The sequence below is a fragment of the Chenopodium quinoa genome, unplaced genomic scaffold, assembly GCF_001683475.1.
Source record: "Chenopodium quinoa cultivar QQ74 unplaced genomic scaffold, ASM168347v1, whole genome shotgun sequence".
Taxonomy (NCBI): Eukaryota; Viridiplantae; Streptophyta; class Magnoliopsida; order Caryophyllales; family Amaranthaceae; genus Chenopodium; species Chenopodium quinoa.
Window position 1 is genome coordinate 6020181 of NW_018742914.1, and position 60948 is coordinate 6081128.

General features: G+C 33.5%; 4 protein-coding genes across 4 annotated transcripts; all 4 read left to right on the forward strand.

Moving 5' to 3' along the window:
- The first annotated feature begins 5304 nt into the window (after positions 1-5304).
- LOC110727778 (protein DETOXIFICATION 19-like) lies at positions 5305-7121 on the forward strand. The gene is made up of 2 exons (XM_021907354.1): positions 5305-6802; positions 6987-7121. The coding sequence occupies exons 1-2, from the start codon at positions 6533-6535 to the stop codon at positions 7092-7094; spliced, it is 378 nt and encodes a 125-aa protein (XP_021763046.1). The 5' UTR covers positions 5305-6532; the 3' UTR covers positions 7095-7121.
- A 3254-nt stretch (positions 7122-10375) lies between these two features.
- On the forward strand, positions 10376-10829 carry LOC110727688 (alpha-latrocrustotoxin-Lt1a-like). The gene has a single exon (XM_021907267.1). The coding sequence runs from the start codon at positions 10398-10400 to the stop codon at positions 10827-10829; it is 432 nt and encodes a 143-aa protein (XP_021762959.1). The 5' UTR covers positions 10376-10397.
- A 27574-nt stretch (positions 10830-38403) lies between these two features.
- On the forward strand, positions 38404-40546 carry LOC110727689 (protein ACCELERATED CELL DEATH 6-like). The gene is made up of 2 exons (XM_021907268.1): positions 38404-38898; positions 39962-40546. The coding sequence occupies exons 1-2, from the start codon at positions 38404-38406 to the stop codon at positions 40544-40546; spliced, it is 1080 nt and encodes a 359-aa protein (XP_021762960.1).
- Positions 40547-47129: 6583 nt separating this feature from the next.
- LOC110727690 (alpha-latroinsectotoxin-Lt1a-like) lies at positions 47130-60508 on the forward strand. Its single transcript, XM_021907269.1, has 3 exons — positions 47130-47174; positions 49346-49766; positions 60105-60508. Exons 1-3 carry the CDS (start codon positions 47130-47132, stop codon positions 60506-60508), a joined length of 870 nt encoding a protein of 289 aa, XP_021762961.1.
- The last annotated feature ends 440 nt before the right edge of the window (positions 60509-60948 follow it).

The window sequence follows — 60948 nt, forward strand, 5'->3', positions numbered from 1 at the left end:
TTATGGGTTTTAAACTTTATCAAATGGACGTCAAATGTGCTTTTTTAAATGGTTTTTTAAAGGAAGACGTCTATGTTGAACAACCACCTGGATTTGAGGATCCAAACTTTCCTAACCATGTTTTTAAGCTTGATAAAGCACTGTATGGATTAAAACAAGCTCCAAGAGCATGGTATGAAAGACTTTCTAAATTCCTTTGACAAAATGATTTCAAAAGAGGAAAAGTTGATAAAACTTTGTTCTTAAAATCAAAAGGAACTCATTTATTAATTGTACAAATTTATGTTGATGATATTATTTTCGGTGCAACTAATGAATCCTTGTCCAAGTACTTTGCCGATTTAATGAGCAGTGAGTTTGAGATGAGCATGATGGGGGAACTCAACTTCTTCCTTGGGCTCCAAATTAAGAAAACTAACGAAGGAATAATGATCCATCAGCAGAAATATGTGAAGGAGTTATTGAAAAAATACAGTATGGAAAGCACAAAGATAAACCACACTCCCATGGGAACAACCATAAGGTTGGACCAAGACCCCAAGGGAACTCGTGTGGACCAAACAAAATACAGAGGTATGATTGGTTCCTTGTTATATTTAACTGCTAGCAGACCTGACATTTCGTTTAGTGTAGGTCTTTGTGCAAGATTTCAATCGGATCCAAAGGAATCGCATCTAACAGCCGTCAAAAGGATTCTACGATACTTAAAAGGGATGGAAGACTTGTGTCTGTTCTATCCAAAAAGTGACTCGTTTGACCTAAGAGGATATGCTGATGCTGACTATGCAGGAGATTTAGTAAATCGTAAAAGCACGTCAGGTATGGTCCAATTCTTAGGCTCTTGCATGGTTTCTTGGAGTTCCAAGAAACAAAACACTGTTGCTCTATCCACTGCCGAAGCAGAATATGTGGCTGCTGCTGCATGTTGCTCTCAATTGCTATGGATAAAACAACAGTTGCGTGACTATGGAATTATTTTAGAGTGCGTTCCTATTCATTGTGATAACACAAGTGCCATTTGCATCTCTAAAGATCCAGTACAACACTCTAAAGTTAAGCATATACATGTAAGGCATCACTTTTTGAAAGATAATGTTGAAAAGGGCTTAATTAAGCTAGATTTTATTTCTACTGAATGTCAAATTGCTGATATATTAACTAAGCCTTTAAGCAGAGACAAGTTTGAAAAGATGCGTGTGGAATTGGGGATGCTACGGCTAAAGTGATTTTTGTTTGGAACCCCTAAGGTAAAATCGGATGTAACTAACAATGCTATGCTCAATCTTGTGTGCATAACACAGCTGAAATTACCCAGGGGAAAGATTTGTGAAGTATTGAAAAGTCACTTATACATACTTTTAATATGTTAAAAATATTGAGCCATGTTGTTTCAAGTTCCCTTTTCATCATTCTTTATTCTCTGTATTATGATCACGTAAATTATCATCATAATTTACGATCAATTTGCACTTATCTATCTTTTTAATTTTTTTTCTGTTTTCCTTCTTGTTATTATTTTTTTTCTTCCTTTTTTTATTCTTATCTTTTTCCTTCCTTATTTTTTTATGTTCAATTCTTTTTCCATTCCTCATATAATTCAAAAATACAAAAAGATTTTTTTTCGTAAGATAAGGAGCTAGTATATTCACTACTCCTTACTTTCCGTATATTTCTTATCTTTTAAAAGTTTATCTTTTATTGTGATAAGTTTGAAAATTGCAATTAATCCACCCTATTAAAATCCTACTACCTCTAAAACTACTCTACTACCTCACCATAAACCGTCACTTTTTCTCACCCTTCCCAATTAAACTCTTTTTCTTTAACACTCCACCCTCACCAATCACATCAAATTAACTTCTCCATACACCCTCATAAAAACCGGCCTCACTCTCTCTCCTTCCTATTCACACTATTCATCTTCTCCTTCCTCTCAACTCACCTTCATAACCATGAAAACCAACCTAAACTCAACACCGAAACCACCAAAAACCCGAATACCTCCTCCCAAACCTTCCTCTGCTGACGGCTCCCCTGAACCAATCCCAATTGCCGTCGTTCACCCAAAAGCTCCACCAAAGAGAAAGGCTACAACCGTGAAAGGAGGCGAAAGGAAGAGGCGAAGCTCTCAAAAGTTTCCATCTTGGAACTACACTCACGGCTATCACATCAATTATGACTGGTGTACGGCAAGTAAGTTCTCCGAATTCACCTCCTTAATTGATTATCAAGAATGGGTGCATTTGTTCCAAAATTGTTCTCACTATCCAATTTACCCTAAGCTTCTGTTTGAATTTAAAAATACTTTCAAACACAACAATGATGTATGCACGACTACAGTCAAAGATACTTACATTCATTTTGATGTTGCATATTTAGGGAACTTGTTTCAAGTCCCCACCTCTGGCTATAGTTCGTACCTAAAACACAAACAAATTGTGCAAATTGGGCATTATGATGAGAATAGAATAATCAAATTTATAGGTGGAAACCCGAAAAGCAAGACTTCACATCATAACATACTCACTCCTCTTCACAAATTACTGTTCAATTTCACATGGAGAGGCATTGTTCCCCGTTTGCGAAAACGAAGCACAATATCCTTACTAGATGCAACCATCATCTTTTGTCTTGCTCGGAAAATAAAAATAAACTTTCCAAAACTGATGATTGAACATTTGGTTTTCTATGCTGCTAAAACTACTATTCCATATGGATCTCTCCTTACTGTGTTGTTTAAGTCTTTTGGGATTGATGTTGAAAGTGAGTCACCCACTTATATTAAACCTGAGAACATTCTTTCGGAGCAATCTTTGCTTCGCCTGAGCCTTAAACTTGAGAGTGGGATAATTACCTTCTTGACTAGAGGAGGAGAGGAGAAAAATAGTGGAAAAGGGAAAACACAGGTTGTAGAGGGAGATACAAGTGAGTCAGAAGAGGAGGAAAGTGAATCTGAAAAAGAAGAAAGTAAAGAAAAAGGAGAGGAAGACAAAGAGGAGGAAGAAATTTCTGAGGGAGAAACACAGGAGGCAGAACCTGAGAAAGAAGAGGAGACTCAGAGTGAGGGGGAATCTAGTTCAGAAAGTGAGAGTCTTGACCTCCCTTTTAAAGGGGAACTCAGGAGGAGTAAGAGGAAAATTGTCAAACCTACTGTTTCTACTCTAAAGCCTATGATTATTGAAGACATTAGTTCTTCAGATCACTCTGACCCTGATTTTACCCCTACACAAGTTCCTTTTGCTTCTGAGCCATCTTCTGTTCATGACTCCCCCCAAAACAAGCTAAACCCTCTTCCACTCCTGTTTCACCTCCAAAACAGACTTCTCCCTCTCCCTCCCCAACTTTTCCTACATCACAGCCTACAGGCTTTGCTGCCTTCTCTGGAACAAATGCTTCTATTTTTGATATTCAACAGGTGAAAGTAGTACTGGAGCAGCTGACAAAGATAGTGAGCACAAAGCTGGAGGAAATGGCAAAGCAGCTGACTTCTCTTCAACGCCAAGTGCAGGCTGTGGCAGACACTTAGGAAACTAGTTTTACTGGGATGAAGAACAAGGTTGATGCTGCTGAGAAGAACATACTGCACATCACTCAGGAGATATTGGAGACGATTAACAGGGTGGCTTTTGAAGAAGTGGAGGAAGCTTCTAATGACCCAATAAACCCAACTGATGAACCAACCTATTCCCCATAATTGCAATTTCGAACTTGTCACTTTTAATTTCTTTTGCTTTTGCTTGTTTCATTTGGATTTCAGTTTGAAATTCTTAACTCTTGCTACTCTTTCCTGCTTTTGATTTTCGTCTATGGGAACTTGGCTCGTATTTTTCATATGATTGTGTGTGTTTGCTGATAATTTAGTACCTCACTTATTTTTGCCTTGCATTATTTGAGCTCACTATTCCCTACGTAGTCTAGTGGGAGTATAGCAAAATGTTTTTTTCATCTTTTGATAATGCCAAAAGGGGGAAAAGACAAACTTCATGGCGGCTAAGGTGTTTACCAAGGAACTCACACATCGAAGGTACAAACTTTTGCTAAGTTCAGTTAACTCAATAAAGTCCTAGTAATCTAAGTTTTTAAAGTCTTTGTTAATTTTTCTTTTGCTCAGTCTTTTTAAAATAAATACTTTTTAGTATTTTTCTAAGTTCTTTAATTACTCTATTTGTTTTTTTTTGTTTTCATGTTTTGCTTTAAATTTTTGTTGCATGCCTGGATGATTTTATTTACCTAAATTTGTCAATGTTTGTCATCATCAAAAAGGGGGAATTTGTTGAGCCTTTTGGTTTTGATGGACAAATTGACAAACTCGACTAATGAACGTTTTGAGTCTTTGATGAATAAAGGGTTCAAGCAAAGTTCGTTCCAGAGTAGGAACTTGGATGCGGAGTAGCATTCTCTAAAAAGCCTCGTGCAAATCTCACGTTCTAGTTTTAATTGTGAGCACTCAATAATATAAAGTCGGAAAGGAACTCAATGACTTATGTTATTAAAAAGACTACTGGAATAAAAGTTAGTTTTAAAAGATAATTTCTTAAGGAAAAAAGATGATTTATAAAAGTTTTATCTAGTCATCTATTTTCGAATAAAGATAATTATCTAAGATAATTATCTAGTTGTTTTAATATAAATAATTAATTTATCTTTTCAAATAAAATCCTTTTTGAAATAAAATCTTTTTAAACAAACTTTTGATAAAGTTAACAAGCAGTTTCTTTGTTGTGAAAATCTCTGATTATACGGTTTTATCAAAGCTAATGTTTATCAAGTTGTAGAGATAGTGGATTAGTGAGATAAGGCTAGGAAACCTCCTTCATGATCACCATCTGTCAAGATAACTCCACAAGTTGTTAGTGGGGTGTTGGCATGTGGACGTGATTATAGTGGAGGTTAATGACTAAGCCTTCTCTATAAATACTCATGCAAACTATCTCAGCAAAACACAACTCTTGAGCATAAAAATTCCAGTAGCAACCTACTAACATAAAGAGAGTTATTTTCCTTCATATATTCTTGAGTGTAATAGGTATTTGTAATTACAGATTGTATTGAAGCACTTTGGGGTTTGGGATTGTGAGTTTGTGTAAGGTGAGGTCAAGGAAGCTTCGCTGCTGAAGGCTTCTGTGAGAGTTGGGAACAAGTTCCTAATTTGTGGAACTTGTTAACGGGTTTGAATATTCACTTGTAAAGAGTTTGATTACATAGTGGAAATTTAGAAAAGCCTATATCTTCTCTCGTCATTATTTCATTTAGTTAAATTCCGCAAAAGTTTTTAGATTTCATCTCAAATACAATTCACCCCCCCTCTTGTATTAGCCAGTTAGACTTTCACTAAGTTATTTTTTTTTTCTTTTTTTTGGCTTAAACAGAACCTCTCCAATAGTCCATTATATTGACAATGTGCGCTGCCAAGGATTCTAATCGCTGTTCAATCGTTCATCTTGAGAACAAGGGTAATGAATTTTTGAAAAATTTGTGATGAAGTTCCTTTTAAGTAGACCTTTTTTTATAACAAAGGTCCTTTTATAAAAAAAAAAAGGTGGCATAAAAGGTCTTTATATCATGTTTGGGTTGTGAGGAAGGTCCTTTGACCATATTCCGAACAAAAAAAGCCACGTGTATAAAACACGTGACTTATTAAGTTTCCTTTTTTCCTTATTTTTTCTTATTGTGGGGAGGATTAGCCTTAAATTACTTTGAATAACCTTCAATTTTAAATTTTAATTTATGGGATTACAATTGAAGTTTTGGTGTTAATTGTTTTCAGAAATTAGGGTTTAATAGGGAAAAAAAGGGAAAAACGAGGGAAATGAGGAGGGAAAAAAAAGGAATTTAGATGTGACTATTTTTGGCCGGAAACTAAAAAAGTCAACGCCGGAAAATGGTTAAAGGATCCTCCTTACAACCAAAACATGATATAAGGACCTTTTTGTGCCACTTTTTTTTTTTTTTTTTTTTTTTTTTTTTTTTTTTTTTTAAAGGGCATTTGTTACAAAAAGGTCTACTTAAAAGTACCTTCCTCATAAATTTTCCTAATTTTTTTGAGATTTTTTTTTTAATTATTTGTTCTATTGATTGTGATCTGTTTTATTGCTATATAAAAAAAAAAGACTAAACATGTCACTTTAAGTTTCAATCTATTTTTCTAGACACCACACACAATCTGAATCTATAAATAATCCACTTTAAATAATAAAACCGGAGACGATGACTTATACCAAACCCTAGTAATAGGCTAGCTACTTCAGTTGCTACTAATTAATTTTATTATATCTACTTGTAAAAAACACTTGTACTACGTATATATAGTTGTATGCAATAATGCAATAGTCATTGTATGACCTACAAGTGGAACACTTTATCATATATACTTTATTCACCTATTATCTACCTATTAAAAAAAAAAAAGAAGAAGAAGAACTTTAGTCAATTATTAACCATACTGATGCACATAAGAAAAATAAGCATCTTTCACTACTTCACAAAGCCAAAACTAAAACAGTAATAACATAACCCTAAACTAGTTGTGTACATGAGGAAGAGCAGCAGCAATGGCAATAATAGCGCGGTGCCATTGCTGGAGATGGAAAGAGGCGGCAAGAGAAGATGGTGGGAGAAGATGATGGACTACAAAGAAGGGAAGGAACAAATATTGTATTCGTTGCCATTGGTGCTAACAAATGTGTGTTACTATCTCATTCCATTGCTTTCGGTTATGTTCGCGGGTCATCTTGGTCAGCTTCAGCTTGCTGGTGCTACTCTTGCTAATTCTTGGGCTTATGTTACAGGTTTCGCTTTCATGGTTTGTATTCTACTCTTCCCTTACTTTTTTTCTTTCTAGTTGTTAAGAAGTATTAATTGTAAAAAAAGCAAAACTTGACATACACTAAGGGCTTGTTATCTACTTGAAAAATTGCTAGCTGGCTTCACCAGTAATGGTACTAATTCATTTTCCTTTATTTGTACACCAATTATTGGTGATTCAGGGTCTTTGGGTAGGCTTGGTATGTGGGCTCTCAGCTCAAAATGGTTCACTTTTCCTTATTACTCGACTTCGGAAATGGACAACAATCGAGCTTTCTCCTAACGTCTAAGATTCAACTTTAGTACTTTTCTGTCCACAAAAAAAAAAAAAAAAAAAAAAAAAATAAAATTAGTAGTTTGATCGGTGTAACTTAAATGGTATCAACATCAATGCATCAAACTAAAGATGTGAACTTATTTTTGGCTCCCTACTATGCATGGCTAAGATGTACGTACTTTGTAGCATATTACGATTAGTAGTTTGCTTAACAGATTATCTTACACCACTAAGTTTAGTATGTTAAATTTGATTTATGTTTTGTCTTTTGCATTTCTCTTTGATGGAAAAATATAATGAAGAGATAGTTTCATACTCCCAATGACCCGATTTGTTTGCTCTATTTTTTTTCTTCTTTAATTGTCATTCAAAGATTGTTATATATAACGCAGTCGGAAAAGGAAGCGCAATTCTTAACACGAACGAACAGATTTACACGCGATAAAAACTCTGGAATCCACCAGAAAGGTAAAACTCTTATGAATATAATCAAAGTGTCAAAACTGAATACAAATGACGGCTAAAACGTTTAAATGTCTAAACAAATCCCTAATATGAAAATAAAGCAAATTTAAAATCCGAAAAATGTTTAAACACTGTTTTCGGGCCTTAAACGAACTCGGATTGCTTAAAAAGCATGTCGCACACATCAAAGTAGAAATTAGTAGAAATTATTAAGCAATTTGACTCAGGGTACCCAATTAGTAGAAATTATTACCCTGAAAAATTGAAATCAAGCTTTCCGATACTAAACTTCTTCATCGAACTGAGTAACTGTCAATATACTTTTTCCGATCCGTTCTTTATTAGTGCACCATATATTTTGGGTACATTTTTGGTAGTGGAAAAAGGAGGGGAGAAAAAAAAGTAAAAATACAAAATAGCCATATGTTTGTCAACATAAACTAAATAATCAAGTATTTATAATTAAGACTATTAAATATTTGTAGTGTGAGCATAGATATCTCCTTTTCTAGCATGGATATGGTGCAATTTTTGTAAAAGTTTATTAAACACAAGTGGTGCAACATTAATTAAAACAATAAAACTCGAAAGAATTACTACAAAAATATGTATGGGGGATCATCACTTTATGTACCCTCACACAAACAAATTAATTAAATTTAAAAAGTTAGGGACAAGATCGAAGTTCTTGTATAATTTAAATCTTGTTGATCATGCAATCAAAGTCCAATAATATTTCTTTTTTTCTTGACAAGCCTAAAGTAAATGTGTGTCACATGACATGGAATAATAAAATGGACTAAGGCAAGTAAAATAAAGAATCGTGAGCATCGTGAAGTAATATTCAATGATTGTTATTGCAGCAAAGAACATTATTAAAAGTGCTAAAAGAATGGAAATTGAAAGGTATACATGCTAGAAGCTTTTCACTTTTCACTTTGGTAAGCTTAGAATCAGCAAAAGTAAAAAGCATAGTTATCTGAAAGACTGAATGAACTTGTGGCCGCTATACTACCACTTCCTTTAATTTCACATGCTTGTTAATGATCTAAAAAATACCATATATTATTCTAATTAATCTTCTAAATTATTTGAATTTTTCTTCAGCACATAATCAAGTGGTAGTGTGATATTGCTTAACAATACTAATAATGTCTTTGAACTAAAACTGTTTATATTCCCTGAGAAAAATTCATTCATCTATGAGCTAGTGTTCACTTTTCGAATAAAAATCCAATTCAATTCAAATCTTCTATTAACTATTACTAAAACAAAACCTGCTGACATCATTAAAGGACACTTGACAACTTTTTATAAAAAAAATTTCTGCCAAAATTATTTTTGACGTCATCATTTTATTTTAAAACTATTAAATACAACATTTCTTTCAAAATTAATTAATGAGATTATGATTACACTTTCCGAATAAAGAATATTGACAATTATTTTAATCAAATAATATCTATTTAATATGTGCAACACACAAAATTAAACTAGTTGAATTAATAATTCAGATATAAATTTTTATAATTTGAATACCCTGGCTAAATCAGAATGTATGGGTTTGGATTGCTTGTATCCAAATAAATCGAACAAAACCTACAACTTTCTAGAAGTCAAAAAATTATTTTAAACTATTTGATTTCTATAATGTAGAAAGCAAAATAATTATGCTAACCTCAAAAAAAGTACACTTTATACAATCTTCATTATAGGGATAATTTGGAACATTGTGGACCGATGTATACCAATTTGTAATACTTGTATTTGGTAATTTTTATAAGGACATTATTTTATTTTTATTTTTTAAAAAAAAAAAAAAAGAAAAACAGTTGTTTGGCTTGAATTTTTTTTTTTTTTTGCAGCTTTAGTAAATTTGGATTTTTGATTTTGGATTGGATCGAATAGGTTTTGGGAAATTTTGAATCAGGTTGGACTCAAATTACAATTTTGATTGGAAACCGAACAATAAATAGATAGCCTTTAAGCCCTAGTTACATCCGTCCTCATATCATTGTTCTCATATGCCTGGGAATATATATTTAGACCATGTTCTTTTCACCTTATTTTCACTTATTCTAATTTCATAAGTTTAAATAAAATAAGTTTTGAATTGAAAATAGTTGATAAAAATTAGTAAATTACCCAATTTCAAATTTTTACAACTAAAATATTAAGTTTAATTAATAAGTTCAATTTAATTCATGTAAGTGTAGATAAAAATTGATAAATTCTAATAAGGGAAATTCAGTTTAATAGCTAGAACACACCGTAAATTTAGATGGTACGGTGATATGAGTTTCTTGGCGGATAATAGAAATATAAGAATGGAAAAACAAATTTAGGATAAAGAAAGATTTATTGGAGGATCCCACATCACTTGGGTTGAATGCTTTAGCTTCTCTAATGGTAAGCTAATACCCAATTAGTTTCCCATGCCACAAAGGATTTCAAGCGAGCTAACCCTTCTCTATAACTATTTTGTGCCCAAAGAGTTAGCTAGTAGCTTGTTATTTAAATGACCGAATTCACTTGATTTTATTAATTAGTTTTTTGAAATTTCATATTATTAATATACCATGCAATATCCTGTATTTTGAAAACTTTTTCTCAAGCACATTAGTTTAGGCAACCTAATTTAATGTTACTTTTTAGCTCGATCTTAATGGTGAAGCTAGTAGCTAGAGATTTTTTTAATATTATAAGTCTTCATCTGATCTACAACGACTGGAGTTACTTTAGATAAAGTGAATTTTTTGTTTAAGGTAACAAGAAAATCATTTAGGAGGCATTCGAGCTGCTCCTTGCATATGGAAAGGGGCAGCAGGAGGCCAACAAGGAGGCGAAGCCGATGGATTGGAGTGTCAAGAATGAAGACGGCAACACGCCCTTGCATGTTGCATTTCTCAAACGCAAGTTTGAGGTTGCTGAATGGTTGGTGAAAGAGTATCCTGAGCTGGTTGCTGTAACCAACGAAGATGGGAATACTCCTCTTCATGTTGCGGCAGCAGTGGACGATGTGAGCATTTTCAAGGTACTATTTATCGATAAAGATATTGTAAAATGGCAGCCGACAGGGAGGTTGAAGAATAAAGAAGGCAACACGCCGCTACATGTTGCAATTATCAATTACAATTGGAATAAAACTGCTAGATTGCTACTGGAACTGTATCCTGAGTGTGCTCGTGTTACCAACAATTCCAAGCAGACGCCTCTTCATCTTGCAATTACCAAATATCCATTTTTGGGTAACTACTCGATCCCTCTGCTCTCACTAATATAATTCATCGTACATTTAAATTTCTACATATATTAATGGGAAAATCCCTGTTTCTCATGGTGAGAAACGAAATTTGTTTCTCATGAGGGCATTTCCGTTAATAAATCAACAACTTTTTCATTATTGTGGGCTCCACAGTTGAATAAAGTGGAATAAAGTTGTTGATTTATTTACAAAAATGCCATGTGAGAAACCAAATTTGTTTCTCACCATGAGAAACTGGGGCACCCTCTATATTAATCATTAAATTAAGGAAATTTTGCATTAAATCATCTTTTATAACTTTTTTTTTTACAAGAAATCACCTTATGAAATTTTTTTCGCAAAAACACACCTTAATCTAAATTTTTTTTGCAACCACACACCTTTTGCCAGAAAATACACTTTGACCTTGTTTTCAGGGGTTGACCCAACCACGTACGGAGCACGTGTCCCCCTAAAACCACTAATCCTTCTTTCTGTCTCTTTTAATTTTACCCAATTTTTCCGTCCAACACCAATTACCCTCTCTTTCTCTAGCTCTCCTTCACTGTTCTTTCCCCCTTTCCCATTAAAATCGATTTCTCCTCTCATCATTAACTCTCTGCTGCTCTGCCATGGCTGCAACTAATTAAATGCTTCAATTCGAGTTCAATTGCTGGCCCTAGGTGAAAGTAAGTTCTCTATTTCTCTCTCCTTCATGTTTTATTTCCCAATTTAAAACCCTAATTTTCAAACAAAACCCTAATCTCCACAATTGTAAGCAAATATAAGCAATTAAGTGTCAATTACCTGGCCCAATTGAAGTTCCTTGGAGAATTCGATGGAAATATGGCCAACAATGTCGTCAATTTTGAGCAAGATTGAAGAACATGAACATAGGGAAGAGAGGAGAGAGAAACAAATAGAACGAGAGAGAAATTAAAGAGAAATGAGGAGGGAAAAGGGAGGATTAGTGGTTTTAGGGGGACACGTGCTCTGCACGTGGTCGGGTCAACCCTTGAAAACAAGTTCAAAGTGTTTTTTCCGGCAAAAGGTGTGGGGTTGCAAAAAATTTTAAGATTAAGGTGTGTTTTTGCGAAAAAAAATTATAAGGTGCACGAGTACAAAAAATGGAATAGAGAACTGTTAAAATTGGCCTTATAAAACGCCTCAAAGGCGTTCTTCTGCTAAGCGATGTGTAAAGTTCACAGAACGAGTATAGGAGGCGTTCTATATGCAAGGGAAAAGAGAACGGTTGCAAGAGGCGTTCTATATGCTAGAGATAACCGTTCTCTTTCCTATTTCATATGCTTATAAAAAATGAATAAAAAAGAACGGTTACCAAAGATAACCGTTCTCTTTGTCAATTTTTTTTTGTTTTTTTAAAAAAATAATTTTGCATCATGGATGTTCCTATATACTAATCTATATCTTCAATTAATAAATAAAATTGAAATTGAAATTGTAAAAGTCAAAATCAAATGTCAAATTCAAACAAACTTTATTATCCTTTATATTTAATTAATTACATCATCTCATGCTTCCAAAAAAAAAAGAAAATTAAAAAAAATTACATTTGACATTTTGATACAATAATTCTCTAACTAATAACTTAAAAATTATCAATGTGGTAATAGTAATCCAATTAAAAAAAATCCAATTTACCAATTCAACCGTAGCCTATCGTGCTTCCACCAACCTCAACCATTGCAGCTAGCGCTTCTACCAATCTCAACCACCGCAGCCAACGCTTTCACTAAGCTCAACCACCGCAGCCTGCGGTTCCACCAACCTCAACCACCAAAGCCACCAATAGTGATGCAAATAGTGAAGCCGCACCAAACACCCACAAATCAAAGATGAAATTAAAAATCAGAATTTAATCCAAATCATAACACAAAAATCAATTGATAAAAGTTGTAGATCTACATTTAATAATTGAGAATTTAAACAAGCTACCTTGATAAAGTTAAATACCAATCAACTCGCAACAGCTTGCGACCATTAACAGAGCAAAATATAGATTAAATGGTTCGATCTTTCGCTCACCGCACTGCATTGGAGTTGGGGTTGGAAAACAAGGCTCGTTGTATCTCTAGATTCTTCGTAACATCAACGGCGATGCAAAGATAGGACAATTGTAAATAGAGGAAGAAGACGACGGAAAGGAGGTAATGCAACTCGGAGTTTTTAGGGCATTGAGGGATGAAGGTAGAAGAGAAAGGAGTTAGGATTTCAAAGGAGGGAAGAAGTGAAAGCAGAGGATCGGAAATGAAGATGGGGATGAAGTTATGAAGAAGAAATGGAGAATGATGGGATTGAAGGCTATTTTAGGAGTTAAGAGGAGTTAGGGTAAGAATTTTGGGCCTTTTAATATGTTGAATTTTTCTTAATTTTTTTTTTTTAAAAATAATGTTAAACATATAGAACGGTTGACGAAAAGGGGCGATCTATATTGTAAGTGTAAATTTTTTGGATGTACCAAATAGAACGATTAACTATGAAATGCGTTCTACAAAATAAAATTATAATTTAATAAAAATAATAAATACATTAAATAGAACGGTTTAATTAGATAGGCGTTCTATATGATCCTGGAGATAGCCTATCTAAGTTAACCGTTCTTTATCTTGTGTTTCTTATTCTAGTTTTTGTGGTAGTGGTAATTTCTTGCAAAAAAATGGTTATAAAAGATGGTTTAATGCAAAATTTCCTTAAATTAATAATCTATCAATTACATAATAGTATAATAGACATCGGAAATAACACATGTCACTTCCTGGTATCATTTTAATTTACATATTACAAAAGCAATTAAAGATTCTTAATACTAACTTTAATATTACCAGAGGTTTCAACACGCATGATACATCTAGATCTTATAGAAGAGTTTTCATAGTTGGCGTTATATTTATGGTCGTTTGCATGTTATTTTGTTTGAACTATATATTTATATAGTTTGATTGTAATGTTGATTCGTGTCCGCTATGCATTGCTCGTTGTACACATACCACAATGATAAATACTTGTAGGAAATTTTACGGACATTTGCTTTTTATAAGTACTTGTACTTATATACAACAGATTACATTTGAAAGGTGAGAAATATCAAAGACAAAAATAAAATTTCCTCGGAAGAAATTAAATATGGAATATATCAAGCCACTAACACAAATTAATTGCACAATTGATTCTACTCCAAACATATCTCGCTGTATCATCAATCACAATATATTAAAAGACACACCAGCAATGACAACACGTGTTGTCTTCTGGTGTGTCCTTAGTATATTTTTTTTTTTGTAAAAAAACCTTTTTAAAAATTGATAAAAAATATAAGCAAAATATTTACTTCCAAAATTTAGGAAAAAAAATCGTAGAATATTATATTTATAAACTTAAATATCTAACCATATCTTTGCATAAATAAATTCCTATATAGTAATTACTTTTGAAATAAAAATAATGTCATCAAGGTTCAAAATAGAAGAAAGAAATATAATATGTATTCAAAAAAGATAAAAAAAAAAATGAAGTAGTTTGATTTGAGATAAAAAAAATAGATTTTAAATTGATACTCCATGACAAAGGTTGTCCATGACAAAGGTTGAAAAACCGTGCATGACATGGGATCTAACCTAGGTTTCCCTAAGGTGATGTTTTGAGACTTTAAGACCACATTCTTTAGAGCTGATCTAATCTGCTCTGCTTAAATCAAATCTGCTCTGCTCTATTTTCAAATAATAATTAATAATAAAAATAATAATAATTAATATTCAATAATAATTATTAATATTTATTAATTAATAATAATAATTATCAATAATAATATTTAATAATAATTCAAACTATTAAGAATTAATATTATTATTAATTAATAATTTCTAATAATTATAACGATTCTTTCAAATAAATAAATAATAATAATAACAATTAATAAAAATTTCTTTTATAAACATTTGAAATTAGAATCACAATGTGTAGGAACATTTAATGTGGGTATTGATTGTTAGTTCATTGAGTTGAATTATTTTTCAAATTTTTCCATACAAAGAGCTTGTTTTCAAGTAGTACTTTGTATATCATTACTATTTTTAGGGTTACAAATATATGATTAAGACAAATTTATAAGTAAAATCATTATTAATCATTAAATCATTTTATTTTAAAATTTTCGTGAAATAAATATAAGTAAACTGTTGTCTTTTATCTTTCTAGCTACTGTTAAAATATGTTAAATATGGTACACATTTATTTATGTTTTCACTCACCTAAATCATTGGTATATGCACTTAATAATAATAATAATAATAATAATAATAATAAACAACAACAACAACAACAACAACAACAACAACAACAACAACAATATAATAACATTAATAATAATAATAATAACAATAATAATAATAATAATAATAATAATAATAATAACAACAACAACAACAACACATTAATAATAATAATAATAATAATAACATTAATAATAATAACAACAACATTAATAATAATAATATTAATAATAGTATTAATAATAATGTTGAAATCTGCTCTACTCTGCTCTGCTATTCTGAAATTTGCGCTGCTCTGCTGAAATTTAATCTTCTCTGCTCTGCTAAGAAGCTCAAAAGAACATGGTCTAAGTATACAATCGTTCTTATAATCCCCAAATGATGTGTAAGGCACACACAAGCCAAACAATTGTCAATCCCTCATAATTTGTTTTGTTGTCCAACCTTTTTGCTATGTCCTGGCAGATGGGATATATTGAACAAAGCTAGAAAAAAAATTAACACATTTAACATACGGATAGTAATATGTATTAGGGTTTGTTCTCATACGTTGAAATTCAATTTGGTTCAGTTTAATTCATGTCTAATGATATTGCTAATGATATTAAGCCAAATTTCATTCTTTTAAGATCTTATTACAACGACGATAATAATAATAATAATAATAATAATAATAATAATAATCAATAATAATAATAATAATCAAATAATAATCAATAATAATAATAATAATAATAATCAATAAATAATAATAATAATAATAATAATAATAATAATAATAATAAATAAATAATAATAATAATAATAATAATAATAATAATAATAATAATAATAAGCTCGATGATCCCCAATGCGAGTTGTTGCTTCTTCGTGTGTGTACTGGGGTTTCAAAACTCTACTTTGCTATGCGCACTTGTCCGCCTCGTCTTTTTGAAACAGCACAGGTTTCTTTTGACATGGCCCTTCGGGTTTCTTTGGAGCGCATTGTAACAGTTTCGGGGCCTGGTTTTGGTGATTAGCAATGGCGACTTGCCACCTTACCTTTTTCTTATGGTGGTTTGGGTGTCTATTCGGCGGGTGATGTTCGACATTATGCTTTCCTTGCATCGCGTTTGCAGTCTTCTGGTCTTCAGGTTACGCTTCTTCGTATTCTGGTATTGTTGGTCCTGGACCGGCCTTCGATGGTGCTCTTAGTCTTTTTAACAGGGTTGTGGAGACTGACCTTATGGGTAACCCTAGTGAGATCGCTGCCCCCAGACTCATGTAAAAGTTGGCAGATATATATTTCACGAAGGTCACTGCATCTGCGGATTCCACTTTCTCCTTAACTCCGCGTCAGGTAGCCTTATGGAAGTCCCAGCAGGGGGTTCACTCTTCGGCCTGGTTGCGGACGGTCCCGATATCGGGTTTGGGTCAGACTATGAATGGTAAGACCTACTGTAGTGTTCTTTGCTACAGGTTGGGTGTTCCTTTGTTCTCCGTTTCAATACCGTGTTCAGCTTGCTCAAGGGTTTTTGAGGGAGATATTTATGGGGATCATGCAGTATCTTGTGCCGGGATTGTGGGTATTAAACATCGGCACAATGTTGTTCGTGATACCCTTATTGATATTTGTTTTCGATCTGGGATTTCTGCTCGTAAGGAGGTTAACGTTGGGCTGACTGGAGGAAACGACGGGGCTCTACGACCAGCAGATGTGTTGCTTTATTCCTGGGATAGAGGCCTTGATGTACGTGTTGACTTGATGGGGTTTTCACCTTTGACACAATCGGGGTTGTCTGACTTCGTTCCAGGTCGAGTTGTGTCTGCGACGCCTCAGCGGAAGCGAGACAAGTATGGGGCGCGTTGCAGTGCTATTGGCTATGGTTTTCTTCCTTTCTCCTTTTCTTCGTTGGGGGAGTTAGAGAAGGATGCTGTTGTGTTGCTGAAGCGGGTTCAGGCGTTCGCTAAAACTCAGGATATTGGTGCTCGTGCAGCTGCTCACATCTTCAGCAGGATCGGGTTTGCTATAGCTGGAGGGGTGGGGGCCCAGATTGTATCTCAGCTCCCCACCAATTTCTTGTAAATTGATTGACTTTGTAGGTTTTTTTTTTTGAAATAATAATAATAATAATCAATTATTAATAATAATAATCAATAAATAATAATAAAAAAAATCAATCAATAAATAATAATAATAATAATAATAGTATAATTTGCTTAAATATTTTAATATGTATATTTGTATATAAACATATGTATAATAATAAATAATCAATAAATAATCAAAGATCACTAATCTGTAGTTAAAATCACTAATTAATAAGTTCAGTTCGGTTCAATTTAGTTCAATTCAGTTCAGCTCAACTCAGTTCAGTTCAGCTAAGCTCAGCTCAGTTCAATTCAGTTGAGTTCAGTCAATGAGAACAGGCCCCTAGTATCTAAGAAATTTGTGCTCAACTTTGGCTATATATCTTTCAGTAAGCTAACGTTAAGATATAGTTTCCTTTTCTTTGCTAACAATCTATTGTTTTGATATCGGCCAGTCTCTTCCCATCTCCCTGTAATTTAGAAATTAATCGTGGTTGAGAGTTAATACAAGCACTCAAAAGACACCTCAATAATTTTGTCAGTGATAATATCGCGTGTGTTTCTTGGTGATTTGGCCTACTAATACTGATGATATGGCAGGATTAGAGGGTACAAGGGAGAGGAATCTATCAGTGTAAAAAGGGAGAAATGGGCACTTAATGAAAAACAAAGAGGTAGTGACTGGACAGTAGAGAAAAGGAAGAACAAAGATGGTATGATGAAAATCTTAATGCTATGTAGTTGATTTCCATAATTTTATTCCTTGGGTACCAAAGTACCAAGTAAACTAATCCAACTCAAAACTAAATGAACTAATTGTCCCAAAGATCCTGTAAAAACAGACTAAAAATTAAAGCTGAAATCAAACCTAAGTAAAACACAGCCAAAGGCACTAAAGGACATAGCCAAAGGGAAAATAGGGTGTTTCAGTGGTTAGGATCCATGTATAGTACATTCCTTACGCATTGAAAAAACACTTCATCACATTGATTTCAAGTGATCATCTTTTTTGTTTTCAAAAAAAAAAAAAACTGATCATCTTTTTCACGTTGTTAGGGATCCTTGACGACGCCCCAACCCCACTACTCACCTTCACAACCCCTAAAAATAAAATCCAAATTAATTTAAACAACAAACAACAACCATGACACTTCTTTAACGTTTCTGTATATATATTAGGAAGAATTAAAACAATAAGAGAGAGATAACCTTATTTTTTTTTACCTCCAATGTTAAAATAATAAATAGAGATGAGAGAAGGGAAAGAATAATAAAAGTTGTATTCAATCCATTTAAAATTGTACTACATTGCAACATATATATATAGTGCAAAATAAAACTAAAAATAAGGAACATAATCCCATGATCATTGATCATGCTAACATTAACCCCCACTAAACTAACCCACTACTATTATGACTTCACTAACATTAGGAGTTAACTAACCACTAACAATTTGAAGCAAATATTCCAGCATCCGAGTCTCTGACTCATCAAAAAAGGCCATAATTTTCCCCTACTTATTTGTAAATTTACAGTCTAAAAATCTAGGTTAGAAAGTGACCAAATAGAATGAGGAGTTGGGTGGCAATTCGAGTTAGCAGGCCGAGTTTGGGTCAGGTTTGAGCAATAATGGAGACATGGAGCGAGGTTGAAGATGAACATTGGTTTTTATTTTTCAAAATTGTTTTACCGCTTAGATAATCAAATTGAATAAATTATTTTATGTATTATTTGCTGAGACCTTTTTTTGTTGAGAGGAAATGAGAGGAAAAGAAAAGAAAGGGAAGGGAATATATGACTTCTTATGTTTGGTTCTAAAAATTAAATGAAATTTGATAGAAAATGAAGCAAAAAGTAAGGAAAGCTCCTGTTGAGCCCATGAGAAAATCTACATGTGAGTGGTGTGATGTCCCACATTGAAGAGTGTAAAAAGTGTTGAGAAGTGTATCCCATATTGAAAAAATAAGAAAGTTGTGTCCACTTTATAAGGCTAAGGGGCTACTCTCCTTATTGTGTTATTTCGGATGATATACTACAAGAGGGGGGGTGAATTGTAGTATATTCCTAGTGCATACTTTTCGCGGAATAAAAAACTGATTGCTGTTAGGAACTTAGACAATGCAAAGCAGATTTTACGAGGAAACCGTCCAGGGCCCAACTGGAAGTAATACCTCGACCCTCCAAGAGACTTCAAGCCAAACTAATCCCACTATAATAGGCCAAACACTCCTAGTTACAACCTCTTACAAACAGACCTTTCTCACAAGTTCCTACCCGGAAACTTGCTACTCGATAGGACCCTATCCTACCCAACCTAAATCCCACACTTAGATTCACTTGTACTCCCTAAGTACTACTCACTCGGCCTCTCACTAGAAGATCAATCAGCTTCACCATAGAAGCTCACACATTGCACTCTTACAATACAATTATAATAACGAGACTCCTTACAAACTCTCACACCCCAATACATAAAACACTCAAAACCTTTTTCCTTTACAAGATCTCAAAGAATAACTCTAAATACATATCAATGAATAAAGAGATAAAACTAATGTACAGGACAATCAAGATCTGTCTGGAACTGAATGGACGAACTGAAACCAAACCTGACTGGAACTTTGACTTGGAGGTTTGACTTAGCTTCGTGGTGAAGGATGAAACCATTATCACGACCACTAAGCTTCGTCAGCCTCGACTATGAATGAATACATATGAGCGTGTTTATAGTAAACCCAAATTGTTTTTTTCGTAAAAGATAAGTTTTATTAAAAGATAGAAATAAAAGATATTTTCACTAGTAGAAAAAAAGCATTAGGCAGCGGTTCAAACCCGGTCTAAGGCACCGGTTTGAACCGCTGCCTATTTGAGGGGTGCCAAAAACCTGCTATTTGGCACCGGTTCAAAACCGGTGCCATAGGGTTTAATAGGCACCGGTTAACCGGTGCCTAGTACTGCTCTCCCACCATTTTTTTGGGTGGTGGATAGTTTAGTCACCGGTTCCTGCCTAACCGGTGCCTTTTGTATAATTTTTTTTTTCGTTTTTTTTTTCCATCGTGCAATAATATTTTTTAAAAAAAACCTGCAATAATAATAACCTGTAATTCCAGCAATTATATTAAATATAATAATTAATAATTTTATTATTATAATAACTAATAATAATATTATTAATTATTATATACAAAAATAATATTAGATACAAGAATTCAATTATATATATATATATGTATAGATATAAATATTCCCAAACGCAATACAAAAAAAAAAAAGTTGCTTACATATACAAATAATAGTAAGTACACATATATAATGAATAATAAGTTATATATAGTTCAAAAGTTAACATAAATAATTTACAATTACAATGCATGCCATTTACATGTTGAAGGTGATGAAAGACGCCAACATGTCACGAACTTCATTAAGCTCCTTGATTGTCAACGGACCATCCTTTTGGACCTTGCAAAACTTGAAATACAAAAACATTATTTTAAAAATAATTAATTAGGCAAAAAATATGTATTTTATCAAATATTACCTATACGACTTCTATATAGCCCATTTACTACATTACTTATCAAATGAACTATTTCTTTCTCATAACATGTCAATATTGGATAGTTGTATGTGTGTAAGCCCTAAAATTGTATAGGAGAGCATTTTGTTAAGGTTTATGACGGTTTTTACCCAAAATGGCCCGAATATGGCCTATATGACCTTACTTTGCCCATTTCCTACATTTCTTATTAAATGAACTTTATTTATCTCATAACATGTCAATATTATCTAGTTATAGGTGTATAAGGAAAGAAATCACATCAAAAGAACATATTAACACAAAATGGCCCTAATATGGCCCATATGACTTCTATTCAGCCCATTTTCTACCTTTCTTGTGAAATAGCCTTTTTGTTTCTCATAATATGTCATTGTTGGATAATATTAGGTGTCTAAGGCTAGAAATCACATCAATATAGAATTTTAAGAAGTTTAACAACGCATTTTACTCAACATGGCCCAAATAGGGCTTATATGACTTCTATGTAGCCCATTTTCTACATTACTTATCAAATGAACTATTTCTTTCTCATAACATGTCAGTGTTGGGTAGTTGTATGTGTGTAAGCCTTAAAATTGTATAGGAGAGCATTTTATTAAGGTTTATGACGCTTTTTACTCAAAATGGCCCGAATATGGCCTATATGACCTTACTTTGCCCATTTCCTACATTTCTTATTAAATGAACTTTATTTATCTCATAACATGTCAATATTATCTAGTTATATGTGTATAAGGAAAGAAATCACATCAAAAGAGCATATTAACACAAAATGGCCCTAACATGGCACATATGACTTCTATTCAGCCCATTTTCTACCTTTCTTGTGAAATAGCTTTTTTGTTTCTCATAACATGCCATTGTTGGGTAATATTAAGTGTCTAAGGCGTGAAATCACATCAATATAGCATTTCAAGAAGTTTTAGGACTTACCTAATCAAGCTGTTGAGTGTCCGTACAATGAGTCACAATGTCAAGCATGAATCTTATCACATACAAAGCACAATCAAGTCCATTCTCTTGTTGTGCGCACTAGCATATGACAAACAAATCACATCAGTGAAACATGCAAAGGAAATGAGCAAATATTTACTACCATAGATTTTCAAGATAATCACAATAATATCATGTAAATTACCAACGGTGTCTTCCATGTTGGACCCTTTGGAGCACGACAATGTAGCTTCTTCATAACACTGTAGTATAAAAAAATACAATCAAATTTGATTAGTCGTATGATTACTAAATTAGTTATTATTAGCAATTATCACCACTATAGGTTGCTATATATATTTACTTTTGCAATATAGACTTCACGAGCCACTTCTCCGATGATCGAGCTGAATCAAGGTGATAAATTGTGTTAGTGGAATTACAAATCACCATGAGGCTCCAATGCTCCCTACATAAGTTCACAATAGACAAGGTAATTAATATTTAGGAGTCAACATATAATGAGGCCAAATCGATTGAATTTGACATGGTTAGACTTACTCTCTATAACATGGGGCAAATATGAACTTGTCTCCCGCACGCGTTGATTCCTTTATACTCTGTTCAACATAGTACAACACGTCATGGGGGTTGCCTATGATTTTAGTAGTGGATAACTGCTCGGGGCATAACCACCCAACTTTACAAGGAGAATCAGTGTCAGTTAAGTGCTCCTGTAGTGCTCTGCGTGCATGAACATTGATTAATTTATCAGATATAGGATAATCACCATCAATTTGAATAACTTGAAAAAAGTATAGATTATGTGGGCATTGAAGTACCTCATGAATGTTTGAATGAGGGAAATGTTAAGCTTTGCACCACGTAGAAATTCCTTCACATCTTCTTTGCTGATCCATGCAATTGCATCCTCATCATAGTGGAACATTGCCTTAGGAAGTGCAACTTCCATGGGATCGACCAAATGACAAGCACGGTTGTGAAGAAAGGTCATGTCAGTAGAGAGCGATTGAAGAACAATGTCTTCAACAAGTGGAGTAGGTGGCATGTGTGAACCTTTCGAAGAGTGCAACTTCGACGCTTGTTCACTCTTGGACTGTTGTTCACTTAGCTTCTTCTTAGGTTGATCAATTCTTTTAGGCTTCTCCACCCTCTTTCTCTTTGAAGTTTTGCTTCCATTGGATATCTGAAATAGTTTGAGAAATAATAAGTTTCAAATGACAAACACTTATAAATATGTGATTATGAGTTGTTTTGAGATTCAATGAGTTTATAAGTTGAGAAATGAAGAAAATAGCCGAGTGAGTAGCCATTTCGGCTCAAAATGGCTTTTTTTGATGAATTGGACCCAAAAACTTAGAACTTGGCGATTTTTATGTAATTTCAAATGACAAAAACTTATAAATATGTGATTATGAGTTGTTTTGAGATTCAAGGAGTTTATAAGTTGAGAAATGAAGAAAATAGCCAAGTGAGTAGCCATTTCGGGTCAAAATGGCCTTTTTTTGATGAATTTGACCCAAAAACTTAGAACTTGGCAATTTTTATGTAATTTCAAATGAAAAAAACTTATAAATATGTGATTATGAGTTGTTTTGATATGCAAAGAGTTTATAAGTTGAGAAATGAAGAAAATAGCCAAGTGAGTAGCCATTTCGGGTCAAAATGGCTTTATTTGATGAATTGGACCCAAAAACTTAGAACTTGGCGATTTTTATGTAATTTCAAATGAAAAACACTTATAAATATGTGATTATGAGTTGTTTTGATATGCAAGGAGTTTATAAGTTGAGAAATGAAGAAAATAGCCAAGTGAGTAGCCATTTCGGGTCAAAATGACTTTTTTTAATGAATTGGACCCAAAAACTTATAACTTGGCAATTTTTATGTAATTTCAAATGAAAAACACTTATAAATATGTGATTATGAGTTGTTTTGAGATGCAATGAGTTTATAAGTTGAGAAATGAAGAAAATAGCCAAGTGAGTAGCCATTTCGGGTCAAAATGGCTTTTTTTGATGAATTGGACCCAAAAACTTAGAACTTGGCGATTTTTATGTAATTTCAAATGACAAAAACTTATAAATATGTGATTATGAGTTGTTTTGAGATGCAAGGAGTTTATAAGTTGAGAAATGAAGAAAATAGCCAAGTGAGTAGCCATTTTGGGTCAAAATGGCTTTTTTTGATGAATTGGACCCAAAAACTTAGAACTTGGCGATTTTTATGTAATTTCAAATGAAAAACACTTATAAATATGTGATTATGAGTTGTTTTGAGATTCAAGGAGTTTATAAGTTGAGAAATGAAGAAAATAGCCAAGTGAGTAGCCATTTCGGGTCAAAATGGCTTTTTTTGATGAATTGGACCCAAAAACTTAGAACACGGCGATTTTTATGTAATTTAAAATGAAAAATACTTATAAATATGTGATTATGAGTTGTTTTGAGATTCAAGGAGTTTATAAGTTGAGAAATGAAGAAAATAGCCGAGTGAGTAGCCATTTCGGGTCAAAATGACTTTTTTTGATGAATTGGACCCAAAAACTTAGAACTTGGCGATTTTTATGTAATTTCAAATGAAAAACACTTATAAATATGTGATTATGAGTATTTTTGATATACAAGGAGTTTATAAGTTGAGAAATGAAGAAAATAGCCAAGTGAGTAGCCATTTCGGGTCAAAATGGCTTTTTTTAATGAATTGGACCCAAAAACTTATAACTTGGCAATTTTTATGTAATTTCAAATGAAAAACACTTATAAATATGTGATTATGAGTTGTTTTGAGATGCAATGAGTTTATAAGTTGAGAAATGAAGAAAATAGCCAAGTGAGTAGCCATTTCGGGTCAAAATGGCTTTTTTTGATGAATTGGACCCAAAAACTTAGAACTTGGCGATTTTTATGTAATTTCAAATGACAAAAAATTATAAATATGTGATTATGAGTTGTTTTGAGATGCAAGGAGTTTATAAGTTGAGAAATGAAGAAAATAGCCAAGTGAGTAGCCATTTCGGGTCAAAATGGCTTTTTTTGATGAATTGGACCCAAAAACTTAGAACTTGGCGATTTTTATGTAATTTCAAATGACAAACACTTATAAATATGTGATTATGAGTTGTTTTGATATGCAAGGAGTTTATAAGTTGAGAAATGAAGAAAATAGGCAAGTAAGTAGCTAATTTACCTCCTTATTAATCAACTTCACCCATGCACGTGGCCAATCAACGAAGCTACCTACAGCTTTCCAAAGCGTTGTTATCTCAACCTCCTCTATCGGTACGGGTAGTGGGATGTCTTCGAACCCCGCAACCACTGAATCGGTCCCAACCGAGTAATGCAATGATGTGGCCCCGCCGTAGCACCCGTCGTCGGTTGGGCACTACCATACGCCACCAAACTCAACACGGTACTATTTGCATGCCCCGGGGCTAGAAGTGCACACCGAGTGTCTTCCTACACAAGCATATATATAAAAAGAAGATAGTTAAATAGGACTTTTACAACAGCATAGATATAACAAAATTCATTAAGGTAAAGGGTTACAAATCACCTGTAACTCTGGAAATTCATGCGGTGTTGGATTTTCAAGCTCCCTCGAGTCCGCATGTGTAGGAGTAGGAACCTGCAACAGTACATCAATCATTGCACCTAAAATCTCAATTAACTCGGTATTTTAAAACTTTTAATAACCCAATTGATTTTACCTGAGGTGGAACATCTTCACCACGTATCTCATCTCCTCCATGTCTATCACCTTCTCCTTGTCCTTCTGGTTCAAAACATGAGTCGACCGGGGTACGAGTGAGGAACGGCAAAGTCGGTAAGTTCATCAGCTTCACCCAAGCATTCAATTCACCAACTAACTCGTTGCGTACTTGTTCCTTAATTGATGCCACCTTGGCATCCAACTCCCCCGGTGAGTTAACACTGGCTCGAGATCTACTCGATTTTGTGTATTCGGGACCCATCACCTTATTCCATCCAAGCAATGACCCTCCCGAACCTACTACTCGTCCTGGATGGTATGGCCTTCTCAAAGCCATGGTGAAAGGGTCATTCTCCACACTTGGTTCAAATTTGCCCTCCACCATCTCTTGAGTGTGCTCAAGCTATAGCATAAGGAAAAATGAGGTCAGTAAAATAGTTAATGGTTTGTACAGTGATTATATGAAAAAGTGACTGAATTTCAACAATTCATAGGTAACTTACTAGCTTATCCGCCAGTTTTTTGGCTTCCGGACCCTTGATGAACCATTTTTCGGTTTTCTTATCAAACGAATGGAGAGAACAAAAGAAATCACCGGCACGACTCACCAATGTAGTGATCGTGGAACTAGAGGGTTCCTTCGATGCCACTAGAAGCGCTTTAGGGTATAAACCCGAAGCGGCCCACTCAAGTCTCTTTTCAGCAAAAGTCTTAGGACCCATACGATGGACGTATTCCTTCTTTTCTGCATTCGGTTGATTTTTCTCTCGAAGTTCCTACAAAACAAAAAACATTAGTCTCATTAATACAAAAAGTGTCAAGCTATTATTCAATTGACATCAGATTTACACAAACTTACAATGGCTTTCTTTTGACTCTTCATTCTAACGAACTCTTCCCAATCATCTTTTGACACGGTCGGCCATATTTGCCACGGGAGTCGGTTATCCTCTTTGGAATTCTTCTTCTTTGTTTGCACCTTCTTCTTCTTATGGATCCACCGATTGATTAGTCAACTTGGTCTTAAAGCCTCTGAATCTTTCCCCTAATAAAGAGACAAACACCCTTTTCTTCTCGGGATCATTAGGAATAGAAAACTGCCTCTACAAGCACAAATTAAAACCGATTATTAGTTTCTATTTAAAAACAATCATAAGGTTAAGGTATCTTAAATTGTCTAAATGTGCCAAAAACACACTTACCCTTGTATCATCCCAAAATGCTTGAATCAAACCCGGAGGTACTTGCCGCATTACAAGTGTAATGGGGATTTTCCGCGAACATAAGCCAACTTGATTAGCATATTGTCGACGCCATTTGGGCCCGGGTTGGCCTTTGTTGTCATACTCCAAGACCATGGGACCGTCCGATTTCTTAAAGCTTCTCGTCGGACCCCTTGTTTTTCTTTCAGCCGGTGCCTTTTCCCCCCCTCCACCACTTGTGTTGTTTTCATCTTGTCCTTGGCCTTGACTTTCAGGATTCGGGTTCTCACCAACAATCTCACGTGATGTATTTACAATGGCCGGTGCACGTTCAACTAACATTTCAAAATCGTCAAGCTTACGCTCGAACTCATCTTGAGCCTGATCCTCTGGCTCACCCAAGTCATTCTCCTTATTCACATCATAAGGAGCATCACTATCATCGGAGTCGTCATCCTCGTACTCGTCCTCATACTCATCATCGTCAATGTCCTCTACCAAACGAGGATCATGATCGTCCGCCATGAGATATAAGCACCTGTCAAAGCAATCATAAAACAATATTAGTGTATAGTAAAGTATATGCATGATAGTTATTATGATTATGTAGAAGCTATTCTAGCCATTTTCACCTACTTATTATGGTCCTATAACCTTGTATATGCATGATAATGAGTACAAAATACCAATTTCAATCTACATATGGAAAATAGGTTGTTAGAATGAATAAATGTTAGTTCATACACAAAACAAAGGAGTTGGGTTAAGTAGAAGCTATTTATGCCAGTTTCACCTACTTATGGTCGTATAACCTTGTATATGCATGATAATGAGTACACTTAGGCAATTTCAAACTACAAATATATCATTTTCTCCTACTTATGCTCCTATATACATGATAACTAAACTATATTTGCAATGAAACCATTACTAACTTTTAATCAAACTACCTCATTCTGAAATTCCTTCGTTGTGGTCTGATCGCATATAACCTGCTTCGTTGTATATGTCATTTAGTACTCCAGGTCTAGGAACAGTGAAAGGTGCTGAATCATCAAACGCATCATATTCTTCCTCATCCTCAATATCTCCAATGCCTAGGATTCTTCTTTTGCCAGCTAGCACTATAGACCATTTTGAATCCATTGGGTCAGTTACGTAGAACACTTGCTTAGCTTGAGATGCAAGGATAAATGGTTCCACACTATCATTAAAGTGGCCAAGATCTACAAGAGTAAAGTCCTCACGTTTGACGTTACGCTTGATATTATCAACCCACTTACACTTGAAAAGAGCAACCGTGAAGTCACAATAATCAAGCTCCCATATTTCTTGAATTCGACCATAGTATGACAACTCTGCATCGACAGGTGATTTATCCTTAGAACTTGCAAACTCCCTTGACGATGCCACAAGAGTTACACCACTGTTTTGGGTGGAGGAAGATTTCAAATCACGAGCCTCGGTCCAAAAAGTGTACCCATTGATGTCATATCCCTCAAATGAACGGACATCATCCCTAGGACCGTACGCAAGCCACCGTACTGTATCGGTCACATTAGTATCATTCAATCCACTCATTACTCGTTCACGAAACCAATCAACAAATTTCTTATTATGCAACTGCATAAGTGCCCTTTCACCTTTGGATGGTAATTCGGCACGCAAACAAGCCATGTGCTCGTCTAAATATGGGTGCACATATGAAACATGGTGCAACACATAAAGGTGTGCTTGTAAGAACTGATCTCGGTCTGGTGACATTCGTTTCGACCCAATTGTGCCATGACCATCAAGTCTACCTTCATGTTGAGAAGTAGAAAGACCAATAGGTTGAGCAAGGGCTATGTAGTCCGCCACAAAGTTACCTATCTCCTCACCCACTGTCCCTTGCATTATACTTCCTTCAGGGTGAGCTCGGTTCCGTACTTTATCTTGTAATGTACCCATGTGTCTTTCAAAAGGGTAGCACCACCTCATGAACACTGGACCGCACAACTTAATCTCACGCACCAAATGAAGAACCAGATGAACCATTATGTCAAAAAATGAGGGTGGGAAATACATCTCAAATTTGCACAAAGTCACAACCACATCAGCTTGCAAAGCATCTAGTGTACAAGGATCAAGAACTTTGCTACAAATTGTATTGAAAAACGAACAAAGGCTTGTAATCGCTTCCCTCACGTTTTTCGGTAGAATACCGCGGATTGCAATCGGTAGGAATACTTGCATCATAATGTGACAATCATGGGATTTCATACTTGTCAGCTTCAATTCTCCATTTAAGGTTACAAATATTTTCATGTTAGATGAGTACCCTGATGGAACCTTAATGGCGTACAAACATGCACAAAACATACGTTTCTTTACCCTTGACAATGTATAGCAAGCTGGGGGTAAATAATTCTTTTCATCCTTCCCTTTACCCTTAACTTTCTTCTTTGACGCATCTTTGGCCTTTCCCTTTCCCTTGCTCTTCTCCTTCCCTTTTTTCGAAACACTTTCATCTTCTATTCTCGGCTCCTTTCCCTTTCTGACCTTTTCTTGAGGCCACAATTCTGGACGAATCCCCATCTCTTGCAAATCTAACCGTGCACCCTTTCCGTCCTTTGTTTTTCCTGGGATATTCATAAGCGTCCCCAAAAGAGCATCACACACATTCTTCTCTATATGTATCACATCAAGACAATACCTAACGTCATGTTCTCTCCAGTACGGCAGCTTCCAAAAGATTGATTCTTTCTTCAACAGAGCAGCTGAGACCACAGTTTTTTTCTGATTTTCCAAACACCGTTTGTATCCCTTTCACCCGAGCACTAATCTCAGCACCAGTCAATGGTCTAGGCGCAGTATCCTCTTCCACGGTTCCATCGAAAGCCTTTTTCTGCCTACGGTACGGGTGATCACGCCTAAGGAACCTTCGAGTCCGTAGGTACACATCTTTGTGAGAATGAGTCAGGTATACGCTTGATGTGTCATCAATACATATGGGGCATGATTTTTTCCCTTTGACCTTGTACCCAAACAAGTTTCCATATGCAGGGAAGTCATTCATGGTCCACATAAAGGCTACATGCAATGTGAACATCTCGTTCTGATGAGCATCGAAAACAGAAACCCCTTCGTCCCACATCTTTCTCAAGTCGTCAATAAGCGGCGCAAGGTAAACATCTATGTCGTTTCCAGGTTGCTTAGGACCAGTTATTAGCAATGAAAGCATTACATACTTACGTTTCATGCACAGCCAAGGAGGCAAATTATAAATCACTAAAAGTACCGGCCATGTGCTGTGTTGGGTACTAAGAGTGCCAAATGGATTCATCCCGTCCGTGCACAACCCAAGCCTTAAATTTCTGACTTCATTACCAAATTCCTCAAACTTCAAATCAATGTTCTTCCACTGTGGAGAGTCAGCTGGATGCTTCAGCATTCTGTTTTTCTTTCTTCCCTCTGCATGCCACCTCAAGTTTTTAGCGTCTTTTGGTATTGAGAACATACGCTTAAACCTTGGAATAATGGGAAGATACCACAACACCTTAGCAGGAGGTCCCTCCGTGCCAGGATTGCAACTCATGCGCTTGTACCGAGACCGCTTGCATCGTGGACACTCCTGCAGTTTTTCATACTCATTTCGATACAAAATACAGTCATTAGGACATGCATGTATCTTCTTATACTCCAAACCAAAGGGACACATGAGCTTCTTTGCGTAATAATAAGACTTAGGAATTTCATTCCCATCAGGCAACATATCACTTAATGCGGTCAACAAAGAAGTAAAACTGATGTCCGTCCACCCATGCTTCGACTTAATGTTGAAAAGTGTTAGCACGGCCGATAGTTTGGAGTATTTTTTGCACCCGGGATACAAAGGCTTTTTGGAAGCCTCCGATAATAATTCAAACACTTCACCTTCAACACCTTGTAACATCTCATCCACTTGTTCATCCTCGACCTCATCCGCCTGATCTTCATCGGCTCCATCCTCACCATTATCAACAATATACTCATCATTCTCGTATTCCTCGTCCACATGAATCTCAGTGCTTCTAACACGCACATCATTTCGATCAAGATCCCCACTGTACTCTCCACTTTATCCGTGCCAAATCCACACATGGTAAAATTTCCTAAACCCACGACATAATACATGATCTCTAACGATTTCAACACTATCGACCACATTCACACAATTACAATCAACACAGGGACAATAAAGGCCTTTGCCTCCCAGTGTGCGTTGATAAGCTAAAGCCCTCTCGCAAAACTCTTGAACCCCATTCCAAAATTCCAATGTATCGCGTCTACCATACATCCAACCACGATCCTTCTCCATTTAGTAAATTGTCTCTAAACATATATATAGCACCATATAATTATAATGTGTAAGTGCTACATATTTTATGTAAATCAAATTCAAGTACAAAACGTGAATATACCCTTCATATAGTGAAAAAATGCATGTTTCCAAAGGGTCCTTATCACTCCAACCTAATCCATCCTTGAATATCTACTCTCACTAGTGAATTTATGTCAACTTTCCAATTTTAAGGAAAATCCGGCAGCATTTCCCCCTAGTTCTCCAAGTACACGATGTAGATAATTAATTACCCACACATGTACCCAGAGAACATAGTGAGGAAATGGTAAGCCGAGATGTTCCTTAAAATCGAAAAGAAAACATACATTCACCACCTAAGTGAGAGTACACATTCAAGAACAGTCCCAACCGGGGACTATTCAAGACTTTCTCCTAATGAGAAAGCCTTGAACGGGTATCTAGGCATATGATGATGCAATTCAAGTATTCTATATATTGCTGTATTTATTTGCAATTAAACAATACACAAGTTGCAATTTCATGAATAAACTTTTATTAAATGGATGAATAGAAAGAAATATAGCTAAGTGAAGTTTAGTAGTCATACCAATATAGCAACTACCCACTTGAGCTCAATATGTACGTAGTCCTCAAGCTAATTAAACTCTTGCTTCAATTCACATATGAATCTATATATTAAAAAAACAAAAATTAGCAACGTCACTAATTCTCTAATATATTCACAAATCTCTAATGTATTCACAATTCTCTAATTTATTCACAATTCTCTAATGTATTCACAATTCTCTAATTTATTCACAACTAATTAAGTGGCAATATCACTATTTCTCTAATTTATGCACAATTCTCTAATTTAATCACAATTCTCTAAATTATTCACAAATCTATAATGTAATCACAATTCTCTAATTTATTTACAATTTTCTAATTTATTCACAACTAATTAGAAGCAAGGTCACTAATTCTTTAATATATTCACAATTACCCATTAAAACAACCTAAAATTACACATTAAAACATACAAAAACTCAACTAATTAAGTAACATTTTTACTAATCTCTATTATATTCATAATTAATCATTAAATCAACCTCGAAATAACCCATTAAAACATACAAATTTTTCAACTAAGGAACAAGGTAATGCAAAATTACTCTAATCTATAATATGTATTCAAAATTACTCTAAACATACAAAATTACTCTAATGTATAATATGTATTCAAAATTTCTAAATAAACAACCAATGCAAAAATTAAAAAAATTAGGTAAAATTATATACATTCCTTGACTTTAATTTTCTTAACAATAATTGTTCAAAATGCTATTGAAAATAATAGAATTACATATTTCAAAATAATTGTTCAATTTTTAACAAAAAAAATAAAAAACTTACCCTAAATTAGTTGGAAGACTGTGCGCGCTGGTGGAGGTGGAGGCGTGCTGTTGTACGTGTTGATTGAGGTGGAGGCGTGCTTCTGTACGTGGAGATGGAGGCGGTGCAGCAAAAGAAGGTGAATTTGATGAGAAGAGCAAAAGAAGGCGGTGCTGTACGCAGGAAAAGAAGAGCAGGGCTGCGGTGCGGTGGTTGAAGGGGGTGCAGCAAAAGAAGGGTCGAAGGTGGCGCGGCGGCAGAGAAGAGGAGAAGAGAAGAGGAGAACAGCGCTGCGGCGCGGCGGCAGACCGAGGCTTCTTCAATTCGAACAGCAGGGCTGCGGCGCGACTTCTTCAATTCGAACAGCAGAGATGGAGGGAAAAGGAGGGGACGGAGACTAGGTTATGGGTTTTCTGGTGGTGTTCAAGGTGGCAGCAGTGGTGGAGGGAAAAGGAGGGGACGGAGGCAGCAGTGGTTTGGGTTTTTCGAATGAAACAGTGAAGGCCAGGTGAATGGTTAAGGAAAGGAGGAAGAAAGAAGGGGGAAGAAAGGAGGGAATGAATGAAATAAAGGGCCGGTTTTATTTTTGTTTAAAAAAACCACCAGTTCACTAAGGCACCGGTTCAAACCGATGCTTTTTAGTTTTTTGGCACCGGTTTAAGTTGAACCGGTGCCTTTTACCAACTTTTTTAATCCCGCCCATTTTTGGGCCGGGTTTTGGCACCGGTTTGGCTTGAACCGGTGCCAAAAGGGGGTTGCCTTTTTGAATTTTTCTACTAGTGTTTCCAAAAATAATTTTTTCAAAAATATATCTTTTGTTAAGAATATATTCTGCCAATAATAATAAGATATATTTACCATAAAATCAGATTTCATCTAAATCTTATATTTTTCAAATATACTAACATATCTTTTTACAAAAGACATACTTACCATATCTTTTTACAAAAGATATACTTACCATAAAATTAGATTTTATTTAAAACTTATTTTGTAGAAAATACTTTCCAAAAATAACTTATCTTTTCAATAAGGGATTAGGTATCCTTAAAAGATATGCACATATTAGGTAAATATATACTTCATTAAAACCGACCTTTAACGACGTGCAGACCTAAGTTCCGATTAGGTTCCGGAACTCTTACAGTCTTCGAGTTCCTGACAAGTCAGTAACTCTACTTTCATTGACTATCATGAGTTCACCTAGGTTCTTTAGACTTGTTCCAGACTGACTTTTATGTCCAACATACTTACATGAATCCTAGAGCGATATTCTTCGATTTCTCCGTCTTCATGTTGTTTCTTTGTAACTCTTGTTCTGGAATCTTGTAGTCTTGGTGTCTTCTAGATCTTGGGGCAACGTTCCACTTCTGGAACCGCAGACCAAGTTCCTAACTGGAACTTGCTGTCACTCTTTTCATCCCTTATTGGAACTCGCAGACCAGGTTCCTTTCTAGAACTTGTTGTCATCTTCGCTGTCCAAGCTTCACACTTTAGCTTGCTGTCAGTACCTGTTAGGGAACACTTCATGTACCTGTTAGGGAACATGTCCGGCTCTCGTGGGAAAGCCTGCCGAAGGTTCCTTTTGCATCTTGTTTTCAAAAATAAAAAAATTAACATAGTTGACCGTAATTAATGAATACAGAAGAATTTTTAAGGGTGATACTGTTGCTGATGAAATAGCTAGTTGTGAACTTGTGAATTGGCCATGCCATATGATAGAAGAGAAGAATGATAGACGACTGAGAGTCTTTTTTTTTTTTTTTTGAAGGGCAAAAAATACTAAATCTGCAAGACAAGAACAATCCAAAATACTCCTTGGAGGTGCACCTTGAGAATGCCGCGAAGAAGGGAGACGTAGGGTTTCTTAAGGAAGCACGAAACAAAGAAATTGAAAATGGCAATTATTTCGTGGGACAAAACTCCAGTGGACACGATATCCTTCACATAGCAATCAGATCAGAGCAATATGAATTTATAGAACAAGTTACAAAGATGCTGTTGCCTACATCAATAATTGATAAGCTGATAAATCAGAGGAACAACCACGGTGACACCCTTTTTCATGTTACAGCTGAGGTTGGCAACATCCACATTTTCATGCTGCTCCTTGAATTTGATGAAAGTGGGAAGTTTTATGTCAGAAATTTTTGCCCGGAGTCTGCAGAGGTGGTTGATAAAAATGATGGCAAAACCATATTACATTTTTTGATAGATAGGGTATACAGCTACCAACAAGGCAAAAAGCTGCTGCAAGTTCCACAAATTGGTCGCCTTAAGGATGTCAAGGATAACCAAGAAAACACACCATTAGATTTAGCTTGGAAATCCAACTTTAAAATGGCGCGACTTCTATGCCATTCCTCCACTACTTCAACATCTCATGCTCACCAACCAATTGATTTTGATCAGGTTAGATAGCTTTTATGAGAATTACGCAATTAGTATATCGTTTCAACATTACAACAACTCTTTTCTTGTTGCCCATCCAAATAAAAAATAAATCCAAGTTATTTATTTATTTATTTATTTATAATTTTTATCATTGGTACTCTGTATAATTGTTTTGTTAAAATTATAAAAGCTTACCTTTTTAATTTTTTAATTTTTTAATTAGGAAAAATACACTTTAATAATCCCAACTATGGACGATTTACCTACAATAATCTCAATTATCGTTTATTCTACAATAATCCCAACTATTAGGTCAGTTTTCCTCCATCAGTCCCAAACCGTTCAACAAAAGTCAATAACCTATTATTGTAGATTGTTTGATACGTGTCAGCGTGTGAGTAGCTCCAAAAAAAAAAAAAAACCAAAAACGAAATTCTGGCAGCCTCCATTCCAGCCATAACCACCACCTCCACCTCCTGCCACAACCCTAAAACACCACCTTCACCAGCCCCCCAAGCCGGAAACGACTCCCACGACCAGCCGCACCCTCGAAACCGGCCAAAATACCTACCCCTTGCCTGAGAAACCACCAGCAGCCCCAAATCGCACCAAAATAACCGACATAAATGCTTGAAAAAGTCCCCTAAATTCAACTGAAATCGAAGAAGGTGGTGTTTGGGGCTTGAGGCAAGAGGTGGAGGTGGCGTTTGGGGTGGAGAAGGTGGCTATTAAGGTCGGTTTTGGAGGCGGAGGATAGCGTGGTGGTTTTGGAGGCGGTGGATTTGGTTGCGATTGGTGACTGGGTTTTTGCGGCTATAGTTGCGGCAAGCTCGCGGCGATTTGGCAGCGAGCAGGCGGTGAGGAGGGGTTGTGGTTGCGTAGGCGTCGCTGGCCGTGCGGGAGGATCGGAGTAATTGGCATCGCTGGCCGTGCGGGAGGAGCAATTGGGGTTGGGGTGGATCGTGGCTGGTGGTCTTGGGGATTGGGAGGGCCCGCCAGCTATTTTCCGGTGGTCTGCGGGTTCGCCGACCATTTTCCGGTGGTCTGGAGGTTTTGGCTAAGGATTGGTGGCGGTTGCCGGTGGGCTAGGGGCGGTTGGGATGATTTTTTTTTCCTTCTTTTTTTTAATTTTTATTGTAATATTAGGCCACTCATGTACTGACATGTGTCATTTTAAAAACAAAAAAAAAATTACCCTTTCAGCAGGTAACCGGTTTTTGGGACTGTTGCAGGAAAACTCACCTAATAGTTGAGATTATTGTAAAATAAACGATAGTTGGGATTATTGTAGGGAAATCGCCCATAGTTGGGATTATTAAAGTGTATTTTCCCTTTTAATTATTATTTATTGGTTAATTATTAGTCTATCTAAGTTGCAATTGCATGGAATGGTGATGAGCTGATGACTTGTACAATGCAGATGAAAAAGATGAAGAAGAGGACATTGGAAGAATATGGAGTAATCGACGGGGTGACTATCCGGTCTATACAGGAGAAAATATCCAAGTATGGAATAAATTTTTTGTCCTCTCGAGATTCCAAGGAAAGAAATGTGCTTCATAACTTGATGCGGTTAGAACGGAGAACTCCAATAAAATATGATGAATATTTGGATTTCATCAAACAAGTTGTTAATACACATCCGATACTTAGTGCTCAAACAGACATTAACGGGGACACTCCAATTCACATTCTCATGCAAAATTCTCCTGATACAAAGATTTATCGTAGCACTACCCAATCCTCGACATATGATGTTACATATACATTATTGACTAAATCATCTCTTCCATATGAGCTACTAGTACCATTTGTGTATTCTTTTGCTAATGATCGAGGTTATGCCAATGCCAGAAAAAAAGAAGAAGAGGGCTATCATATGAAGTATGATGATCCATTGGTGGTACAAAACAAAGAAGGAAATACACCCCTTCATGAAGCACTTAAAGCAAATCATATTCTACCTGCTTTGTTATTAATAGACTTTTATTCGGACAGTAGCAGAACAGCTTTTGGATTGAGTAACAAACGTAAGGAAACAATTCTCCATCTTCTAGTAGGAAGCTCCTTGGGTAAGTATCTATTCCATCCTATATATTATCCATACCAATCTAAAGTTATTTGGTTTAATCATGAAATGGATTCTCATACTTGAGTGGTAGTATGGATTATAAATCTTTGGGGGGAGGTGGTTATGAGATTCCGAGGGAATGGAGTTGAGTTAGATCGTTGTAATTTATCGTAATGCTGGGATAACCTAGATATTTACGTCGGTGAGTTGAGGTTATATAGAGTATATGTTTTTTTTTTTTTTTTTTTGGTAGAAAGGCACAGTTAATCAAAAAAACATAATGTAAAAAAAAAAACATAATCATGCTTATATAAAAAAAAAAGAACATAATCAAGTATCACAGACCATAAGCTAGAGTAGTTACTGTGGGGAAATTCCCTATTTTTCATGGTGAGAAACGAAATTTGTTTTTTATGGGGGCATTTTCGTAAATAAATCAACAACTTTTTCATTATTGTGGGCTCCACCTAGGGGTGAAAGTTCGGTGTTCGGTTTGGATTATGGCCCAAACCGAAGCCAAACCGAAATAATTCGGTTTTACATTTTTCAATCCAAATCCACACCGAATTTTAATTCGGTCCAAACCAAACCGAACCGAATTTCTGATTAGCAAACCGAAACCGATCCATAAACCGAATTTTTTACCAGATGCAAATTGAAGTATAAGAAAACTAAGCAATCTTTATAATTATAAACATAAAATTACACAAACTAAACTGAGAATTAATTACATACAATCAACCATTATAAATTTGTCCACCGATTAAAAAAGAAATTAAATAAATAAATCAGATCTTCTGCTTCATGCATTCCTTCAATAATTTGGCTCAAAACCTCAGATCTATTCATTTCCTAATATAATTTCCTTTGAGTTATAAAAAAAATTAAATAGAAAAATAAAATCTTCTGCTTCTGCACCTCTTTACTAATATCATTTCCTTTGAGTGACTGACCAGAGAGGTGGTGGTGAGGAGACGTGGTGGTGGTCGGCGGTGAAGTGGTGGTGATATGAGGGAAAACGAACAATGAAACACGAGCGGCCAGCGAACAACTTTGAGATACGTTGAGAGCACAAACACCGAAACAAGAACTGGTGGTGAGATACCTTAAGTGGACTTCTAGAGTGGTGGTGGACGGACAGATTGAGGTGGTGAGGGAGAAAAGTGGGGAAATCTAGGGATTTGGTGAGGAAGGTGCCGAGAGAAAGTGAAAGGGAAATGGGAAAAGAGGGGAACAATTTAGGGTTTTGGATTTACATATGTAGGAAAATGGGCTGGGATTAGTGGGCTTAATAAACTTCGGTTTGGTTTTCGGTTTTCGGTTTTTCGAATCCCAAAACCGAATCCAAACCGATATATTTCGATTTCCATTTTTTCAAACCGATCCAAACCGAAAACCGAAAAAAACCGAACCGAATTGCTTATTCGGTTTGGTTTGGTTCGGTTTTCGGTTTTTATCCAATTTACTTTCACCCCTAGCTCCACCGTTGAATAAAGTTGTTGATTTATTTACAAAAATGTCATATGAGAAACAAAATTTGTTTCTTACCATGAGAAATTGGGGCATCCTCTTTACTGTGAGGAAATTCTATATTTATTATAATGTATTTTGCATGCATGCCGGGCCTAATTAAGCACGATGGATTCAGTGCAGTGGCCGCGTAATGTTATAAAGAAAGTGCAAAATGTAAATGAAGAGGCGGCGATCAGCCGAGATCAGGATGGATTAACCCCGATTATGAGAGCAGTTCAAGTTGGTGGTATAGATACAGTTAAGATATTGGATGAACTTAACCCAGAAGCGTCAAAAATTGTTGACATTAATGGCCAGACACTCTGGCACAAGTTGGTCAATCAACCATCATACATGATAGAGAAATTCGTTAATGACATTGGAAAAAAATATCATTTGATAGATCTGTTTAAAATCCAAAACAAGGAGGGGAAAACACCATTACATCTGGCGCTTGAATCTCGATGCTTTACTCATGCACGTCTTTTTCTCCAGTGTGCACCTGATGAATGGTCATCTACAAAAAGATCGGAATGGATGATAAAACTCCTAGAAATACAAGACGGAGATGGTATCACTTCCGGCGATCGATTGTCATCTATTTCAGATCTTCCGCAAGATGTAAGTAATTAATTATACTATGTTGTTTTAGCATATTGGTGTGATCAACTTGTTTACTTTGATTTGGTTTTGAATTCAAGGGTGGTATGCATGGTATCCAAAAAACTAAGTTCAATCTTATTTACTACAGTACCTATTGAACTAACATTACCTGTACTACTTTAGAAGGCTTTGTGTGTTAAGAGTTTTCCACATCTATATCTATACTTATATATTAAAAAGCGTTCCTAAAACAAAATATGTTTCGCGTGTCACCTTTTTAAGTTTGACATGCTTATAACAAGACTTGAACTCAACACCAACAAGTCTTAAGTTACGACTCTTACCATCTTAGCCATTTATTAATTGTGTTTTTTTATCCAACAAAATTATAGTTAACTTAGATAAGTTAATTGGTGTTTTATTATACTATTTGTTTCCATTATATAATGATTGAGTTTGACAACAAAAAAAAGTTTATAGCAAAACTTAAACTTGAAACCAACAAGCACAAACTAGCAACCCGGGACATCACCCGGGCCACACACTAGTTATATGTAAAATCATGCATTCATGCATAATACTTGCAATTTTTTATAGCTTCATTTATTACCTCTAATTAAATATTAGTTTCAACTTTAGAGTATTATTTATGAGATACGGAGTATAAAATGTTCCAAAGTTGCAACTAATATTTAACGAAGGTTGCTTACTAATTACTCTCAACTTATGCACATGTGTGGGATCAATACAATTGAAAATAGATTTAATTTATTGCAATTAAATCTCTCCATTATTGAAAAGATCAATTTTTTACATTTTAATATTTCCATCTAATTTATGTTCTCTCAAACTTTAATGTTTTTTTATTTGTTATCCAAATAAAAGATAATTCATCCCTTTAATTCCCTTTTCTTCTTTTCCCTCCATTTCCTTCAATCCAGACATGTGTAAAAAGAGAGGGAAAATGAATCCCTCCCTGGCTCCCTCTCTTTCCCCATATCTTTTACCCAAACGTACAAGAGAAATTGTCCTCGTTCCTTTCTCTTCTCTAACATATACCTATATTTCTTTTGGTAAACAGTTTGTAGAATTGTTGAGGAGACATGCATTAGTTGTTGGTATTCGAAGTATTTGGGGCGTTCCTACATCACAAATTAGTGAATACGCAAACACAATGGGTGTTGTAGCAGCTCTCATCACGACAATAACGTTCACAGCAGCATTTACAGTTCCCGGTGGACTAGTCCAAGATAAAGGGAGTCCAATATTTATAAGAAAGGCAGCATTTCAAGCTTTTATGATCTCGGACATATTGGCAATGTGCCTATCAATGATGGTCTTATTTTGTTTGCTTTGGGTCGTCGCTACAACAGATAAAAGAAAATCAGTGGTGTTGATAGATTTCAGCATGTTTTTGCTTCTATTGGCATTCTATGCTACTCTAGTCACTTTCATGACGGGAGTGTATGTTACAACCATCCACGACAATCCTTGGATCGCCATCATCACTTTAATTCTGTGCTCTTTGTTGATGTTGCTTATGCACAAAAAATTCGTCATGAACTGTTTGGTTCCTGCTGTCGAAGTAGGACTTAGGTCCGGTTGGATGAAGTGGCCGAAAGTTCGATCGATGGGCAATAGTAATCACCATCAAAGGCATCAATAAGACAATCACAATCGGCAGATGCGTGCTAGTTGTTTTTAACTTTTATTTAGATGAATATCAAATTTTAATAATAATAAAGTGCTGAAATAACTCCTAATAAAACTTTTTTTTTTCTTTTTTTTTTTTGTTTTGCTTATTGTGGACACCCATTTGTGTCTCCCCAAAACCAAACCCGGTGATGAGTATCTTTCACGTCGAATCATAATCGAATGAAACGAAAGTGTGGAAAGGTCTAGTGTTGCGGAAAGTTTTATTTCTTTTCTCTTCTCCCTGTTTTGGAAAACTTTATTTTAAGAAAACAGCCAATCCAGTTTGGTTGGTCCATGATATGGGTCCAATAGTGGTGTAGTTGGATGGGGTTTGCAAAGACCTTTCCAATGATATATTATAAGCCCAATTCCGATGAATATTGAGGAAGTTATGGCCAATTTACTAAACTGGGCCCGGTTTGAGCTTTATGTACGGCCCAATGATCTAGGGGAGGGCCTAATATTATTTATCATTCCTAATGCAATTAGGAATGGTTTTGGTCTTCTAGAATCTTCTAGAAGGTTCTTTTCATTCCTAATTAAATTAGGACTTTTCAGAGTTTTAATCAAGATCAAATAGCATTTTCGAAGGAATTATATTATTTTATCTTCCAGTACGGTAAACTTATCAGATTTTCGAAAACGCGTTGGAATTAAGACTGGCGTCCAACCCCAGGCCTTGGCGCCTGGAACCAGGCTTGGCGCCAGACGCTAGCCATTGGCGCCTGGCGCTAGCCACTGGTGCCTGGCGCCAGCTAGCCAGGGTTGGCGCCAATACTGTTTTGTGATCTTCAGACTCTGTTTTGTTAAATTATCTTTTTTTGGCTGATTTTCTCTATAAACATCGTATTAAAAATTCCGTTTTCATTCACCAATTTTCTTCATTCTTAAGTATTCATCTACAATTCATTCATCTTTCATTCATCAATTCTCAATAAACATTAATTCTTTAGCATTCAATTCTTTCTTGCTTTTTCATACAAAATTCCGCATTCATTAGATCTAGAAACACCTAGCCATATTCGAAGTTGTCTTCGCCCTAGACGTGAAAGGTATTAATTTCTGAGGGTTTGGTCCCAAATCTCTCTTTCAATTATTTAATTTAATTACTTTGATTATTATTTTCCTTGAAGTTACTAACGTGTGTATTTTGTTATTAGAAAGAGGTACGAGGCATCCAAATAAGTACTTTAATGGTTTAATTGATTTATGATGTAGATATCATGTTTACATTGTTTTTATGATTCCTAGTACCATGTCTAGGGTATTTTTAATATTAAATATGATTGTTGTGATGCTTCTTATGCTCTTCCTAATATTTATGATTGTTAGTATCATGTTAGGGTTAAAGATTTGATTTTTATTGTTTAGTGACATGCTAGGGTTTGTTATTAATCTTGTTAGTATCATGCCTAGGATCTTGCTATTATTATTATGCTTTAACATGAACATGATTATGATTATAATTATTATTGTTATTATTATTTTGATGATGATTATTTTATTTATAATTATTATTCATGATGTTGATTATTTATTATGTTGCTTGAAGTTTATTATTTATTCCTTGATCACACCTTTTATGCATGTTTAAAGGGAATTGGTACTTGTAATCACGCTTAATAAGATAATTAATAATCTTGTTTAGGGTTAATTTGATTATAATTCAAGTGATCGCCAATAATAGTTTGTTTGTGCATTAATATTCAATCAACATAGATTAAACAGGTTTAGGGTTAATCCTATTGATTGTATGTTAGTCAGAAAGCGCACATGAATACGATCAGAATAAAGTAGAGGCCTATTATTAGGGCAGATTCAATCTCTTTTAGGTTGGATTTGTACCTTCATCTCCGAACCCTTATTTGGTTCATGACCTTATGGAGTTGACGATCCCTTGGATCGTTAAGGGGTGTAACCTTCATCCTATGAACGGTTTACAAGTTTCTAAAAAACTTGTTGGCAACTCTTTTGCTCTATCTTCTTCCCTTTTGGACGCCACCGTACTTTAGTGTATGATCACAGTGGGGTTCAAGCTAGTGGGATTTTAAAGGCTTGAAACTATTCCCTACACTTATTATTATATAAATATCATTTAATGTATCATGTTAATTTTATTTTGGTGTATAGTGAGCCACAAAGACAAGTCCTGTTATTAATGTACACATAATTTAATTTGACTTTAGAAAAATTTGTCAATTACCACCTTCTACTATGTCCATTTTAGCAATTACCACCTTCTTTTTTTTTTTTTAAATTACCACCTTCTATTTTCAAAAACATCAAAAGTTACTACCTTCTTGCCTCCCAACTACCACACGACGTCATTCTAAGCACATTCTTTCCATTCTCTCCCTATTTTCCTCCCATTTCTCATTCCTAATTTGATTCTCATCTCCCCTTTTACTTTTTTCCCCCAAAATATCAAAAACACTTCAATTCACTCCTCCAAATCAAAATTGATGAGCAAGTATTGGTGTTTTGGGGGAAAAAAAAGTGAAAGGGGAGATGAGAATCGAGTTAGGAATGAGAAATATGAGGGAAATAGGGAGGGAAGGTAAAGGGCGGGCCCAAGATGACGTCATGTAGTAGTTGGGAGGCAAGAAAGTGGTAACTCTTGATATTTTTGAAAAGAGAAGGTGGTAATTTTCAAAAAAAAAAAAAATAGAAGGTGGTAATTGCTAAAATGGACATAACAAAAGGTGGTAATTGTCAAAATTTCCTTGATTTTATGTATTGGATACCACCTCCAAAACTTTAATAAATTATGCCTATTTAATTAATCCAATGTTGGTATTTTAGTGTTATGTCCATATCAGGGAGCACATACTATTGTCTATGGAACTAATGAATTTTGTATGGATTGCCTGTATTTTTAATTTTATTTTCACTCCTTAATATGTACTTAATGGGTGGTTGTAGATTATGTTGTATAATGTACATGGTTGTAGAAAGAACATATTGTTCAATTCTAATGTACAAAAGTTATATTGAGCTTCTTTTTTTGTAAAAAAGCAAAAAAGATAAATAGTAATTATTTTTTTACCATACAGTAATTTCAATTCAAAATATTTTAAATTATACTCTCTCTAGAATTTTTCTCTCTCTACAAGATTTCTCTCACAAAAAAGAAAAAAATGAAAACTTCTTCAAATTCATCAAACCTTAATAAAGAAATTGTTGATTTCAAACTTCTTGGTGCAAAATTGTTCAAGATGGCTGACGAAAACAAAAGGTAAGTACAATTTCGACATGCATAGTTGTTCAATTTGAGTTCGATTAGTAGTTTTTTTGCAAGTTCTTGGTGTAAATTTGTGATTTATGTGGTTTTGGTGTTGCAATGAGAAACTATATGAAGTTCTTGAAGAAAACCGACCAATTATTACATTTTGAAAAAAGAAAGCAAACAAATTAGCAAATTCAGAAAAAGTTGTAGATCTAAATAATACAATGTACATTAAAATACAGTAAAATGTTCTTTTTCATATTTTATAAAGCGGATGAACATATTATAGAAACATAATGAACATATCTATATAGTTACAATGAAAAGAACATACTATTAAAATACAATGAACATATACCTTAAGTAAAAAGAACCTACTATTAAAAATATAATAAAATACAATGAACATATACCTAGAGTAAAGAAACATGCGTGCTATTTAATAATGTTCTTTATTTTCATGTTCATTGATTGTCAGTATAATGTACTTTTATTTGTGACAAAAAATAAATTGTTTATTTTGAAATGTATTTTTAAATTTTGTTTTTAGATTATGATGATTGAATACAAATAATATTCATCACATTATATTTTCATGTTCTTTATTAATATTACAGATGTTCTTTAGATATATATAAAGAACATAACACTACAAGAAAAATGTCTTTTCGTAGTGATTGTACATTCGCTACAATATGCAAGTTTGTTTGTGAATTAATTAAGGAAGGTGTATCATTTTACAATCGCCATGATTTTCCCATATAAAATCGATGCGGAAAACATAATAATACATATCCACATTATTTTTACACATTTATATAATTTTGAGAAATCGTATCATTTACAATCGCCACTAAATCCTAAAAATCGATACGAAAAGCCTTTTCAACACTAGATATATAAATATTGTTTGACAAAGAATACATAAAATATGTCATAGCTTATTGGTGAAACATTTAATATAAGAATTTGAGGTTGCATGTTAGAATCTTGTAAAGATCATACGCAGGTTTTTTTTTTTTTTTTTTTTTTTGAAGAAGAAGAAGAAGAAAATGAATTAAACATTTATAGCGATTGTAATCGCTACAATAATCACCACGATTGGATGTAGTTTTTCGTATCGATTATTAAGGCCAACCCCAGCGATATTGAAAACAACTACCAAAGACTAAGGCAACGGGGGATATTGTATCGAATGACCATTCGTTGGGAAAGCTTTTTGTTGCAATTACAATCGATACTAAAGGTTAAAATAATCGCTACGAAAAGGTTATTTTCTTGTAGTGTAAAGCTAAATGTTCTTTACAAAATAACTATATGTTCATTACAAAACAATTATATGTGATGTTCTTTATAAGATAAATATATGTTCTTTACAAAACAACTAAATGTTCTTTACTGAACAACTATATGTTCATTCCGCCTTTTTTTTTAAACAAAATTAAATGCACGAAACATCGTGCATGCGCCTGCAGGGAAAAAATTTCAATATACACGTAATATTAAAAAAAAAAGTCTAGTTTTGACTTTGTGCAATGCACAGATTAATACTCTCTCCGTTTTTAAATACTTGCTCCATTTCTCCATGCGCGGAGTTTTAGGAGAAATTAGAGAAAGTAATAAAATATAGAGGTAGCAGGGTTGGTGGAAGAATAAAAAATTGTAAAAAACCAAAAGTAGTGGAGAGAATTGAAGGAGATAGAATATGGAATTAATATTGTTGGGTCAATTTGGTGAGAGAAATTAATTAAATATTGTAAAAGCTTTCCAAATAAGGAAATTGAGCAATTATTTAAAAATAGCCGAAAAAGGAAAGTGGAGCAAGTATTTAAAAACGGAGGGAGTAATAGTAAGATTTTATCGATAATTGTATTCAATTTAAATAAAATTAATTGAATTTCTTATATGTTGCATATATATGAAAACTTTTACAAAAAGATTTTAGTTTTTTTTTTCTTTTCTTGGCAAAACTAAAGTAAATGTGTGTCACATGACATGGAATAATAAAATGGAGTAAGACACCCACCGAACCCATACTGAAACTGCCACTGGTTATTAGTCTTTTTACCAAAAAAAAAATGCGCATTTACAATATATTAATATTGATAAATATAGTTGTTTATTATTTGTCCTCATTTTCGTACAATGGTAGACCCAATAAGGTGAATATGTGATGTCATGTAGAGTTAAATATACTATCTCAATTACATATTAGTTACAACTTTTGATTTTATGTTTGTTGTTTGAAATATGATAACTATAATTTTTAAAAATAAACGGTTAAATTGATTCTGTTTTGTCTATTGCATTTCTTTTCGGTTGTAAAAAATTTAAGAAGAGAGTTTCATATCCCTATGACCTGATATGTTTGCTCTTTTTCTTTTCCTCTTTTTCAGCAACATTCAAGATTACTTCATGCTACAAACTTATATGGGGGGCCATATCAATTTTTATGTACTCTCTCTCACACACACTACAGAGTAGGGGTGTTCAAATCCGGTACCCGGGTTTTCGGGTACCCGAAATTTCGGGTACCCGAATCTTCGAGTAGTTTGAATCTCGTCCCGTGTCCCGACCCGAGAAGATCGGGTACCCGAGTTTTGGGTACCCGTTTTTCTGGGGTCGGGACATAGGGTACCCGGATATACCAACTTACTTTTTTTTTTTATTTTAATTTCTCTAACTTACATTTTTGTTAACGAGTATTAACCAAAAAAAAAAAAAAATCTGAATTATTGAATTAATTTTTCCACTATAAACAACAGTTACTATCTAACTCGTTTCTCAAAAAAGAAAAAACTATCACACTAAGCTATAATCCTAGAAGAAAAAATAATAAAATTAAAAATTGAAAATGTTTTGCCTTTAGCAACTACAATTCAAAAGCAAATTTCAAGATCTGCTTCTCCGTCCATCGCGCCTGCTTGCGGTGGAGGACTCTCAGCCGCCGTGGTGGGAGATTTCTCGGCCGACGCAGTTCAATTCAGTTGTTGTTAGACCTCTCGGCCGCCTAATTCTCTTGATGTTGGCTAGTAATTTGGAATGGGTGTGAGCTAGCCTTATTCTCTTGATGTTGGATAGTTCAACTCAATGAATGAGATCGAAGGCATGATTGAAATAATGAACCGAGGAAGCTGTGAGAGAGAGAGATTAGGGAAGGAATGAATAGCTACACTTGTTTTGGGGGTGATAAAAATAAAACCCTAAGTGGTTAAGAGAGTAAGTGGGCTGGGCTCAGCTCAATTAAGGGAAGGATTCTTTTTTTTTCTTCTTTTTTTTCTGTTCTTAATATACTGTCCGGAATTCGGGTACCCGCAAGAAGTAAATCATGGCCCATGTCCCGACCCGTGAACTGACTGTTTTGTCGGGTCAGGTACCCGTCCCGAAAAATAGAAAAAAATTAACAATTACCCATCGGGTTTTTTGCGGGTTATCGAGAAATCGGGTCGTGTCATCAATCGGGACGGGTTTTTTTGAACACCCCTACTACGGAGTACTACTTTTCCCTTTCAATAATTTCACCCAATCATAATTTAATAAATTAAATTTTGCATCAGACAAGAAGGACTTGTAATCTTGTATACTTAGTATTTCAAATCTTGTTGATCATGCAATCAAAGTCCATCCAATAATAAAAGACTAAAGTAAATGTGTGTCACATGACATGGAATAATAAAATGGACTAAGACAAGTAAAATAAAGAAACGTGAGCATCGTGAAGTAATATTCAATAATTGTTAATGCAGCAAAGAACATTATTAAAGGAGTAAAAGGATGACAAGGCATGTTAGAAGCTGACAATAAGAAGCTAAAACTTAAATGAGGTCTCTATAAGCTTTTCACCTTGGTAAGTTTGGCATCAGCAAAAGTGAAAAGCATGTTTGAAAGACTGATTGATTGGCTGGCTTCATATATATTACCACTCCCTGTCACATGTCGGGGGCGGATCTGATCTATTCATTATATGCCAACTGTGTGATTAATTAACTGCTAAAATTATATACCGGTAAAAGTGTAACACTTAAAAAAGCAGTGGGAGTATAATCTTGCTATTTTAACGAGATTGATTTTCTCAATTAACTTGTTTTAAAAAGTTAATTTATTAGTAGTATATTAATTTCCTATATTTTGGAAACTTTATATTTCTCAAGTAAATTAGTTTGAGCAAGTTAATTTTATTTAGTTCTAATAGTCACTCTTATAACTAGAGACTTTTTAATATTGCAAAAAAGTCCCTAAATATAACCATTACTCCATTAGAGTTACTTTAGATGAAGGGAAATTTTCATTTAAGGTAATAAAATTTTTTTTTAGAAATTAACACAAATTTTGCACATTTAATTCTTTAACAAGTATAGAAGGAGTATTACAAAAATAAACCTTTTTTTTTTTTTTTTGTGTGTGTGTGTCTTAGGGCTATTCACTTTAGCTTAATTTCAGTTCAGTTCACTTCAGCTCCTAATTTTCTCCCCTCATAAAATATTCATTTCAGCTCTATTCAGTTCACTTCAACTCCTAATTTTCTTCTCTCATAAAATATTCATTTCAGCTTTATTTAGTTTTATTCAGTTCAGTTCAACTCCAATTAGTTCAGCTCATAAGTTAATTTTAGTTCAGTTCAGCTCAGTTCTTGCACTATCCAGGTTTTCTTTTGCATGATAAATAGAAATAAAAAAAAATGATTATCCCTCCATGTTTATATAAGTGAAATGTTTTGACTTTTTTATTTACCCTATTTGTTTAATTCACTTTGACTAATATCCGTGATTTATACATAAAAATAAATATAGTCTTGTGGATACTTGTTGGAATTGTCTTAAATAATATATAATTAATTAGTACTCAATTGTTACAAATTTTATTTATTGATAATTAAAGATATTATCAGTTAAAGTGTTGCATTGACATACATGTACAAGAGATATATTTCATTTAAACACAAAGAGAGTGCTTAAAAGTAAATCTATTTAATACCATGTACTCCATCCGTTTCACAATAATGTTCTAGTTTGAAATCTTTGACTTTTTTAAGAAAGAGAGAATTTTCTAAATTTCTCTTAATCTATAAGAATAAATATAGTCATGTGGGATTTAGTTTGATTCGTCTTGGTGAGTAGATTATTAATATCTAACTTTTATAATTTTTGCTAGTTTGCGGTCAAAGTTGGGTAAAAATTTGCATCGATTTACAAAACAGGAACGAACATCATTCTGGAACGGAGGGAGTATTAAAGATAAAATAACGTAATTGATGAACCAATACAAAAGAAAAATGAAAAGTAGATTATGTTGAGAAATAAAATGAAGCTACAAACTAATTTGTTAAAAGGAATTCTTACAATCTTCCTTTAAAAAGAAACATATCTTACTCAATCATTACGTAAGGAATGTGAGCAAGTTAAGATCCCCAGCAAGCTAAGCTAGTAGTATATATAAAGATGCGAAGGTGAAACCAATTTATTAATTAACTGATTTAATTGCTTCCCCCCTAAAAAAACCCAAACAAACATCGAGGCATTCGAAAAGCTACTTGAATATGGAAAGGGGCATTCGGAGGCCAACAAGGAAGCGAAACCGCTTGATTGGAGTGTCCAGAATAAAGACGGCAACACGCCGTTGCATGTTGCACTTATCAAACGCAAGTTTAAGGTTGCTGAATGGTTGGTGAAGCAGCAACCTGAGTTGGTTGGTGTAACCAACAATGATGGAAACACCCCTCTTCATGCTGCGGCAGCATTGGGTGATGCCAAAATTTTCAAGGTGCTCCTTGATGAAAGTATACAATGGCAGGCATGGAGGTTGAAGAATAAAGAAGGCAATACGCCGTTACATGTTGCAATTATCAATTACAATTGGGATGAGATTCCTAAATTGTTGCTGGAGAAGTATCCTGAGCTTGCTCGTGTTACCAACTATTCCAAGGAGACGCCTCTTCATCTTGCAATTATCAAATTCCCACCTTTTGGTAACTATTCGATTTCTATCACTAAAATAATTTGTTGTACATAGGTTATCCCTATATTAATTTCTAAATAGATTAATACTCCGATCCGTATGTTTCCATTTATAAGCCGTCTCTATTTATCTGAAACCTTTTTTTTTTTTTTATAAAACCTTCTTTTTTAAAAAAAAAATAATAAAATAAAAAAAAAACCTCTATGCTAGATATCATAAGGAAAAGAAATAAGGTTTGTCACATAAATATGGCTATTCATTTAGGGCTGAGCAAAACTTCCCGAAAATTCGAAAAACCGTTTCGAAAATTAGGGTACCCGATTCGATAACCATAACGGTTTGGGTATCCTTTCCGATAATTTGTTATCCGGTATGGTTATGGGTATCATTTTAAACTTAACGGTTACCCGATCCGATCCGATAAGCATTTTTTTGCTTTTTTTCCTTACTTAAATCTATTAATATATATCTAAGCTTTTACTTTATTTCATAATCACTTATAATATCAATGATTAGTAATATTATTAATAATTTGGTCAAAATCATATGGTATTGTTTTTAATTAGTTGTAAATTTTAACATAATCACTATATAAATAAGTTTAATTATCATTATCGGATATCTTATTGGGTACCCGATAACCGATCCGAAAATTCGGGTACCCGACTTATCGGTTGCGGATATGGGTATCACTTTTAGTGATTTTGGTTATTGGGTACCCGAACTGTTAGTACTAACTGTACGGGTACCCGTCTCATGCTCACCCCTAGCTATTCATACTTTAAACTTTAGGTCAGGTTCACATTACCTTATTTTTGCAGAATTGAAATTATTTTTACCAAATAGAAATTATTTTTTGTTGAACTTAAATTATTTTTACTAAACTGAAATTACCTTTACTAAACTGAAATTATTTTTGCTAAATTGTATTTTCACTGATTCTTTATTATATTTCTTCTCTAGAGTTACTAATTTTACTGAACTTAAATTATTTTTACTGGATATTTTTTTAAGGTCAAGTGAACGCAGTCTTACATAGTACGGAGTATTCTTCAACCACAATAGTACGGAGTATTCTTCAACCACAATATATATATACACTAGTCATTGTGGTTTAAAAATTAAAAGTTTAATTTCATAAAAACAAATCAAAAATAATTCAATTAGTAAAATTAGACAAACTTGCATTAACAAATTAATTAATAAAATTGTTTCAAAGAAATAATAATTATTAAAATTCTATTCACCAATCACCACAATAATGGTCAATACATTTATTACGGAATGTTATATATGAATTTTATGTCATTTGCATTGCTTTTATTTTATTCCCTTTCATTTTTTTTGCATTGTTATTTTATTGATTAAGAATGAATAAATTATGCACTATACAAGCTAAGAAAGTCGTTTCCTGTTACCCGTAGTCTGTAGAGGGATTCAAAACTAAAATTTTATCGTCATATTAATCGGTTCAATAGTTATACAATATAATATCTATTTTACCCATTATAATCACCAAATCTATATACATAATTTATCATTATGCACTATACAAGCTAAGTACCCTTATATCTTATCTACCTGTATATATTTTGTCTAAGCATTGTGCTAAAAAATCACATAACAGTTGCACAACCAAAAACTGAGTGAATATACAACATAAATATGTATGTATAGATCTATATTGATAAATAATATATGAATTAGTAATAACACAAATTTTTATATGCGGTATTATAGGAAATAATTTCAAGCCTTTAAAATCCCACTAGCTTGAACCCCACTGTAATCATACACTAAAGTACGGTGGCGTCCAAAAGGGAAGAAGATAGAGCAAAAGAGTCGCCAACAAGTTTTTAAGGAACTTGTAAACCGTTCACGAGGTGAAGGTTACACCCCTTAACGATCCAAGAGATCGCCAACTCCATAAGGTCATGAACCAAATAAGGGTTCGGGGATGATGGTACAAATCCAACCTAAAAGAGATTGAACCTGCCCTAATAATAGGCCTCTACTTTATTCTGCTCGTATTCATGTGCGCTTTCTGACTAACATACAATCAATAGGATTAACCCTAAACCTATTTAATCTATGTTGGTTGAATTTTAATGCACAAACAAATCTATTATTGGCGATCACTTGAATTATAATCATATTAACCTTAAACAAGATTATTAATTATCTTATTAAGCGTGGTTGCAAATACCAATTCCCTTTAACCTGCAATAAAAGGTGATCAAGCAATAACAATATATAATATATATCAAGCAACATAATAAATAATCAACATCATTAATAATAATATTACTAATCATAATCATAATCATCATAATCATGTTAAAGCACAGCAAAATCCTAGGCATGATACTAACAAGATTAATAACAAACCCTAGCATGTCACTAAGCAATAAAAATCAAATCTTTAGCCCTAACATGATACTAACATGAATTAATATTAGGAAGAATATAGGAAGCATCGTACTTTTAATCATACTTGATATTAAAGTTACCCTAGACATGATACTAGAAATCAAAATAACAATCTAAGCATGATTTCTACATCATAATATCAATTAAACCAATAAAATACTTAATTGGATGCCTCGTACCTCTTTCTAATAACAAAATACACACGTTAGTAACTTCAAGGAAAATAATAAACAAAACAATTAAATTAAATAATTGAAAGAGAGATTTGGGACCAAACCCTCAGAAATTAAAATCTTTCACGTCTAGGGCGAAGGCAACTTCGAATATGGCTAGGTGTATCAAGATCTAATGAATGCGGAATTATTTATTTGAGAAAAGGCTAGTTTAGAAAAAGGGAGAGAGAAAGAATAATCAAGAAAATCTTGATGAGAGTTGATTAATGAATGAAGAAAGTTGATGTTTGAAAACGGAGTTTATTAAAACTTAAGAATAAAGAGAATTGGTGAATCGATAGATGTAGATGAATGAATGGTGAATGAATATTGACAATCCGTGAATGAAAACGGAGTTTTTGATATGATATTTATAGAGAAAATCATCCAAAAAAGATAATTTATCAAAATAGAGTCTGAAGACCACAAAAACACCTTGGCGCCAGCCCTGGCTCATTGGCGCCAGAACCAGTGGCTAGCGCCAGGCGCCAATGCTGGCGTCTGGCGCCAAGGCCTGGGGTTGGACGCCAAATCGGCTTTCAACGCGTTTTCGAAAAACTGATAAACTTACCGTACTGGAAGATATAATTTCAATCGAAAATGCTATTTGATCTAATTAAAACTCTGAAGAGTCCTAATTGAATTAAGATGAAAAGAACCTTCTAGAATATTCTAGAAGACTAAAACCATTCCTAATTTCATTAGGAATGATAAATTATATTAGGTCCTCCCCTAGATCATAGGGTCGTACTTAAAACTCAAACCGGGCCCAGTTTAGTAAATTGGCCATAATTTCCTCAATATTCATCGGAATTGGGCTTATAATATATCGTTGGAAAGGTCTTTGCAAGCCCCATCCAACTATACTACTATTGGACCCATATTATGGACCAACCAAACTGGATTGGCTGTTTTCTTAAAATAAAGTTTTCAAAAACAGGGAGAAGAGAAAAGAAATAAAACTTTCCGCAACACTAGACCTTTCCACACTTTCGTTTCATTCGATTACGATTCGACGTGAAAGGCACTCATCACTCGGTTTGGTTTTGGGGAGACACAAATGGGTGTCTACAGGTATGTTGTACCCTGCAACATGGTTTACTTGAATTTCTCGGTCAGGGGGGTTACTTGAGTTTCTAGGTTAAGGGTTACTTGAGTTTCTCGGTCAAGGGTTACTCGAGTATTTTGGTGATTATAATGGGTAAAACTCAAGTAACCCCTGAGCGAGTAACTCAAGTAACCCCTGAGCGAGTAACTCGAGTAACCCATGACTGAAAAACTTAAGTAAAGTTTGATTGAAAAACTCAAGTAACCCCTAACAAAAAAACTCGGGCAACCCCTGTCGCATGATGAGGCCTGCTACACCAAAAAAAATTTGTAGTAATAATGGACTTATTTACATTAACAAATAAATTATTAAAGTATTAACTGACAATAATGGCTAATACAAAAATTAAGGAATGTGATATGAATAGTACTTTGTCATTTATATTTCTTATATTTTACTTCTTTTTTATATTTTATATTATAATTTGATTAATTGAAAAACGAACTTGTAAAAAAAAAAACAAATAAATTATTATGTTCTATTCAAGAAAAGTTATTTTCTATCTCCTTCGCCATTGGTCAGAGGTTACTTGAGAAGTTTGGGGTTACTTGAGTGTTTCGGTCTGAGACTACTAGAGTGTTTACTTGATTGGTCAAGAATTGTTACTCGAGGGGTTACTCACGGTTGGAGGTTATTTAAGGGGTTCATAATAAAATTTGTTTCAAATATGTTACTAAAAAAATGATGATCAAATTAGTATATGAATCAATAATCATTCAATAATCAATCTACACTAATATACTAAAGTAATCCCCAACATAATTGTTAGATTACATGTGTCAATACCATATTAAAAAAATTCCCTCCTAAAACTTTTATTTGTCATTATTTTCATAAGAAAATAAATAATAATTTTATCAAGATAATAGATAAGATAGAAATTTGAATTTTAACATACATAATCCTATTTCCAATTTGATCGAATTAAAAAAGAAAAAAAAAGTTTGTTACATATTAATAACTAGGTTAGAACCCCGTGCGATTCACGGTTTATATAAAACCTATTTTTAATTTGTACATTTTAAAAATAAATAACTATTGTACATGAATATAAATAAGAATTACATAGATTTTGTAATTTTTATTTTTTTTATTTTAATTTCATCAAAATTATGATATAGTGATCAACGTTGTCTGATGCATAGTTCAATGTAGGAGGTCATATATTAGTGTGCTATTCAAAATTGTTTAAATTTCCAACGATAAACTGGTAGGTTTTAGTTGTAATGTAGAAGCTTCTAGTATTTAAATTTCAAAAATGTAAAATATAATAGCAAAAAAAAAAAGATGACATCATGATTGCATTTAGGCGGGTAAATTTGTATTGAGAGAGCAACACGTGTGCAATGATGATGTCAACAACTTTTGTTTTAGTAATAGTTAATAGATTCTAATTTTTGACTTTTATTTTCCATGTTATGCATAAACTTAATCCAACCATGAATTAATTGAAACACTCGAGCATAGCTCGGGCATTAACTAGTAATATATATTAAAAGACACAACAACAATGACATGTGTCATCTTTTGGTGTGTCCTAAGTTATATATATATGTATATTAAAGGAAACAAATCTTTTACAAAATAATAGTTTTTTTAATACATATTCTATATTAATACGTAGTAATAATTATATTTAAAATACATAGATGTCACAAATCTTTCTAAATAAATTTGGTATAAATCAAAAATCAAAATCAAAAAATCTATATCTATCTATCTATCTTCTATAACAAATACTAAAATAATTACCGTTAACGTAACCATTGTACATGTGTCGCTTTATCATAAAAAATTTTCCCTCCTAAACTATTTGTGACATCATTCTTTTTTTTTTTCTTCTTTTCTTTTCAAGGTAAAACTAATGTTTGAAAATGATCAATTAATTATTTAATTACATTTTTCTAAAAGATGACTAATTACACAATTTTCTATAGAGTAAAACTAAGGGGAGTGCTAAACGCAACCTGACTTTACTTAGCGCAGCCTCTATTCCACTCATTTATTAGATGTAGGGAGAAAATAACCATTTTATTTTTTTTCCTCTCAAGTAATCTCTAATAACAAGAGTGCATTAATTTAACTTAAAATACATTGAATTTGCAATGGGTAATGATTTTTACATTAGCCTCTTCGAATTTGTAAGAATCATACGAATCTATTATGTGTAGAATCAATAAAACCACTTTTCAACCTTCAAAAAAAAAACCACTTTTTAATATTTCGTTCAAATTGTATGAAATGATTGAGCCTATTTCGTGTGTCACCCAACTTCATCCGATTCGTGTTCATATTCATTAGATCTCGGAATATTGTTCGCTAATTGATTATGTGAGTAATTCGAATAAACAAAGGTATAAATTTTTGGAAATTAGGTGTGGAAGAAGGTGGAATGGAAAGCAGACAAAAATGTCGTGAAAATGATTTTAGCTTAGAAGGGTATTTATGGTATTTAGGAGGGGTGTATAGTAGTAACTAGAGGTTGCGTTTAGCAATCATGAAAACTAATTGTTGGATGGTCTCTCTCACATTTCTTTTTTCTCATACATAGATTTTTTAAAAAAATAAAAAAAAAACCAAACTATTTCATGCATTTTATTTGTGATGGTAGAATTTGGATTATTTTTCTCTTTTTATTAATTATTCAAATTTTCTATAATGAATAAATAACGAATGCTAATATTTGATTATTTTTATTATAACTATCGCTATGAAGTTGAGGAATATTTTTTTTTAAGCTTAATTAATCTACGAAAGGGATTGATCACGATTAGGTTACACACATACAAGTATTAACCTAGTCATCATCAATAATCATCAATAATCAATAATCAATTAACCTATACTAAAAGCGAATCTAAGATGACATTTGTCACGATGTCATTAATAATTTTCCCTCCTTTTTGCACTTTCCTTTTTTTTTTTTACCAAATTTAAATGACTTCCATTTTATAAGCTACAATAATACTTATTTCTATTTTGACAACATATCTAATCCAATCATACCAATTAATATTTTTTTTTAACATATATTCTATATACTTTAATCTTTTAGTTACAAGTATACAAACATATATTAAAAATAAGGTATTAAATATATCATTGTCCAAGATTATTATAATATTAAGGAGTATCAATTTTTTCCTCCAAGCTCCAACATTAATCGTTATGCAATGTGATTATTAAAATCAAAATAAAAACCGCTACTACTCACTATAAATACATTTTAAAAAAGTTGATTATGGAATACTAATTATCCTAAAGTAATATAAATCAACTAAATTTTCATTTAATGCCGGTCAAAGTGTGGCAACAAAAATATAAAGGACAAATGTATATGAGTTCATATACGGGTACTAACCTTTTTTTCCCTTTTTTTTTTTTGAAGACATATACGGGTACTAACCTAAGCGTATATTTTCGTTTTCTTATAAAACCTAATAGCTTCTAAATTTCTATTAATAAATTATTTTTTATAAAATTCAAAACAATAACCTTTACGCATTTGGTATAAATTAAAATTCAAGTTATTTTGTGACAAATATTTTTTTTGAATAAATTGTTAAATTAACGACCATTCTTTATTCCCCTCAAAAATAAAAATAAAAAATGAAAAAATAAATAAAAACCATTCTTTATAAATTTTTGTTGTATAGTTTAATTATAACCGTGCATGGCACGGGACTTAACCTAGTATATACTAAAAGACACACCAGCAATGACACGTGTCATTTTCTGGTGTGTCCTTTATTTTTTTTGAATAAATTTTTATTAAAGCAACAAATTTTATTTACAAAAATTCCCTACCTTTACACAATATAATAACTTAAAATAAAAAAGATTTGACATATCTTTAACACAAATATTTATATAGCTATAAAAACACATTCTTAACATAATTTTGCTCATTTTCTACCTCATTAATATCAAACATATCTTTCGTAATCCTTTATTTTCCTCAAAATTTGTCAATTATATTTTTAGAATTTATTTTGTTTATAAAAACTAATTATAATGATAGTTTAATAATGATTATTGATGATTACCGTGCATGGCACGAGAACTAACCTAATATATACTAAAAGACACGCCAACATTTACACTTGTCATATTTGGGTGTGTCTTTAGTTATGCTTCTTATTTTTAAAAAAAATCTATTAATTAAGGAAACAAAAATTTTACAAAAATAATATTTTTTATACATATTTCATATTAACACGTAGTAATAATTATATTTAAAATACAAAGATGTCATAAATCTTTTTAAATAAATTTGGTATAAACCAAAAATCAAAATAAAAAAATCTATCTATCTTCTATAACTAATACTAAAGGCCTGTTCACATTTACTGAACTGAGCTGAACTGAACTGAACTGAACTGATTCGAGCTGAACTGAACTGGACAGAACTGAACTGAACTGAATTAAATTGAGCTGAAATAAATATTTTATGAGAGAGCGAGGGAAATTAAGAGCTGAACTGAACTGAACTGATTGGAGCTGACCTGAACTGAACTGATTGGAGCTGAACTGAACTGAACTGAACTGATTGGAGCTGAACTGAACTGAACTGAAATTAAGTAAATGTGAACAGGCCCTAAAAGAATCATCGTTGACATCACCATTGTACATGTGTCGCTTTATTATAAAAAAATTCCCTCCTAAACTATTTGTGACATCATTCTTTTCTTTTCTTTTTTTTTCCTTTTCTTTTCAAGGTAAAACTAAAGTTTGAAAATGATCAATTAATTATTTAATTACATGTTTATAAAAGATGACTGATTACACAATTTTCTATACAGTAAAAATAATTGTTGGATGGTCTCTCTCACATTTCTATTTCATGCATTTTATTTGTGATAGTAGAATTTGGATTATTTTTCTCTTTTTATTAATTATTCAAATTTTCTATACTAAATAACTAACGAATGCTAATATTTGATTATTTTTATTATAACTATCGCTATGAAGTTAAGGAATATTTTTTTCAATAGCTGGTTCCTACAGGCGCCTGTACGGTGCAACGTACAGTCGTTTTGTAGGAAAGAACATGATATATAAAAGTAATGAACATATAGTTATAGTGAAAAGAACATACTATTAAAATGTAATGAACATATACCTAAAGTAAAAATAACATACTATTAAAAGGTAATGAACATATACCTAGAGTGAAAAGAACATACTTGCACTTAAAAAATAAATAAAAAGAACATATGTTTATATTCTTTGATCAGTCAGTGTAATGTACTTTATTTGCAACATAATGATCATTACTTAATGTGAAATGTTTATTTAAATTTGTCTTCAAATTAGGGTGGTTATATATAGATAAAGTTTATTACATAATATTATCATGTTCTTTATTAATACTGCACATGTTCTTTAGATATGAAAAAAAATATAAAATTGGATGTTCGTTACAAAACAACTATATGTTCTTTACAAAATAACTGTATGCTCTTTACAAAATAGTTACATGTTCTTTTTGCATTTTTTGGCTGTATCAAGCAAGGTATAGCCGCATGCACCTAAAAATTTTCATATTTTTTTAAGCTTAATTAATCTACGAAAGAGATTGATCGCGATTATATATTGCACACATACAAGTATTAACCTAGTATATACTAAAAGACACGCCAACAATTACACTTGTCATCTTCGAATGTGCCCTTAGTTACATTTCTTATTTTTTTAAAAAATCTATTAATTAAGGAAACAAAAATTTTACATAAATAATATTTTTTTTATTCATATTCCATATGAACACATAGTAATAAATATATTTTAAATAAAAAAATGTCACAAATCTTTCTAAATAATTAATTTATTAGTATAAACCAAAAACAAAAATTTTAAAATAATTTGTGACCTGTTTTATAATAAGAAAAAATATTGGTTAGATTTTTAGCCTACTTTAGTTTTAGTTGTGTATTTTAAGCTACAATTAAAAATTGCAAATATCAAATCAATAATTTACTATACCTTAACTAATTTATGATTATAATATTTTTTAATCAATAATCTATAACTAGTAGTTATATATAGGTCACCGTACATATCACGAGATCTAACTAGTAATGTAAAAAAAGTCAAATATGTCAAATGTTTTACGAAGTATAGATAAGTACTAAAATATAACGTATATGTTGGAAATAGAAGTGGAAGTAGTACGTGATGGGTTGCAAGGATGAAATTATTATTGCATGAAGTGAATTACATTGCATGGCTACTCCTACTCTTATTTATAGTAGGTGTAAGTCGGTTCTTTCCACCGACATATTACTATAACTTTACTCTAGATCTTTCTAGGTGACTTAACATTATCTAGAACTTCCCTCTAGGCTAGATTTTTTCTTAGATTTTTCCTAGATATTTTCTTAAGCCTATTCTAGAATATTGTAAAATAGCTTTAACTAGAAATTACAAGATTTTTCTAGATTAGCTATTAGCTTATTTTTAACAGTATAGAACTGTAGATTATTTAATTATAGCATAATTTTATACGTGACACTGTAAGTGAAATAGCTACTTGTAAAGTGGCCATATGATTGAAGAGAGGAATGATATATTGATCATTTTATAAATTTTTTTCAAGGGCGAAAAGCATTAAAACTGGAAGATAAGAATAATCCTAGGCGGATATCTATGAAACCGTCTCTTGAGAATGCTGCAAAGAATGGCGACATAGGGTTCCTTAAGCAATTACGAGCCTTAGAAATTGAACATGGCAACTATTTTGTTGGGCAAAACTTAAGCGGAGATAATATACTTCACATAGCCATCAGATCAGAGCAATATGAATTTATAGAACAAGTTACAAAGAAGTTGTTGCCAAGATCAATAATTGATAAGCTGATAAATCAGAGGAACAACAACGGAGACACCCTTTTTCATGTTGCAGCTGAGGTTGGCAACGAACGCATTTTCAAGCTGCTCCTTGAAATTCAGATGGCAACACACCCTTACTGGTTGTACATTTCCATGGTAACGAACACCTGAAAAAATCTATACCTGGTATGGAAATTGAATCTCAAATGAATATATCAGCTGATTTTGACGTCGACTATAATTTTATAGAAATGCTGGTAAATCAAGATAGTATTGTGTCATGTTGGGCAGACGGAGGAGGTTTGACCCCGCTGCATAGAGCTGCTTTTATCACCAACGTGAATTTTGTTAATCTGAGAGTCATTAAAAAGATACTTAAATGCTGCCCAGAGTCTGCAATGGAGGTTGACAAAAATTCTGGAAAAACCATCTTACATTTTTTGATAAATAGGGTATACAGCTACCAACAAGGCAAACAGCTGATGCAAATTCCACAAATTGGTCCCCTTAAGGATGTCAAGGATCTCCAAGAAAACACACCATCAGATTTAGCTCAGAAATCCAACTTTAAAATGGCGCAACTGCTATCGGTTTATCCACTTCAGCATCTC

Coding starts and splice junctions, on each gene's coding strand:
- LOC110727778 (XM_021907354.1), top strand. CDS start 6,533: ATGAGGAAGAGCAGCAGCAATGGCAATAATAGCGCGGTGCCATTGCTG. Junction 6,803..6,986: donor TTACAGGTTTCGCTTTCATG/GTTTGTATTCTA, acceptor TTGGTGATTCAG/GGTCTTTGGGTAGGCTTGGT.
- LOC110727690 (XM_021907269.1), top strand. CDS start 47,130: ATGGCCCATGTCCCGACCCGTGAACTGACTGTTTTGTCGGGTCAG. Junction 47,175..49,345: donor TGACTGTTTTGTCGGGTCAG/GTACCCGTCCCG, acceptor GAATATGGAAAG/GGGCATTCGGAGGCCAACAA. Junction 49,767..60,104: donor TATCAAATTCCCACCTTTTG/GTAACTATTCGA, acceptor ATTTTTTTCAAG/GGCGAAAAGCATTAAAACTG.
- LOC110727689 (XM_021907268.1), top strand. CDS start 38,404: ATGGATTCAGTGCAGTGGCCGCGTAATGTTATAAAGAAAGTGCAAAAT. Junction 38,899..39,961: donor TTTCAGATCTTCCGCAAGAT/GTAAGTAATTAA, acceptor TTTGGTAAACAG/TTTGTAGAATTGTTGAGGAG.
- LOC110727688 (XM_021907267.1), top strand. CDS start 10,398: ATGGATTGGAGTGTCAAGAATGAAGACGGCAACACGCCCTTGCATGTT.